The sequence below is a fragment of the Parambassis ranga genome, chromosome 3 (assembly GCF_900634625.1).
Source record: "Parambassis ranga chromosome 3, fParRan2.1, whole genome shotgun sequence".
NCBI lineage: Eukaryota > Metazoa > Chordata > Actinopteri > Ambassidae > Parambassis > Parambassis ranga.
Window position 1 is genome coordinate 24,160,739 of NC_041024.1, and position 60,948 is coordinate 24,221,686.

The 60,948-nt window shown below is 42.4% G+C and overlaps 2 protein-coding genes, 2 long non-coding RNA genes and 1 pseudogene across 7 annotated transcripts in view; 4 read left to right on the forward strand and 1 right to left on the reverse strand.

Annotated features, from left to right (window-relative positions):
- Window positions 1-21,318, forward strand: part of LOC114433175 (CD81 antigen-like) — a 21,660-nt gene extending 342 nt beyond the window's left edge. The window contains exons 2-8 of the mRNA XM_028401583.1: window positions 7,690-7,804; window positions 16,075-16,172; window positions 16,266-16,340; window positions 17,564-17,683; window positions 18,062-18,160; window positions 19,043-19,126; window positions 19,748-21,318. Of these exons, the coding sequence (XP_028257384.1) occupies window positions 7,690-7,804; window positions 16,075-16,172; window positions 16,266-16,340; window positions 17,564-17,683; window positions 18,062-18,160; window positions 19,043-19,126; window positions 19,748-19,810 (654 nt within the window). The 3' untranslated portion in view covers window positions 19,811-21,318. The remainder of the gene's footprint in view (window positions 1-7,689; window positions 7,805-16,074; window positions 16,173-16,265; window positions 16,341-17,563; window positions 17,684-18,061; window positions 18,161-19,042; window positions 19,127-19,747) is intronic.
- A 9,569-nt stretch (window positions 21,319-30,887) lies between these two features.
- On the forward strand, window positions 30,888-32,934 carry LOC114433177 (uncharacterized). Its single transcript, XR_003670343.1, has 3 exons — window positions 30,888-30,951; window positions 31,031-31,434; window positions 31,587-32,934. It is a non-coding gene; the product is annotated as an uncharacterized LOC114433177 (long non-coding RNA).
- Window positions 32,935-37,714: 4,780 nt separating this feature from the next.
- LOC114433176 (uncharacterized) lies at window positions 37,715-43,454 on the forward strand. The gene is made up of 4 exons (XR_003670342.1): window positions 37,715-37,940; window positions 42,157-42,217; window positions 42,297-42,700; window positions 42,853-43,454. It is a non-coding gene; the product is annotated as an uncharacterized LOC114433176 (long non-coding RNA).
- A 1,294-nt stretch (window positions 43,455-44,748) lies between these two features.
- Window positions 44,749-55,702, forward strand: LOC114433730 (NLR family CARD domain-containing protein 3-like). Of its 4 annotated transcripts, XM_028402389.1 has the most exons (10): window positions 44,749-44,902; window positions 47,856-48,066; window positions 48,271-48,369; window positions 49,798-49,865; window positions 49,976-51,299; window positions 51,339-51,983; window positions 52,518-52,691; window positions 54,064-54,237; window positions 54,323-54,496; window positions 54,748-55,702. In XM_028402389.1, the coding sequence occupies exons 2-10, from the start codon at window positions 47,936-47,938 to the stop codon at window positions 54,758-54,760; spliced, it is 2,802 nt and encodes a 933-aa protein (XP_028258190.1). In that variant the 5' UTR covers window positions 44,749-44,902; window positions 47,856-47,935; the 3' UTR covers window positions 54,761-55,702. The 4 variants fall into 4 exon arrangements, with proteins under 4 accessions (XP_028258190.1, XP_028258189.1, XP_028258192.1 ...); XM_028402388.1 differs by having other exon boundaries at window positions 49,976-51,983; XM_028402391.1 differs by lacking the exon at window positions 54,064-54,237 and having other exon boundaries at window positions 49,976-51,983.
- A 2,810-nt stretch (window positions 55,703-58,512) lies between these two features.
- On the reverse strand, window positions 58,513-60,625 carry LOC114433663 (protein lin-52 homolog; annotated as a pseudogene).
- Between the last annotated feature and the right edge of the window lie 323 nt (window positions 60,626-60,948).

A 60,948-nucleotide genomic window follows, 5' to 3' on the forward strand; every position in this document is an offset into this window, starting at 1 on the left:
GTTGCGCGTGTTTGACGTTATGGGTCCTTTAAAATATGTGCTACGGAAGCTGACAGTATTATGGCGAAATCAGGGTAACCTAATTAATGGCTGGCTGACATGTTGCGGGTTCACGGCGTGAAATCTACGTAATTACACATTCATAACGTGGTTAAAACGTGGCTTATACACAGCACAGTGCACTGCTGTGTGATCGCAGACAGACAGCATTTAAAGCACAGCAGAGAATAACGTCCCCTCCCTCCCATAATGACCCCACTCTGCTCCACTCCTTAGTTTCTGTGAGTGGAAGAAGTTTACAGACGATCTGGACTAATGATAAGTCTGCACTCCTCTTAGTTTGGACTAAAGGTATAAACTGTGCAGCAGTTTGGAGAATGGCTTTGTTTAGATCACATCCTCCACCCAACGTGTGTGTGTGTGTGTGTGTGTGTGTGTGTGGAAGGGAAGAGGGGGGAATGACATGGTGGTTTCCATTTGGTGAGTCAAAGCCCTGTAATGGATCATGGAAACATTTGTGGGTACTTTTTTTTTTACTTTCACTGAGCTGCTGCACACTCCTTCCCTTTTTGTATTTCTGTGTTTTAATCCAGCAGGTTAGCCGGAGATTATTTTGCATTGTTGAGGCTTGTTTTGCACAAGGTATGCTACGTTTAAACAAAGAGAGAAAACAAGGTTATTAAAGCGTCTCTATCATGTTTTAACAGAGATGTTTTCGTATCGGTTTCAAGGTAAACAGCACAAACACACAGTTTATGTTAATAATCTACCAGGAATTTGTCTCCCCCTGTGAAAGCTGTGCTTTCTCGAATGACGTCACCTTCATCAGTCCCCCTCCTCTTCCTCCTCCCCAGCAGACTTATCAAAAACAGTGACAGCTGTTTTACTGCTTAATCTTCAATACAAAACAATAGTGTCCTTGAAAAAAACTGCAAAGGTGGACCCTCTGATTGTGGATGGGTGTTTTCCATCATAAACAAGGCCCGGGCTTGTGTTTGTTCCATGTTGTTTGTGTCAGTGCCAGGGTTACCATGCATCCAGGAAAACCTGGGAAGTTTTTAAGCCACTTTTCCAGCCCTGGAAAATAAAAAGGACGTTAAAATGTCCTGGAAAATAATTTTAAATAAGAGTGAATTACAAGTACTGGTAGGACCAAGCACACAATTTTGATGAATGACAATTTTGCACTTTTGGACATCCATATTTTGGCATATTACTTGTTACTGGAAACTTTAATGGACGTTTTTTTTGTGTATTCATATAGACTCACCTTTATATCAGATAACTGACGCAGACACCAGAATCAGAACATCTTATCTTAGTCCCAAAAAATGTGATGTCATACACATGCTCCTACTCATCCCGTCTTCTCAGACGTTTAGACGCCTACAAACTGATGTATGTTTTAAACACAACAATTGATGTAAAATACTTTAATGCCAATCACATGATGGTTGTGAGGGACTGACTGCTAGAATATTGTTCACACTTTAAACCATATGAAGACGCCACATCCGATGACCTATGTCGCTGATTAACATAACAGCATATTATATTTATGTATTTTATTGCCTGTATTCTTTGGGACTCTTTATATTCAGACCATCAGCGCATCTTAATGTCTGTGCATGAGGGTATATTGGTCTTCATCTGGGTAAAACCGCAGCGTGTAAATGCACACATACGTTCAGAATTCACATGGTTTATAACACAGTTCCTGCCACAGACCATTTACTGTCTCTTTGAAACATGGTGTAATCAGCCACAAAACGCCTCTGATATTTCTTACATACAAGTGATTTTTATCACCATGTATTCCTGTACTTTTCTGAGAATGGCGTGCCCCTGACCTGGTGTTTCCTGGATCAGTGAGTGTGTGCAGAAAAAGTGAGTAGCAGAATTGAGTTAAACGCAGAATGTTTCCGGGAGTGCCTGTTACAAGCCAAGATAAATAATCCGTTTATCTCCTAACAACTAGAGCATGTAGTTGTGTACTGAATTACTAATTGTGGAGAATACTGCTGAATTGTGTAACAGTTTCTGCTTATCACCTTTTAACTGTTGACATAATTATCTTCATTCTTTGACAATAGCACTACACATATGGGTTCACACACTCACACCAGTGCACAAAACTTTCAGGGAAGTTGTGATTACTTTGGACAATCTTTTTTTGCTGCCATATTGTTTTTTTTCCACCGCATTGCAGAGAATATCAAACCTTTCCTGTAGCTAAATGACCTTAAATTGGGGTAATTAAACTTGTATAGTTGAAGGAGCGATCATGAGCAGATAACAGATAGCAACGACGCTAACAGTTAGTGTCCCTTTAAAACCCTGCAGACATATTTGTCCAGTGTAATCACATCATTTTTGTATTGATCAGGTTTAGATTATTTGCTGATATCTCCACATTTCTGCCCAATCTCGCTGATATCGATATTGATGCTTTGCTCATAATAGCACAGCATCCCTGATTGGAGCTTTAAACCAATCAGATTGTGTCCTGGTTTTCAAATTGTCAAAATGCTTCATTGCTGAACCATTAGAAGTTAGTTATTTATCTCTTCTTTATTTACAGTTTATGATACGTTTGTAGGGAATTTTTCTCATAAAATGTATCACAAAACCAGTTTCAGACGTTCCATTATCAAATTACTTGCTTGCATTTTTTTGTTTTGGGGGGGGGGCTTAGGATGTTTACATAGTTATCCTCCATGTCTCCAGATCTTTTTAAAAACACATTCTGCAGCGAGACAACATCTCCAAACATACAGGCAGGGTCTGGTATTACATGAAGATACACAAGCTACTCATACAAGTACATTCAAAATTCTGACGGGCGCCTGAAGGCCTCATATGTTGGTTTTGTTGTTAGTGTAGCTGTGTCAGGAAGGAAAAACATTAACAGAAGTCCAAGAAGTTCAGGAGAGAAAGACACGTGAGGAATGTGTGTTTTAGTTTTATATATATTTATTTTCCCCTGAGCCACTTCTCTACATTAAATATCAAATGTTAAAAATAGTTGGACAGACATTGAGCAGGCCTGTGTGGTTTGATCAGACAAAATAAACGAATCAGGAAAAGGAAAAGAAACCTGAAGATATGTCATGGCTTTTTTTGGGGTGGGGGTGTGTGCAGTGGTGGTATGTGTGACTCACTGAGCAAAAACAGAGTGAGGTGGGGGTGGGGCGAGTTGTGGCGATGGTGGTGGGCGGTGAGTTGAGCGTGGAGGGGTTCCTGTTCTGTGGTATAGGAGTCTTATGGGAAGCATTGGGAACTGTAGACAAGACCCCAACCCCCACCTCCAACATGCCCAACATTCCCCCCCTCACACACACCACACCTCTCTTTCTGCAGGAGGCAGAAATAGACATCGACAGAGAAACTTGAGCTGCGCTATCCAACTCTAAAATATATCTGAAACAATCTGAAAGTTTCGCTCTCATTTCTTCTTTCCCCACTCAGATGAGGTGTGAGGACTGACTCAGGTGCTGGTTTTCACAGTTTTGTTTTATGAACATGTGGATGTCATAACCACAATAATTTAGCTATGATACATAAGAGACTAAATGGAAATTGAACGTAAAGGGTTAAAGAGTAAATAATGCTTTCTAAAAAAAAAGCCCTGTGCCCAGGAGGTCTTTGAGGTATTTGAGGGTTCTCCACAGTATTGTGGATCCGGATGTTGTAACCTGGAATCTGCTGCAGCCGCTCTCTCGGCTAATGCTGCTGTTTCCACTGGGACCTCTTTGGGCTTTACCTTCCACATCTGTTCCAGCTCCTTGTACTTCTCTTGCTCATTCATTTTGCTGTTGCTGTCAGCTGGGATTACCGCATCTGTCTGAACTTCCCTCTTTTGCATCTTAACAACCAACACTATGTCTGGCTGGTTTCTTAGCCAGAAGCTAAGGAGGAGGTATCTCACTGTGTCTGACCTCTTTGGATTCTACTGGCTCCCTTCAGTCTTTACCATGTCTAAATGACAGCCTGTTGTGTGGTGGAGCTGAAGGCAGTAGTGTGAAGTGCATAGACTGTATATAATCATTGACTCACCACCTGTGATTACATACAGGTTAGTCCACCTAATATCCAGGCTAATCCAAATACAGGCAAAGAAATGGTTACCTGGGTCACAGGCGTCTTTTATCGCACAATAGCATTTTTGTTGCTTAAGCCTAATTATAGACATAAATTAAAAAGTTATAAATATATTTATGTTAAATTAAAACAGTCAGTTTCCTGTGTGGATGATGGACATCTGCCAGTTAGATTCCAGAGAATGTCTGGAGTGCACTGCATGTGTAAAAAGGAGCTTATGTTAGCAGGTCTGGGATAGTGGCTGTTATTAGCAGCTGACTCATTTTTGTTGCCAGGCGATCGTGGAGCCCTGTTTGCTCTGTCAGTCAGTAGGAGTGCATCAAGTCACGTCATGGTGATGAGCAGCTGCTCTTGTTGCTGGATGTCTGCCTTTGTCACGATGACTGATTCTTGCGAGGTAACTGCGGGCTGCTGTTTGGTTTCGCTTTTTCCCTGAAAGCCACTTAAGGTTAGCTTTGGGTTAGGTAGATGGATTAAGTGTCTCTGATGATTCATCCTGCCAGCTAAACCCAGTAGTTCTGACCATCCAATGTGGTGTGAGGATTTGATGGCTGCTATTTTGGTGATAACAGCTTGAAGCCATCTGATAGGCCGAAGTCATCATGGGCTTTATAGTGGTAGAAAGCTCATCCAATCATCGATCAGTACTTCTTTAGGCTCCTACCCTTTCCAAACTGTCTCCAGTGATGATTTCCCAGACAGTTCTGTGTACTCAGTGCGACTTCACTATATGAATGAATGATACAAAAGGCTGCGATCCATTATGAGAACAAACAGTGAGTCTTTTTAAAGTGGTTTAAACAGTGTGGTTCATCCTTCCCAAAGCATACCAGATATTATTATATTATTATCATGGTTCAAAGGGTGTTTCACATGGTTTTGTGATTAACTCATTTATGACTTTCACAACAAGTGACTTTTGAATCCCCCTGTGACTCACTTTCGGTTCTGTGTAGCTAATTTGAGACCACAGCCTCTCTAGAAGTATACAGACTGTTGTCACTGTCTTTATCATTTATAGCCATGCTTACAGTAGGACAGATGGGTTTCATTTCACAAAGTGGAATTCACCTCTTCCTGCTATGATCGGCCTGCTGTGTGCAGGTGAGAGGGGCACAGGCCTCGTGTCTTTATAACTCTTTTATTTCACTGGCGACATTTGCACCACAGTCTTCTCTCCCTTTGACTGTCTGTGAGCACTTTGATTTCCCAAAGTTCATACAGTCTTAAGAAATAGCTGTGAAAGATCACGGCCCAGCCCTTTATGATTCTGTGGTGGTGCTCTAGCTGAGTGTGTGTTGAATTTCTGTGCTCTTGCCAGTTATGGTGTTGATCTGGTTGCTAGGCAGCCACTTGCTTTTGCTCTGGAATGGACCTCAATAACAGAGGAGGAGGAGGAGGATGGGGAGGAGGAGGGTGAGCCTGTTTTGGTTAAAAGCTATGCACAGACAGCAGTTAGCTAGTTTGAAATGAGGTAAATTAGGTTTTTCAGATGTATACTTTTATTTCAGGGCTGAAACACATTATTTTCTCCTCCTGACTATTTCTACAGAACCTCTTATGGGCACATATGCTATGTGCTACAAACCTTTATTTCTGACCTGTTGTTTGCAGGTGTTTGTTTAGCAAGAAACTAAATAAATATTTTTCTTAACCATACATATTCAATAACTGGTAATAGCAGCATTATTCTTCTGTGTTTGGCCTTTTTATCTCATGCTTTCTGACAGACTTGCTGCTGGGCTGGGGTCGGGCCTCTCCACAGCAGCCATAGACTTGTCTCTGAGCCACTCCAGCTTTGTCTTTGGGTTCATTGTCATGCTTAAAAGTGAACCATGTCCCTGTAGTCCGAGGTCATGTGCATTAAATCAGTGAGAATTGTCCCCTAGCTGCTGCCACTTTGTTCTGAAGTGCAGAATGGGATCCTGGGGCACATTTCAATCATTAATAAATACAACAGGATTTACCTGATGGGGAAAAATGGCAGATGTGTTGATATAAGATCAAATCTACAACACAAAGATCATGAAGTATGACAATTATGAAATGAGGGGGATAACCACAGGAAGTGTGTACTTACTGGTGTGTACATTTATTACTGTATGCACCCATTTGGCCACTTTTTATACTTGTTTTTCCACCACTGTGATTTTTTTTGTTTTTCTAAGAATACAGGAACATTTACGTGATAGAAACCACCAACTGTTTCAGTAAAGTGTTTCCCACAGGAAGTTAGTCAATAGAACCTTTAACGGTCACATGGCTGTACAATAAACAACAAACACAAAGACTGGGACCAAGGGGGGAAAAACACGTTCAACTCTAACACAAGTTTGTATGGTTATTTGTCTATCTTTGTCTCTGGGTGTTTTTCTAATAGAAAGGGTTTAAAGTTGTGTTAGCAGGACTGACACTTGTTTTCCAATGTGTGGGACGCAAGAGGTAGAGATCATACACTCACATTCAAACACTCACACACATCAATATCAGTTAGGTGAGGAACAGGTGGAACAATTGTGGAATAATTAATGAAGTTCCTGTGCATATTGTGCACATCACTCTCTCTCTTTAGAGATGCTATAAATAATGAATGAAAAAAACGAGTTGCTGTGTGATGACTTTATTACAGTTCTAATGCAGCGTTGTGGGTGAATTGATCGTTGGCTTCAGCTACACTTTAGCATCCTTAACATAAAGTAGTGTACATTGTGGTCCAAACATCAGGCAGAGTGAGAACAATTGCACTTTTATTTTAGGCATTTTGAATGTATAATGAAGCTATTTCTGCTAGTGTCACTGGCTGCCCATATAATAATATATATAAATATGTTATATACATAGCAAGATGTTTAAGGTGATGTTGTCCTTCCTTTATTTGGCAATGGCGTCCATAGTCATGTTCATGTGTGTTTACTTGATATAAATTGAGCCTGTACAGCACATGCAATACTGTTATTCTGTTGCGGTGATGGAGGTGATGGAGGACATGTGTTGCTTAGAAAACAGAAAAAAGTTGGGATATGTAAACATAAAATGTAGGAGAGAAGCAAACATAAGCAGGGGGCTGTTACCGGCTGACACTGAGCAGTTCCTGCCTCACACATCATAGCAGTCCTCTGTTGTTGGGGATTTTTTTATGGCTAGTTAATAATTCTAGCTGCACGCAGGAGTCATGTATCATGTGCAGCGAAGTGATACAAATGGCTGTTTTATTGATCCTGAAAGACTGTTTTGCTTAGAAATACCTGCACCACTGATTCCTTGTATGTATCCACAGGTCCATGGTTACAGTCAAACAAAGCCCCAGTATATATATATAGCTCCCAGCTTCATCCATTACAGGCTGGAGATGTGGTCAAAGCCTGACACTGTATAGTAGCTACTGTCAGAGATGGGCCTTTTAAAATGAGTAATGTGTAATCGATAGATGCATCACATCATTTCTCCTGTTCTGTAGTGCCTCCTTTAACTGCCAGAGTATTAGCGCGGCGCCACATACACCAACACAGGCCAGAGGAAGTGTTTTTTTCTCCCCCCTCTAAGTGTGTTAAATGTACTGAAGGAAATTGTGGGTGTTCTGTGTTGCAGCTTGCAGGAGGCGTAATCCTGGGTGTGGCCCTGTGGCTGAGACATGACCCCAAGATCAGCAACCTTTTGGAGCTTGAATTTGATGGAGCCCATGCCCCCAGCACCTTCTACATCAGTACGTATCTCATCTACCTCTCTGTGTGTGTGTGTCATCCCGTCATAGTGCTTTGCTAGGTGTGACTTCACATGTGACCTAAATGACAGCTCCACTCTGTTAAATAGACTGAAATGAACACAGGCATGGGATCAATAATCCCCAAAATCAATGGACGAATTCACTCATGAGCCATAAAATGATTAAACAAGCCCTCTGATGCACAGAGAGAATCCATGGTGTCCTCTGGACAGCAAAAAAGGCTGATCCTTTGTTTATTGTGAAACACTTAAAAGATGTGTGTGCAAGCGCTTAACAAGAAAAGAGTGATGAGAATTAGATATGCATCATGACCAGAAAGTTCCAGTCACATTTTCTGCCTCATGCTTGGAGCGGATGGAGCGGAATATTCGACTGTGGGTTCTCCATTTTATCTTTGTGCTTTAATTGTAAGTTAGTTCTAAAATATACCATATCAATGTACCATCTCAGTGTAGATGCCACACATGATGCCACGGGGCAGGAAGATGACACAAGCAACATGCCAAGTATGACTGATTCCCCAAAAGTCACCTAAATGATATCTACATTGTGTGACTGTGGAAAAACTCAGGCTTGTAGCTAGCAAGCTTAGCTCAGCTTATATTAGTCTGCTCATTCTGTCTCAATAGCTAAACAAATATTGAGTGCAATGCATGATGCTATTGTACTGACCATCATAATGCACTGTGGGATACATTGAGTCCATTATATGATTTAATGACCTAACCACACACTCAGACAGTAATACAAATGGCACTATATAGTGGACTGTATAGGGTTAGAGTAGGTTTCGTCATCCTGGAGAACAAAGAGTACGATGTGATGGGGAAAAAACTTTTTAAGCAGATTGCAAGCAGTAAAAATTAAGTTTAAAACCCAGTATGTGCATTATGACACTCAGAATTCCACTGAAAGCTGCAGGCTTTTAAAAGCCCCACACTGCATCTAAAAGGACAGTAAGATAAATAATCTGAGTTATGATTTGTGTCATCCAGTGAGCTGCAGCTTCTCGCTGCCTCTCCTTGCTGATGAGACGCGCTTCAACAATGTAAAGAGAGCAACACCAACCTCTCTTTACAGTTGTGGTGAGCAGAATATGACCTCAGAATGCACACATTAGGATCAGTCAGAGGATGGGCTTACAAGCAGATCAAGGCGGCGGCAACAATCTGGGCCTGTAGTTGGAAACAGTCTCACCAAATCTATAGGTGGAAAAACTTAGCCTCATGCTAGGCTGAGTCACAGAAGTTCAAAATGCCACACCTTTCTCCACAACACTCTGGCTGGAGGAGAGCGGAGACGGAACAGATAGCAGTCTAAACAGACATTTTAACATAGAGGTCTATGGGGATTGGCTCCCTTTTGCATCTGCCTTCTAGTGGCCATTAGAGGAACTGGAGTTTGGTTGCCACTTGGGTGGCATAAGGAAAGAATGCTGCGTGAAACACACATCTGTTTCAGCTGTGTTAAATCCAGTGAGTCAGGCTGGAAATGTTTCCTTGGCACTTTTTAAAATCTTCTAATGTGATTCCACCTGGTTTAAAAAAAAAGAGGATTTTCTTGTGCGATTATGCAGAAATGACGTGATGCATCATGTGAGCAGAATCTCCATCATCTTGTGGAATTCACAGCGTGTTATGATGAACAAAGTGGGCGTGGCTCGGCCTCGCTCCCACTTCTACCAGCTACTTGTGACCAGGACTAACAGGGGACACGCAGGTCGTCATATGACTCTGCTAAAAAGTCACACTTCCGCACGAGGTTAGCTGGCTTATCGACAAGAAAAATAACACGATAGAAACCCCTTAAATTGGCTCGATTAAAACAAATGAGAGAGCTCAGTATGTCTGAAATACATGGTGGAAAAAAATGGAGGGGCTGCTGGGATGAGTGTTTGGTCGTCCTTAGAGGCAGCATAGCTGTGGTCGTCCAGAGAGAAAGGCCTCACTTCATCAGAGGGGCTTTCTCTGTAACAGCCTCACTGATTGCATTCGACCCATTACATAAAGCCTCCCTCTCATTCCTGAGAGGCAGAGAAAAAACCTCGTCGGTGTAGGAAAAAATTCCTCACTGACTCTCCCTCCTCCTCTTCCTCCTCCTCTTCTTCCTCACCGGCCCCACCCTGCCCTCTCTCTCTCCCTCCTTCACTCCCCTCTGTTTCCTTCTGCTGTGGCTCTCCCATACTTCCCCATCTGGTTGTGGTTAGCGTTCAGCTCTCCTTGTGTCTGATTTTCTCTTTCCCTTCCTCTTTCTTTCTTTGTCTGCCCCCTCCCCCTTTTTTTCTCACTTTACATCTGCTTCTCTCCTTCCTCTCACCCCAACACAATTACTCAATGACCTTTAACCTTTGTACATACATTAATTAAACATATTTACAGTTTGCTTGATTTGGATGTCGCTAAAGCATCTTGGGAGAAAACAGGCTGAAATACAGCAGAATAATTTGCATAGATTAGGAACTAAATAGGAAGTTTAAAAAAAGAAAGTTCCACTTAACTTGATTTCTTGTTTCCTGTTAGCTGGTTTGCTTTCACTTACATCACCCTTCTAGCACAGAGTGGGAGGAGGTTTATAAGTTGCATAATCATCCGTTTTTGTTGAATAATTAGCAGCAGTTACAGCAATGGTTTTGTACAAATACTGGTGTTATTGGAATACAAATAAAGGCTCATAACTCTTCTTCTCTATATGAAAACACAACACATTATTCACTCTTGGCATCAGATAAACTTAGGAAAATCTCGTACAGTATGTCCAGTATGTGTTGGCCTGGATGAGCAGGTGTGAAGTCAGACTAGTATCCATGGTAACAAAGATGAAAAAGGAATGATCAGATGGGAATAATGACACAAAAAAATAACAAAAGAGCATTAAGGTGCGAAAGACTCCTGTAGCTGGACATCGATTCAGACAGTGAGCTGATTGAAAGGTTTCCCTTTGGCAGGCAAACGCTATGTGAGCTAATAGAACTGCTCTCCTCTCCACTGCACCTCTGTTGGACAGAAGCTTGGTGGTGTCATCGCCCTTCAGGTGCTGACTCCAATAAGATTCTAAGCTAACCGGGCCTTTCTTAATACTTCAGGAAATGTGAACTGTGTACATCAGACAACAGCGTTGCTGCATCTTCTACACAGTCAATGGTATGGTCTGAACTAGTGATGACAATGAAGCAATGAAGCAGTATTGAACCACTTGTTGTGTCGAGTATGGGTTCATTCATTCAAAGCTTCGTTTCAGTGACATCTAGTGGTGAAATAGGACAGTGTCTTAATTACATGATGATTGTAACCATGGTGTGTGATGTATATTTTAGTTACGATTAATCAATTGGTTGGTCAGGTGATTCTGTAAATGTATGTATTGCAGTAGGAGCTGGTGGATATATGAAACAATATTGTTTCCGCTGTTTTTGGACTGAGCCGGTTTCAGCAAAGTGTCAAGTTACGAAGCAGCGTAGAGTGATTTGAACCAGTGGACCGAAGCACTAACTGCTTCGGACCTCATCGGTCCTGTTGTTATTCCTGCACCAAAGCAAGCTTCGAAGCAGTGGTTCAAGATAAATGCTGTTTCGAGCTTGTATGGAAGCATCGGTGTCAGGTGACCATCACTTGTCCGAACCAACCAGTGTTCGACACAAGCACAAAGCTTGAAGCCTGGCAAGACTGATTAGTGGCTACATCCACAGGGAGGCGTTTTCGTTTCCAAAGCGTTTTCCATAAAGGCGGCATCAATTTAATAATGTGGTGTCCACACATATCCACACAAAACTACTGAAAATGCCAGATACATGTGGATGGCATGATAAAAATACTTCTGCGGATACACCCGCGCTTGTCTCCGCGTGGACACTGCCTTAGTTTGAATCTTGCAAAATTTCGGCTGCCTCTCAACACACCTGATGGATAAAGGAGAGACTATAAAGCACAGTTCCTCGTCACTTAAGCAAATCAACACAAGAACTGTATTATACTGTGTTATATCCCCAAAGGGAGATCTCACCGTTTAGCCTGGTTACACTTCAGGAAGCCATTACTTGACTCTACTTGACTCACTTTTTTATTCAGGAACAAAGCACAGTCATTCTCTTACTAGGAAGGAAGCTGCCTCGACACGTAAGATGTGACTCCCAATGTTACACGTCAAGCCCCAGACAAATTAACACAACACCAACATGACACACTGTCGAATGTGTAGTAGTAGATTTTAAAAACTGAGACACCACTGAATGAATCAGAAGTCCTCTGGATGCAGGAACATCTGCCTGCACTTTGAAACACAACCAGAGACCATCATAAGCAATAACAAAATCTTAGTCAAACGAGGGCTAAATAAAATGTTTGGTGATAGTGAAAGGAGTTTCTGTGTAATCAAAAATCAAAGTGATAAAATGCTAAGAATTCAAAGCAGATTCAGAGCAGCATACAACATTAGCTTTCAGCACAGATAACAGTAATTCCTGAAACTGTCGTCATTATTTACAGTAACTGTAACCTTGAACGTTTGATCCTGTGCCTACAGATTAGGGGGATAAACTAATGATGCCTAAAAGTTGAAATGTTATTATTTTTATAGTTTAAGAAAAATATGATCACTTGCATTGAGAAAGTTGCACAGTAAAAAATCAATACAGTTACATTGGAGGGACAATGATAACTATTGATTCATGCCACACTTTGAAGGGCACTGAAAGGACTGTGGGTGCCTACAAGTGTTTTTTTTGTTGGTTTTCAAAAGATTTGAAATAAAACCCCAACTTTCTTGGGGTTGTTTTAGCCTTTCACAATGTCAGTAGAGACCACCAGGAAGCAGTGGAGGTGAGAGGGATCATGGATGACAACACAGCAAAGGGTGTAGAGGAACGTTTAGTTCATAATGTGCCCACTCAGTCCATTCAGGTGAGTTATCTGGAAGTCCCATACAGGTGTGCTTTGATTGCTTAATACAGGGAATGTGTTACCACATGTCTCATTGCATGTAGTAGTTGGAGGCAGACATGGCAGAAAGGGCCAAATAGTATTGTTTTGAATGACATCATTCAAAGGTATGGTGGATAGTGACGGTCACAATAGGCTGGTCACACACTAGAGAGGTCATCAACTACATTTGTCCAATGGCCAGGATTTTCTCAAAAGTCTCCATGAGGGCCAGATGGTCTTGTAAAATATAATCAAATAAATATCTATATTTTTTTAAGTGTAATATTATTATTTTATATATTAATGTATTTATTTTCCTTCCAAATGTGTAGTATTTTGTGTAGCCTTTGTCAGTGTTGATACCAAGCGGCAACCTTCGGGGCTCAAAGTTGAAGCCCATGCGGAAGTGTCAAAACTTGTAATTCACGCCGCAACTGCTGGGGGCTGGGTCCAAAAGCGAGTCATTTCCCATAGACTCCCATGTTAAAATGGCCGATTTCACAGCAGAAAAAAACACGTTTACAGCCTGGTACAAAAAACCACTCTGGTCTCAGATGATAGGTTCTCTTCTAGTGTCAACTCACTCGTTTCAATGGTATTCTGACTTAAAATTACGCATAATTATGGGCGTTGCCGCTTGAGTGACAGACAGTTGACGTATCACAATGTGAGTTTTCTGCTTCCATGATCGCCCGCCCCCCTAAACCCCGCTCGTGCTCCCCCTTTTTGTCCATATTTGGAGTTTTGGCGGACGTGACGCTGCCAACATGGCGGCGGTCAACAACGTCCTGGAACCTCCCACCGAGCCTCAGAATGGCTCTTCAGAAACAAATGGGTGACATCACGGAAGCTCTGTCCATAGTTTTTACTGTCAGTGGTTGATACTCATTACCTATACAGTGGCAGGCCACTAGAGGACGAGTGTGATCAAACGTGACTTCACAAACAAGCCCACAATCTGGCCTTTGTCCCGGTGTGTACATACATTAACACAGCTTTGTTATGTAGTCACCTGCCATTTCAAAATTTCAAGTCACAGCATCACCACCTTGGGAGCACTTGAGTCAGCCTGATCTAACCTCCCAGTTACTCCAAATAGAGGCAAAGAATCAGAGTGGACGGGCCACATAAGCATGAAACTAAACATCCAATATGGCCCACACCTGCCACTCAAAGCAGCTACACCTTAACTATGCAACACTTTAATATAATGTAAACAAATCACCCCATCTAGTTTAACACAAAAATTTATAAAGAAGCCACCGTGTGGCCACAAAGGGAACTTCACTCTAGTTCATCCATGGACCCTTGCTGCATGTGTTGTTACTCTTATCATTACTTGAAAGCATCTTGTACTTTTTATTTGGAGCATTGACATCTGAGATGCTCTTGATATATGTCATAGCAAGGTTATGTAGTCCATCAGCTCCTCTTCAGTCTGAGAGACAGAGAGAGAGAGAGAGGAGAATGGAAGCAGCCAGATGTCATAATGGAAGAGAAGCCACGAGAAGATTAAATAAAGACAGACAGGAAAAGACATTCAAGCAAATGGAATTATTAAGAGCATAATTCTGAATGAGAAAATGCATTATGTAGAAAGGACAGATGGGTGGCAGAACGCCAAGACGGGGAGAGATTGAGATTGGCAAACCGTTTGGGTGGGGTGGGGGCGTGCAACACTAGAAAGCCACAATATATAAGAGATGGAGGGAGCACTTGCCAAGATATCGATTTATAAATTACCTTTAGTTGTGCGGCTATGTGAGTAAAAAGAGGCGGGGGAAGGGAATACAGGGAATGGGACCAGTTAGTGGTCTACAATCAAATTATGTCTGAGCTGACAAGCAGAAGTAATGATGGTGGGTGAACACTGGGAGCTGCAGAGAAAGCTCTAGCACACACTGACATCAACACAAGGACCTTTTTCTTTCATTTGTAAAGCAAGAAAATACAATTCTTGTAAAATGGACATTCACTTTGAAACTGAAAATAAACAGCTGCGTTTAACGCAGGTGCTTAACCCGGTCTGTTACGTGCCAAACAGTGCCCCCTGTCTGTTGCAGTCACATTTACATGTGACCACTCTGTCAGCTGCACACCTAAAACCCTAGAGTTAAAGCTTCCTACAGTTTATTAATAGTGAGTTTAGCCTGACTGATGTTTTTCAATTGACACTGTCAGGGGTTGCGGGTGCGGACACAGGCGCTGGACAGGAGGCAGTGTAGCTTTGATGAAAAACAGCCCTTTATTACAGAAGGTAGGAGGGTAGGTCAGTACACAGGTAGACTGTCAATCGGCAAAGGTAACAAGGGGTTAGGCAGGCTGGTCGCCAGGCAAGCGGGAGTCAGGAACCAGGCTGAGGTTCACGAGGGGCTAAGCTAAGACTAGTCGAAAAGAAAACACTGTCAGAAGTACTAGGGCTAAAACTAAATCCAAAATACACTACAAGGTCATGCACGGAGAGAGAAATTCACATAAGACAGACTGGCGGGGAGTGAAGGGAAGCATGCACATGATATACACAAGGGAGGGGGAGACGATGAGGCACAGGTGAGACACATTAGGGAGGAGCAGGTGATCACCAGGAGGAGGAGGAGGGAGCACACGAGGAAGACAAGACACCTGAAATGAGAGGGAGAGCAGTGGTTTCAATGTAAACACAGGAAATGATACAAATGAAATACAAAATAAAAGCCCTGGTTCAGAGCTGAAACCCTGACACATCTGAAAGTATAGTAAACACTGGAGGTGATGCATGTTCACACCATATGATGATACCGTAATAAGCACAGTTTTTTTTCTAAAAAAATATTAGTCCACCTCAATATATCTGTCATAAGCCAACATTGGCACAGCGATATATACGCCAGGCTTTAAGGTATTGTCAGTGACAGTCCATGTACATGTATGGTTGTTAATGCAGGATTTTGTGCATATTAAAAAGGGGAAAGATTCTCTGTGAGGACTGTTTACATTCACACATCTTTCTTTCCATGCTCCACCCTCTCCGTCTTACCTCAAGTCAAATAAGCATCTGGCAGCACCGCAGATAAAAATACACAGAGGTCCAGGCAGCAGCTGTAAGGACACAAAAAAATCCTGTTTTACATTCTGGATGAAAAATGATGTGTTGAATCTTTGTGGAACAGGAGCTTTGTATAGAACACATGCAGCATGACAACATTCACTTTACAAGCATAGGAAACTACATTCTGCCCTCAGCTGTCCATCACATGTTACTGCAAGTCTTAAAACAGGGTGGAGTCTCTGTTCATGTAGTAGCTGTTTGTATCATCTCTGTTAATGCTTGCATGTTTTCATCTGTCTGCGTAGGTGTCCACATCCTGATTGCCGTCGGCGCAGTGATGATGGTTGTTGGTTTCCTTGGTTGCTATGGTGCCATTCAGGAGTCACAGTGCCTGTTGGGAACTGTGAGTCACACACTCAGATTTAAAGGGTCTTGGTGGAGTTCAGTGTTAAAGCTCTGTGAAACGATTGACGATGTTTTGTCTCCTGTCCTGCAGTTCTTCGCCTGCCTGGTCATCCTGTTCGCCTGTGAAGTTGCAGCTGGAATCTGGGGCTACATGCACAGAGAAACTGTAAGGATACAAAGACACACTACTACAGGACGAAATATGGAGGGACAGTATTTTGTGTACTTCACAATGATTTGTAGATAGAATTAATGTAGATGAGGTACCCAGATATACACTCACATGACACTTATTAGTTCTCTTGGACTGAGATCTGCTGACTGTGGAGTGCAGTGAACTCATTGTCATGTTAGAGATGATGTGAGCTTTGTGACATGGTGTGTTCTCCTGCTGGAAGTATCCATCAGAAGATGGTACACTGTGCTCATAAAGGGATGGACATGGTCAGCACCAATACTCAGGTAGGCTGTGGTCTTTAAACCAGACTCAGTTGGTACTAAGGGGCCCAAAGTGTGACAAGAAAACCTCCCCCACACCATTACAGCAGCAGCAGCAGCCTGAACCACTGATACAAGGCAGGATGGATCCATGCTTTATGTTGTTTACACCAAACTCTGACTGACCGTCTGAATGTGTCAGCACAAATGGAGACTCATCAGAGCAGGCAGAGTTTTTACAATCTTCTATTGTCCAGTGTTGGTGGGTCTGTGTGAGTTGTAGCCTCAGTTTGCTGTTCTTAGCTGACAGCAGTGACTCCAGCTGTGTTCTTCTGCTGCTGTAGTCCATCTGCTTCAAGGCTGTTGTGCGTTCAGAGATGCTCTTCTGCAGACCTCGGTTGGAAGCGGTGCTTATTTGAGTTCCTGTTGTCTTTCTATCAGCTCCAACCAGTCTGACCATTCTCCTCTGACCTCTGACATCAGCAGAGAACTGCTGCTCGCTGCATATTTTCTCTGTTTCAGAGCGTTCTCTGTAAACACTAGAGATGGTTGTGTGTGAAAATCCCTGAAACACTCAGACCAACAACCATGCCACGTTCAGAGTCACTGAGATCACCTTTCTTCCACATTCTGATGCTCACTCTGAACTTCAGCAGGTCGTCTTCACCATGTCTACATGCAGAAATGAACCAGCTGCTGACACCTGATTGGCTGCTTAGATTAACGAGCAGCTGAACAGGTGGACCTGATGAAGCGGCTGATGAGACGTTCAGTTTGCATCAGATCAGATAGTTTTTCATTGTGTGTCTAACATGCCCACAGAAATCCAGCTGTTCTTTTCAGTGTTGTTTGATGTTAATTTTTAACACCAAACATTTTGCTCACACATGTTGAACACATACAATATACTACAAATACAAAATGTTGAGCTGACCTTTTTGTGTGTTTCAGGTTTCAAAGGAGATGATAACCTTCTATGACTCCCTCTATACCAATGCCCTAGAACAGCAGTTCACCGACCAGGACAAAAAAAAGGCTCTCAGCACTGTACTCAAGGTCTTCCATGAGACGGTATGAAGTCCGACTTAATAACACACAAAGGTTTAATACATAGTATACACAATGCAGGCTCATACTGACTGTAAGACTTTCATTGTGATAATAATATTTCTGTTTATCTGCATATTATTTATCTTTATATCTTTAGCGCTAACCTTAAAGCCATTAGAGACTCTGCTCTAGTGATGGTACAAACATTCAGCACAGTTTTTGTCAACCAGGCTTTCTACAGTTAATGAAAAATGATCTATAACACCTATATCATTATCTGCTCCCACTTCTTTCTGAGATAACACATATGGATTCTAAATGTCAAGATTATTTCAGTTTTAGTAAAAAAATGTTTATGATTTCTTTGAAGTGAAAAAACTGTTTGTGTTCGTGTTTCAGCTGAGCTGCTGTGGCAAAGGTGGGATCACCAATGTTGTGACGCTGTTGTCAGACAAGCTTGGTGTGACCGATATCTGCCCCAGCTCAGGAGCTCTGACTGTGAGTATTTCAGTTGATCATTTATTAGAATAATAAGCTTGTTCAGAAAACCACAGGCTGCAAGCGGTTAACTGTAACCAACCTCTCCTTTCATTATTATCATTATTAATGATAGCTCTGTGTCCTTTAGATGTAAGGTATGACCTGTTATGTTATTGTGAATAAGCACTTTACCAGTCAGCCCCGTTCTGTTTGTGACTGGGAGAAGATTAATATTGCTGCCGTAGGTGTGCTAATTACACAGTGTAACTGTAAGACTACACTTTAATTACTGAAGTGAAGCAGAGAACGGATGGAATTGGAACAACCTGTGTGCAGCAGAGGCTCGCTCAGGTTTCTGTTGTGCTCTTCAGGGCTGGGAAAGTGGTCTCTGTATTGAGACTTGTGCTGCATTGGGGCCTTAATTTGATTTGCTGGCAGCACATCCACATTGCTGAAATGACTTGAGTCCAGGCTGCCAAGGCTTTCTCTGTGTAGTTTTCTGGAAGTGATGTTTTTGGTATTTAGCCAGTAGTTTTAAAAGGAGGACTCCCAAAGACATCATCTGATAGTGAGTCTGTTGGAACAAAAAGCTTTGACTGTAACTATCATCAGTGTCATTATTCAATATTTTTACAAATATTATTTGTTGCCTGAATATATCAATAAACAACACACTGAAGTGTTTTGTCATCATATCCAAAGTCAGAGTCAAAAGGACACATTTCTGATAAGTGACCATTTTTGTGCTGCAATTTTAGAAATGGTGACAAGTCTCATTTGATTGTATGTTCTGTTTTACATGCATGTGTAATGTTGATCACCCAGCTGCCTTATAGTCAGAACCTGCTATATACACTGTAGATGCTTGAAATAACCTGAATGCTTTGTTTTCTTCCACAGAACTGCCACAACAGGATCAATGAGTTGTTCTCAGACAAGATTTACCTGACCGGTATCGCCGCTCTGGTGGTAGCAGTTATAATGGTGAGAACATGAAACTGCACACATTTGAGTATAACTTTTTACACACAGAGCCTGACACCCGTCACTATGACAACAAGACATATTTTATCTTATTCGTTTGCCTCATAGTAATGTCTTTAGCGGGGGGGTCTTATCCGTGTAATTAATAAAGGCAGTTGAACGCTTGGTAAGATCCAGAGGACAGGTCAGAGCAGAGACAGAGAAGACCCTAACACACATGAGACACAACACTAACAGTCAATGGATGGGTCCACATAACAAGGGCAAACAGTTGAGCACAGGGAGCCTCTCACCTGAAGATACACTGTATAAGTAGGGGTTCACTGTACTGTATGTGATGCTGATATTGTTCCTGTGGGTTGTTGGGTTGTTTTTGCCCCGTCCCTGTTTATCTGGGTGCAGCTCCGCAGCTCATGTTGACACATACATCAGCTGGCAAGAAGTAAATAATAACCATAGGTTAATAATGATCCATAGGATTTCTGTGTTGTTCAATTAGTAGCTCTGTATTGAATGAAAGTAATGAGAGACACTGGTAGGTTGTATCAGTTTTATTGATTTACAATCCTCGGACTTTCTTTCTAACCCTTTCATCTGTCTGTGTGTGGTTCTTGTTTGCAGATCTTCGAGATGATTTTCAGCATGGTGTTGTGCTGCGGGATCCGCAACAGCCCGGTGTACTAAAGGGATGGGCTGCCAGCATACTCGCCAGTAAATAAAGGGAGGAGCACCACCTCCGTTTCTGTTTTTCTATTTTCTTTTATAACCAGGAAATGTCACATATATTGCTTGCTGGATTTAGTCAGCTCTTTAAGACAGTGTAAACCACCCTCCATCCAGCTTCTTTTTTTTTTTTTTAATGACACTGTCGACGAATTTTTGTTAGTCACAGAATATGCAAATTAGACTATCCTTACCTGATGTGTAGATATTATATCACACTGTCACGCATTCACCAGTAAAGGTGCTGTAATCCTAGTGATTGATTAGTTGTTTACTGCTCTCTTGCCTATGAACATGCTCTTATATTCTTGGTTTTATGGATGTTATTTCACTGTTTTATGTATAAACTGTATATAAGTATATGTTGACAGTGCTTTATGTCTGCCTGAGCATGGATATTGTACTACACGAGACCCCTCTCCTGTATTTCCCCCTTGTATTCTATGCTAGTATGTCTTGCTCTAGATTGAACCAGATAAAGGAGTATATGACCGGCACTAGTGAAGTGAAGTGAAGTGAAGGGCAGGTGGCGCACACACACACATACACATACACACACACATTTGTCTACAGCCACATTGCAGTGTGTAAGCTGGAACCGAAGTCAGGGACGTGATGTCTGGTTCTATGTGCACTTATTCACCGAGGCGACTAGCTTAACACTACAGTCTCATCAGATCACCCAATGAGATCAAGAAACGGGGCCCGAGTATAACAGCAGAAGGAGCCTGAATCTGTGTTGCCTTGTCTGGTTGAGTCTAGTCCTGCCTTATCTGAGACACCGTTGTACCCTTTCTCTCATCCACCACTCATGGACTAATAGCGCGGGGCGTCCCCAATTGGTTATGGCGACCTTTGTATAACCTTAGCTACCACATCACAAACAATTCAAGCCAGTGTTGGTGTACATGTGCGCGCTCACACGTTCGGATTATTCCGTCCCCATCCCGTTTAAACCTCCTAAACACACCTTCAGTCGTAGCATCTCCTGTAACCTCCCATATAATCCTATCATCAACCAATTAACCTTGCCTTGTTATAACAACACACACTCGCACCGAGGGTGTGTCGTACAGCTCTGATGTACTAATGAAAATAATGAAGGTTGTAGAAAACGAAGTTTGCCTTTTATCTCTTTGTATTGTGATATCTCTGTCTGGTACGTCATCAAAAGAGTCTGGATTGGAAAGGGTGGAGGATTTGGTGGCAGTGTCAACTGAGAGAGGGAGTGGAACATGTCGGCTGATTTCTTCGCATATCATTCAAATCATTAAAAAAAACATAAATTAAAAGACACCAGGCGTCAGTCCAGTGATGATGTGTGTCTCTGACAGTATTGTCTGTGTTGCTGCCTTTTGAATTGGGTGACTGACATTCAGGACCCACTGCCACTTAAATCTCAACCCCTCTCTACTCTTGTAGACCTTGGTTTGCCCAAATATAAAGGGATTAAATGTATTTTACAAAAAGCTGCTCCTGTCTTTTCTTTTAACCTCGCGGGCGGTCTCTGTGCAGGGGCACAGAGACCTTCCTGCAAATGTTCTTTATCACCTCAGTTGGTTAACACCACACACTCTTCCACCAGTTGGTCAGCCCTTTTTCAGTGGTGATTCAAAACATTCACAGGGCCCCCAGTATTTAGCATCAAACTCTATTGTAAAAATATATGTGTATTTACAATACTCTATTTTATAACTAACATTTGTATTTATATTATTTTCAAAATGTAAACATTTAAAAAAAACTTTAAAGTTATAAGGTCTTTGACCTTTGACCCAAGCAAGGACCGCTAAGAAGCAGCACCTATGCACTGGACTTGTACAGTGTGTGTGCCTGAGTGACCTTAGTTGACCCACACACAGAAAGACAAAAGAAAAACCCTTAAACTGTATAAATACAAAAGACACATGAGCATGGAAAGACAGAATATAGCATGGGATCACAACCAATCATCATGTTAAATGCACACTTACTGTATCAATTATGACACGACATGAACGCACAGGAAGATGTGACCTGTGAAACTTTTTTGTGTGTTTTCATGTTTTAGTCATTTTCAGTGTAGCTGTCCTTTGTGTTTACTTTAGTTTACCACATTTTATTTCACTTCCTGTTTTATTTTGAAAGTTGAATTTCTTGCTAGTTTTTACTTCCAGTCTCTTGCCCTCATTGTTTCCACCTCTCACCCTCCTGCTTTGTCCTTTTAATTGTAATTAATTCGCCTATTTGAAGGGAAAGGGCCAGTTAGCATCAATATTTATCTTTATTTGTCTATACGTCAGTTTGGTAAAGGAGAATGAAAAGCAGCAAATTTGCAATAAACAAACGAAAGTTACTAAACTAGCAATTAAACATTGTTCTTTATATCTGTTTCTTCCTCCTTAATCTCCTTTGATTGGGAATGATTGGCAGCTGTGTGGTGGGAGGAGTTCTCTGGCGCAGAGCAGATGTTTCCAGGTGCAGCCAATCACTCTGCAGAACGTCACTGAAGCAGACACATCGGTTCATGATCAGGACAGACACAGTTCAATAAAGATAACCTGCTCCATCACAGCTGCTTAAACTTGCTGAATGAGCTAATCGACAGCTCCAACCCACTGTAGCAACCACACTCGGAAAGCGAAAGAGCTGACAAAGTCCAGTGACTGTATGATGAAGACCATTTCAAATGTCTTTCTCTTCACTGCAGACATTTTGTTGGATGAAAGCATTTGAAGCTTTTTCACAGGCAGCACTAACATGGATTTGATTCCTCAGAAATGTCCAGTTAGGATCAGCACTGATTGTGAAGCAGCTTCAGCTGCTGCTGTGCAGTTTGTCTCTGTTCTCGTCCTTTCTGACAGAGTCTGTGGAAAGTTCTGCTGTCTGCCTCAACATACAGAAGCACCAGACTACACCTGACCCAGTCTGATCCTGATCTGTGTACAGGACTGGAGAGTGTTATGGAGGTTCAGACTGTACTGGGCACCTGTCTAGTCTGACAGACAGAAAATAATGAATGAATGACTCTACCAGAACCAACATGACCTGACCTTATTACAATGTCCGCCTGCTTTCATTTTATAAATCCCTGAGGAAAGTACTGATACAGTGACACTAAAGCCCGTCTACCTGCCGCCTGAAAGAACGTGTACATAAATGAATCATATCTGCTGCAGTCGCTGTCCAACAGTGTTTCATAATGTGACTGTGAAACCTGAAGTCCATTATGTCTGCTGTTAAAGTGAAGACCCACAGACTGATTGTGTAGATTCATGTGGGGATCCTCTAATAATCTGCTGCTGTCTGTTCACAATGTCCTCATGTCCCCTACCAAGACCCACATGTTGAAATGTTGATAGAAGCTCTGCTGACACTGTGCTGACACAAAACGCTGCTAAGAGGAAAGACTCAGTGACAAAGGTTAAAATAAGCAGACTAAAAAGCAGCTTAAAGAAACCGAACTCAACATCAGAGGATAATTATAAACTGGAGGTGTTGCACACTGCTCACAATGATACACATTTATACACAACATGACCTGCACCTCCAGTAACAGCGTGGTGTTTCTCTGTATAACATGTAATGTAAACTACTCTGTATTTATTTCCACAAAATAAAGTGTATACATAAATGTACACACCATGTAGACACCTGGTATATTGACATCCACAGTTCCTCTGATGGTGCATCTCTCCATTCATTCTCTCCATTGGTGCCAAACATCTGTACAGAGGAGTTCTGGGGTCTGTTCCTTCCTTCTGACCTGACCTGACCTTCCTTGTTCCTGTTCTGAACAAACAGGAACAATATTCAGAATCATGTTTATCAAAGTCAGTCTTTTTCCTGATGACATCATGATCCTTCAGTCTGACCCACACTTACTGAAAGCATCAAATCAGAGTGTGTTGACACTGAAGCCCAGGTTCAAAGTCTTCCTTCCACAGCCTGTTGAAATGAAATGAGGCAGTCGAGCACCTGAAGAGGGAAAGTGTCAAATGTACATCACAACACATTCTTCACACATTCCTCCATCAGCCACCTGTGCTGACACTCCACCAGGGGCTTCAACACCACCAACATCCAGCTCAGGTAAGTGTTCATATGATGTCATCAATGTCTGTGAAGCTGTACTTCAATAATGTTACATACTCTTTCACAGCTGGTAGTGACCTGTGGCAGCTGTTTGACCAGACTGTGGCTCAGGGCCGTGGACAGTCCAGTGCTGAGGCAGAGGCCACTGTTGAAGTGCACAGATACTTTGCAGAACAGAGCGTTCCAGGACAGCAGGACCCTTTACTACACTGGCACACTCAGAAGCAAACCTGCTTCTTCAATACATGTCCATCAATAAAGACCCTGGGAAGCACAGGTACTGTCTCCCTTCCTGTTTGTAGGGTGCCCTCTAGTGGCTAAATGCTGCCAGTTAATAGTGTATGCCAGTGGATTTTACACTGTGGATAGCCCACAGTTGACTGAAACATGAAATATTCTTAACAATGCTATGATTATCTAAACATATCCGACCATGCTGAAATAACTAAATATCCCAGCATGTTTACAGGTTGTTGTTTTTTAGACTTACACTTAATAATAACTGAACGCATTTGAACTGTTCCACATTTATTCATACACTCCTCTGTCTGTATCTGGAGCTAACAGAGAAAACCATCTCTTTGCATCTGCTCTGCTGTCTTACTAACTTCATAAAAAATGCTAGATATTTGTTTTCTTTCAGAAAGAGAATATTTATAAAGTTTGATCTTATCTTACTAACAAAGACCCAAAGACACCAAGAAGGGAAAGGAAACACAGCAACACTAAACAAACTCAGCTCTCAGTGTTCTCTCATCAGCAGTGTTAATTTTGTTGACGAATCATTTTCGTCATAGTTTTCGTTAACGACCTTTTTTTGCTGATAAAAACGAGACGATAACTAAATAAAAACTAACGCACGGTGCCAAAAACGAAGACGAAATGTATTGACACTTTCGTCAACGAATAAAAACGAGACGAAATTATTGATGGAGACGAGATCCAATCAGAGCAAATTTTGTTTGTGGAAAGGGACGAATCAGGAGACGGCGGCAGAGAGCCAATCAGAAGTGCTCTCTCTGCGTAAGGACGTTGCGCCGCGATGCTGGAAGAAGGCGTCCTCATGCATGGTAACACAACACAGGAGAAGAACAGACACACAGACACGTTTAATTTCAAGACAATCAAGACGGTTTACAAACCGTGCGGAGCGACTATCAGCGGTAAAAACAATAAACCTGAAGCGACATTTGCAGACGAGTCGTCTTCACTTCCGTTCAAAGATACACGTGACAAAATCTATAAATGAAGACACCGCTGCTGATGGTTTTACAGCATGCGACCTGTTTCTAAGTCACTGAAGTGTTTTGCTGTAGTTATGGAGTATTCATGAAGAAGGTCATGACTGAACAGTGTGTTCAGGGAGAGCAGCTCACTGTTCACTGCTGCTTTTGTGAAAAGGTCATAGCAATTAAATAAAGAGATGTTTGTTTCAAATAACACAAGTTAAAGCTGTGCCTGTTTTTATTGCACAATCAAACCTTAAATATTTCATGAAAAATATATATCATAGAATTTTAGTCGACTAAATCCACGGCAGATTTAGTCGACTAAAACTAGACTAAAACTTTAAAAATGTTGATGACTAAAACGTGACTAAAATCAAATGACATTTTAGTCACAAGACTAAAATAAAAACTAAATCCGAAATTGCTGCCAAAATTAACACTGCTCATCAGCACTCACCGACCTGTAAACATGAACGTTCACTGTGCCTTAATGACTCTGGGACAGATCAGGACTTTTCCTGCACTTGTATCTAAACTTTAAGCAGGAAGAAGAATTTGTCTTCTGGAACTTCGTGAGTCTTGAGCCACATGCTTCACATGTATGCCTCTATACTGAAAACACTTTAAAACAGTAACAGGAGGGACAAGAGGTGCAGGGAGGTCTGTGAGATGTGTGGATTGAATTGCTGTAGATCCTTTATTTACCAGCTTCCATTCAGTGTGTGTATGAATTTATACTAAAACTGACAGTTACACTACACATGTGATGAACGATGTTCTCTTGGTCAAGAAGACAATCTTTAATTATGACCAGACTCAGATTAGGTCATTGTGGTTTGGATGGGATCTGCAAAAGAGTGGGAAACATGGAGACGGTCTGAAGATAAATGTCAGACTGTTGATCATGTGGCCTACTGATGCTGGACTGCTGGATATATCAAGATCAGAGAGAGCGCTTATTTTCTGTTTTATTGGACACTGGAATTAGCAGAATATCACTGCGATGCTAAATCCATCTGAACATCAGCCTCAGGTTGTGAAAGTCTTGAATTTTATCACAGCAACAGGAGTTCTCTTCCTTTGAAGTGGATAAACACAGGCTACATCAAGGCAATACTAAACCTGACCTGTGAGGGGCAGCAATATGCTATATGACATCTAGTCTGCCGGAAATGAAGAAGAAGAAGAAGAAGGTCGGCCACGCCTTCAGGTATGTACTGCAAGGACATAGGCGCATGTGGACATTAGATCCTAAGAGATTCTGGTGAACGACATTGGACTTATTTTCTGAAACCAGGACAAGAGTCAGACCACAGGAAGCTGCTCGCAGTGATGGGCTTTCAAGGCTTTGTTGAAGCTTCGACACCTGATTCAAGAAAAAGGTTCATTACTCGAGGCTTCAATGACACAGTGCTCGAGTTGGACATCTAGTGGTGAATGAAATGAACTGCGGTGGTGTTCATGGATTGGAATGGTTTCAGGCTGACACAATAAAATACATTAGATTTTCAGTTTCACTGCACAAACTTGTTACACAAGGTTACATTTGAAGGGGATAAATAATAATTAGAGCTAATCCAACATCATCATCATCATGATTACTCCAGAGAGTTTTTCCTATGCAAGAGAAACATGATCAATAACATTTCTTTTACTAAAATGTACACAATGACAAATTGTGATTAACTGCGTTTAATGAAATTCTTAGATATAAAAAATAACAATAATTGTGGATAGTTTGTGTTCGAATTTGTGTATCTAAGTAATATATTTAACTCATATTTAATAATCAGAATCAGAATCACTTTATTTATCCCCGAGGGGAAATTCTTGTTCCCAGACAAATAGAAGAAAAGATAGAAATATGAAATATATAATAAATATCTAAATACCTAGACAGCATTTACATCCCTGAGTTGATTCTAAAGAAGAAGAAACATATTTTCTCCTGTATAAAAACCTTTACACAGTAAAGAGCCTGACATGAATGAACCAGTGTGACTGTGCAGTGTCTGAGTGACTGAACAGCTCAGAGTCCAGTGGTTTGAGGCTGCTGCTGTATCAATGCAGCTAATATGTTTCACTGTCTAACTAACATAACTAACATATATCGACATTAAATAGAGACGTCATATCCCTGAACACACTCGATCCCACCTGATCCACAACCTGAACCAATCACATGACTCGTATGTCGTTCGGAGCGCTCAACTGCTTCACACGCAATTTGCTTCATGATCTACTGCGCATGTGTCGGAGCCTCGGCTGTCAGAGGACTCGCATTCAGTCAGAGAGACAACAGCAGAGGATATAACTACGTGCTACTTTTTTGGCCGAGTGACCTTCAACATTTTACTGTCATTGTAGTGAATTATCCAGGTGAAGTGAAGGATGAATCGAGGCGTGAACGCGCAGCGGACATTATGGCGTGTGGCTCTGGTGAGCAAGTAGCAGAGAGAGGACTGTAGCCTGCTGCTGGACTGGGAGTCTGGGAGTCTGATGCTGGACCGGGAGTCTGATGCTGGACTGGGAGTCTGCTGCTGGACTGGGAGTCTGGGAGTCTGATGCTGGACCGGGAGTCTGATGCTGGACTGGGAGTCTGCTGCTGGACTGGGAGTCTGATGCTGGACTGGGAGTCTGCTGCTGGACTGGGAGTCTGCTGCTGGACTGGGAGTCTGCTGCTGGACTGGGAGTCTGCTGCTGGACTGGGAGTCTGCTGCTGGACTGGGAGTCTGCTGCTGGACTGGGAGTCTGCTGCTGGACTGGGAGTCTGCTGCTGGACTGGGAGTCTGCTGCTGGACTGGGAGTCTGCTGCTGGACTGGGAGTCTGCTGCTGGACTGTTTTTTTAACGCCCATCCCTGATGCTGCTCTGGCTCGTGGGTCTACTGTCTGCTAGCATAAGTCCGTCCATCAGTGACAGGCTGATTAACGGTAAACGAAACTAAGAGTACTGCTGCTGTCAGCTGGGTTATGAGGTAAATACAGGGTAAAAGGTGGGAGGGATTATTTTTCATCCTTCAGCCTCTCTTCACTCGAAGCCCACAGCCTGGACCATCACACAGCCTGGACCATCACACAGGTATCAAAGTGAAATATGAAATATGAAAGTGAAAATATGTTTGATCCAGTCCAACTGTAGTGCTCTAGTTTACATGCCTTATGTTAGTTTAATTTAAAAAAATATAGACAATGGGGAATTTATTTTTTATCATCATATCATCCATTTTGCATTTTGCTCATATGTTTGTACCGATGTGTCGTGAGATGTGTCTACTCACTGGACACATCTCCCTGTGTGACTGCTGAAATGTTCGGTCAAGCACAGAAACTTTCAGAAACAAACTTGCATTCAGATGTTACCGCGGTGCTGCAGCCGACACATTTCATTGTCATCTGCTCTTTTTTTAAAAAAATTTTTAAATGTAGTTCAGGTAGTTGAGTATAGTCTACAATACAACTGAATTTAGCCCAGGAGCACTTTATTCTGTGCTGGCCGAGGCCAAACCTAGAAAATAAGCCCTAGCAACAAGCCAACCTCAAAGGGCAGCAGGGGCACGGGTTTAAATTGTGATAGTTGACAGTTGTTGATGAAGATTCTCAGTCATCCAGGCCATCATACTTAGAGAAGATTGAAGCAAGGCGTCTGGACTTGTAGAGTTTTCTAGAAGACGTTTCGCTGCTCATCCAAGCAGCTTCATCAGTTCTAACTGTTTGGTGGGGAAACATGGTTTATATGTGGTTACAGACCTCAGTGGGTGGGTCTGGGTAAAACTTTAAAAAACTTACAAACAACAGCACTAAATGTTTCCATACTTACCTGTGATGTTCTGGCTGACTGGGCCAGGTGTGTCTAACGACTGGCTAACGACTATGAAACTGCCGGAGGGGGACTGGTTGACAGCCCTTTGTTCTTACTGTGAGTATGTGCAAACTTCCTGGGAATGGATGGAATCACTGCATTGTATGTGGTAGAAAGATGATGTCTGAGGCCACCACCTCTGTTAAGGGAAGGTTTTTCCAGCTTAACATAGATGCTTCCTTGACTCCTCTTTCATACCACATTTCCTCCCTGTCTAAAATGTGAACATTGTTGTCCTCAAAGGAGTGTCCTTTGTCTTTGAGGTGGAGGTGAACAGCTGAGTCTTGTCCTGAGGAGGTGGCTCTCCTGTGCTGAGCCATTCTTCTGTGGAGTGGTTGTTTAGTTTCTCCAATGTACAGATCAGAGCATTCCTCACTGCACTGGACTGCATATATCACATTGCTGTGTTTCTCCCTGGGAATCTTATCCTTCGGGTGAACCAGTCTCTGTCTCAGTGTTGTCATAGGTTTGAAATGGACCGGGATGTCATGGTTGTTGAAGATCCTGCGGAGTTTCTCTGATACTCCTGATACATATGGTCGGTTGTTGTCCTTCTTCTTGTTATTACTAGGTTTTGGTGGCTTTGGTGAGTGCCCACTTGGGGTAGCCACAGGTCTGCAGGGCCTTCCTGATGTGGTGTTGCTCCTTCTTCTTCCCCTCTGAGCTGGTGGGTACAGTTTGTGCTCTGTGCTGCAGGGTCCTGATGACTCCCAGTTTGTGTTCCAGTGGGTGGTATGAATCAAACAACGGGTACTGGTCCGTGTGTGTGGAGACCGCTCTCCCCTGTGTTGCCGACCACAGTCTGCATCAGGAGAGGAATGGCTAACAGTAGCATTCATATATACTGTTGCTGCTTTAGTTATGTGAAGGTCCTTCCGCTTACACACACAGACAGTGGCATTCCAGTAAAAATGGGTATATGAGCCACAGAGCTGTACGTACCACAGGAAGATCCATACATACCAATTCCAGCAGCACATAACAATATATGAGTGACACGTGGTGCTAGGAAACGGGCATTAAATGGCACCAAAACATCCCCAAAAGCTGGCATGCCACTGTCTGAGTCTGTAAGTGGCATGAAGACAAGGAGCTGCACATAACTAAAACAGCAACAGTATATATGATTGGGATAACCCCCAGTCCCCTCTCCCCCAGAGGTGCCCCCCCCCCAATATTTTTACAGCTTCTGATGCCCCTGAGGGTCAGAATAATCACAGCTGTTTAATGGGCCTACAGAAGACCACTGTAGTGTGTGTCTTTGTGTCATTTATGATTTCACTATAACTAAAACAATGAGTTAGAATGAATGAGTTGAGAAGTTAGTTTATGCTAATGGGACACTTGGAGGGTCCGTACTACCCACATCTTTAAGGCCACTAAACAGCAAAAGCTAGTCTATGCTAATGGGACATGTCCCTCCATCATGATGTTGATGCTTTGGCTCTAAATTAGCCAACTAGCTAGCTAGTGTCTGCTAGATAGATACTTTATTGATCCCCAAGGGGAAATTCAGGAAATTTAATTGCTAACATAAGTCCGAACTTTGGATTAGAGGAAGGAACTCACACACAAACACACAGACACATGAGTATGTTAAGCTGTCACGCTGCCAGGACGCAACAATCACAAAGCAAAAAAACCATCCATTAAAAACAACACAGTTCCATCCCTTGTTTGGAACTATTGGCGTCTCCATAACCCTGAAGTTGGGTCGGCCATTTTTTTACAGCTAGAATCTATGGAGTTAAAATCAGGTGTAATTACTTTAAATGAACATGTGGAGTACAGACAATCACACTATAGTATGAAGGGTATTTTGAAGCTCTGAACATCAGTCACATTTATTGAATTGATTTCTTCTGTTTGCTGTCACAGAAACACTGAAGCTGATCAGAGAGTGAAGCTGCAGCTCAGAGCTCCTCAACATCCAGCTGTGGTACAGTCAGACTGTAGATTGATGTTGTTGTAGCTGTACTGACTGAACCTGATGACTCTTCACCTGTGTCCTCTCACAGAGAGAAGATGATGCTGCTGCTCCTCATCCTCACCTCCTCAGCAGCAGCATTTGAAGTGAAGGTGACACAGAGCTCCTGTCAGGCAGAGGAGAACCACAACATCACACTGGAGTGGACGTTCACCACAGACACCGAGACTAAGACTGAGGAGATTTTTGTCTTCTGTTTTCATTTAACCCAAAGAAAAGCCTCACTTCTGTATCGGGCCCATGACGGTGTTGAGATCTCAGAGTCTGTGGATGAAGGTTTTTCAGGAAGAGTCCAGAGTGACACAGACGCCCTCAGAGAAGGACGAATCAGACTTCATCTGTCCAGACTCAGGACTGAGGACTCTGGTCTGTATGTGTGTGAAGTGACGATAGCTTCAGTTACCCACTCGGCCCTCTGTAACCTGACAGTCTCTGGTGAGTAAGCTGCTGAGAACTGTCTGATTTCTGTTCTTCTAGCTGTAACATATAATATTCTGTACAGACAGACAGCATCAGGTTCAGTTCAAACAGTCCACATGTTCATTTAAACATCAACAAGTCTCAACTCACATTTTTGTCCTTTACAGCAGCTGCTGCTCAGACACACACTGACAGACCAGCTCTGAGTCCACCAGCAGACACAAGAGGATGGACAGGACTCATCATTGGACTCATCATTGGACTGTCAGTAGTAGTTTCACTATGTGTTGTTGTGTGTTGTTGTGTTTACATTAGAAGACAAAAACAGGGGTCCAATCTGTCATTGGAGCAAGTACCCTAAATCTAAAACTCTAGAAGACAGACAAGACTCTATGATGGACTCAAATGTGCTGAACACATGTGAAGTATGTTAAATCATAGAGAGCTAGGGGAGTCATAGGGGAGCTGCTACACACAGCATGATCAGTCTGAGCAGTATCAATATAAAACACCATCTGATCATGACCAGCTGAGGCTGATCTGTTTCTGCTCATTTCAGCAGTTGTTACTGAGGCAGCCAATCAAAACGCACTTTACCATCATGCACAAGCACATTGTCACTGTTTAGCAAGTAATATTGTACATTTTGTTTATTGAGATAATTAAGATTCTTCTCAAGACATTAATTACCGGTATCTTAATTTATAAAGATTCTTAATCTTTAATCTTAATTTTATCTGTGTGAGCAGAATTCACCTGCTGTGCATTTTCTGTATTGAGGATTACATAGTGTCAGAATACTGTAAGCTCGGCCACAGGTTTACCATGAATTGAGTTCCTCCAATAGATGCCAAGTTTTTGGTCTCATCGTTTAGGAGCTTCATTACAAGAAACAAGTGAGCATGTCTATATTCACCATTTGATTTACTTTGAACTTCGATGCATCTAATTACATCAGTAATGGTGGACATGTTATCATTTGTGTTAGTATAGAGTGCCTTCTTGCAAATGTTTGCTTCATTTATTCCGTTCAATGCCAGTGCCTTCTTCATCTTCCTTAATAATAATAATTGAAACCTTTATTAGTCCCACAATGGGGAAATTGCTCAAGGCAGCCCAACCTTCCAGTTATGGGACAACCCTGTACCCTATACCACTGCGCCACTGCTGCCCGTGTGTTTGTTTCCAATGCCAACATTTCATAGAGATATTTTATGTAATTGCTGCAGGTAATGAAGCAGTTTTGTTAAAATAGCCTAGGAGTCTATGTTAGGTTAGGCCATTGTAACCTCTGTAAGCTACATGCCAAGTTTGTTAGTGTTTTCTTGTTTGCTGTTTGTCTTTACAGAACCACACATCAATTACAAGAGACGAACAGGCACAACTGTGTTTAAGCTGGATCCAGCTTAACCCCAGTATTGATCACGGCGTTACAGCGGCTCGACGCACATTAAACACACAGGATGTATTATTGCAGACAGTCATCCACACGTTCACAGAGTTAACTCACACAGACCAGAGGTCTGCTACAGTCAGCTACACTGATCTTCTATCTACTGTCATGCTGTACGTCCTCTTCCCTGAGCATTATCAACTCGTTAGGCCAGGTAACCACGACTGTGCGCACAACTTGCAATACAACTGCATTGTCAACCTTTTGTGTGTGACGTGCTCTGCGTAGGAGGCCGTATGAGGAGTTCTGCACACACACATCTCGCGGAGTATGGTACCTCCATGCCAAAAATAACTTTTTTGGAGTATGTAACAAACTTTATTCATCATTTTATTTACTTTGCACTTTTTTTTAATTTATCATGTTTATATTTGTATAAGAAACAGAATAAAGCCCAGCAGGTGATGAAACAGTTGATTTGTGTTCGTCACTGTACAGGTTTCTGTCAGCAGGGGGCGCCACTATAGTGCCAAATCGGAGTCACAAGTTTTGAATTCCTAAGCCAGCTAACTAGCTACAGCAGTCAGGTGATACTAAAGTCACCCACAGCCAAGATGCTACAGTCTTTGCTTTGCTTAAGAATCCTCAGCACATTTTATTTTTAGTATTGATGAACTCCTGCAAAGCCAAAAATCCACAATGGTAGCTATGCTACACAGCCAGTTAGCATTAGCACAGCCAGTTAGCATTAGCACAGCCAGTTAGCATTGAATGTTTATTATGAATCCTCAGTGCATTTCCTGTGGTGTTTACAGAGCAGTCTGCTCCCTGCAGATATTCAGCGACCTCACATCACCAGACACCTGCTCTACCTTAGTCTGAACACCAATCATATGTAAAACCTGTTCAAGGACAGTACAGCTCTGTTTATTGACAATATATAAATGTTTACTGATTCACAGGTCAGAATTCAAATCCTGAGCCTGGAGCAGACCCATCAGCTGCTGGAGCTCCGTCTGAACCAAGTCTGACCTCTGACCCCCTCACCATGGTCCTCCTGCAGCAGGTGCAGCCAGCTGTTGTTTGATGATGATGCTGTGGACAACCTGGTGACTGGTGCATCCTCATGCTGACACACACAGGTCTGTATAGCAGGGAGGCGTCCCACACATAGAACTGGCCTGTTACTTCTTCAGGTTCTAACATGTTTGGAAGGTGCGGGCTGCCCGGCCAGGGAGCACCCTTCCCGGGCAGCTGGGAGCGGTCGGTGTCCCTCTCTGGGGAAATGTGCTGGAGCACTGGGGAGCTCCAAGAGCCAGGGGAGTGGGTGCCCAACCAGGACAAATGACACAGACTGCGGTCTCAGACTGAAAGTTTGATCAAACTTCATGAAACAGGCCCTACAAACAATAATAAAAATCTCCAAAAAGTATAACGATGTGACAAAAAACTTTACACCAGCTGTTGATGCCATCAAGAAGAAATGTAACAGCTGGCTGTCAGAGACTTGTCTATATATGGTAGAGTGTTGTTAAGTAAAGCAGCAGGAATGTCAAGAGCCTCTTACCTTTTGTTCGACACTAGATGGCGCCAAATATCTCTGCTCTGATTTAGATAGAATTCTATTTAATTTCATATGGAAAAACAAATCTCATAAAATAAAGAAAACAATTCTTTCGATTCCATTAGCTGAGGGAGGTTTAGATGTCTTGACCTTTACCACATTTAATCAAGTATTAAAAATAAGATTGAACAAAAACCCAAATAGTTTATGGAATATCTTCCCAAATTATGTTTTCAATAAGATGGGAGGTCTAAACTTCCTTCTACGCTGTCCCTTTAACCCCCTGGGCACCCTTCGATTTTGGCTACGTTCGGACCCCTAGGGCCCAAATGTGTACCTCTCTTAAAAGTGCTATAACAATGTCGTTTTTGTATGTTTTTGTGTTATTTTTGTCATACAAAACATAGAATTCATAAACAGTAAAACTGAAAATATGCAAGATTTGTAAAAACTGAGGTGCCAGGTAAGTCACTTGATATGAGGAATTTACAGCCTTGACTAAGTCAATAATTGATAAAAAAAAAATTGATTTTGATGCATTATTGTTATTGCAGTAATAAGCCATTATTCAAAAAACTCACACTCGGACCCCTAGGGCCCAAACGTGTACCTCACATTAAAAGAATAAATCTTTTTTTTTCATTTCTTTTCAGCAATGTCGGACCTATCCATAGATATAAAGTTTTTTATGTATTTATTCTATTTATGTCATTAAATGGATGATTTTTTTGGAAGAAAACAGAAAATACGCAATATTTTTAAAAGTACAATAACAATGTCATTCATAAAGTCAAAAATCAATTTTTTTTAAATAACTTCAGACTTAATTAGACATAGAACATTTATATATATTATATAATCATATCAATGTGTTTTGCATGTGTTTTAAGGCAAACAGTGCAGATGACATTCATAATGTGACAAATAGACACCTTTGTTCATTAGTGGGAGCATCACTTTGCAAGGGTGTAGTAGCATGGACGGAGGGGGCATGTCCCCACCAATAATTTGATCACCTCCTAAACAATAACAGATTCTCATTGGGTGCAGGAGGGGTTAAATTTCATTGGAATCTTAGGCCCCCACCAATGTCAAACGCAAATCTACACCCTTGTCACTTTACCATTTTTGGAACTCCAGTGAAATCTCCAGTTGCTGTCATCCATTTCCTCTGCTTGTTCTTCTTCCTCTTCCTCTTCCACCTCTTCCTCTTCCTCCTCTTGCTCTTCTTCTCCCTCTTCCTCCCCAGTGGTGCTGCCAAGGTCCTCCTCTGGACAAAATTCCTATGCGGATACTTCCTGGCTGTCAGAGGATGGTGTGTTTTCATCAGTGGCCTTTGGGGACCTCAAAATGGCAGCAAGTGCCTCTTCAAAATTTAATCTCCTCTTCATGGTTGATGGTGGCATGACTGGCCAGATAACACTGTACAATGTTCTTCTAGACTTCAAAGATGCACCTACATAAACATGGTGCACACATCCAATAGGAGAACGGACCCTCTGTCTGATCTATCTTTTCATCATTTGAATTTACGTGCACGCACACACATGTGCACGCACACAAGCACACACGTGCACACACACACATGTGCATTTATCGCAAGCCATTCATATCACATTTCCGCCACACTTTAAACAGCGTTTTTTACGTCATACGGAGTATGGCGTTTTCACAGTTTAACGTCATACGCCGTACGGCATTTTCCAAACGGCCACTCATAACGCCGTACGGCGTTTTCTAATATTCTAATGATCTCCGCCCCATAACTTGCAAAACGTGGTGTGTGTCCTTCAGGATAGTGTGTCAAATAACATGGAAATCAATCCAATCTGATTTAAAAAGTCAGTAAACAGACGTTCTTTTCTCTGTGATTTAAGTGTGTAAGACAAGAAGAAGAAGTAAGAAGAAAGGTGAACAAATGCTTATATATACAGTCTTCTATGATCCAGACCAAAGCGATCCTTTTTGGCACGGGAGATCGGTGATGAATTAGTGTGGTCTGACCTTCTTCTCTGCTGATAGGCTGATAAAGAGTAAACTGCAGTGGCTGAGCAAGTTATGGGGTGGAGATCATTAGAATATTAGAAAACGCCGTACGGCGTATGACGTGGAAACTGCGTTTTCTGCGGCGTACAGCGTAAAAAACGCCGTTTAAAGTATGGCGGAAATGTGATATGAATGGCTTGCCATAGTGCATGCACACACACGTGCACACACACATGTGCACACACGCACATACACACAATATATTCTCAGCAACACTAACACCACTTGTTTATCAACAGAGCTTGAGCTTTTAGACTTTGATTTAACACACACACACTCTCTTTTATATCAAGCTGAACACACCAAAACCATTTTTAAAAACTGTGAGGGAGCTGTTGGCTGTTGGCAAGCACCTCAAAAAGAGTTTGAAATGGTTAAGAAGTCAATCCCTCATAGTGTCATAGCTTTAGCCCAAAATGTACAAATTGATATTAATTAAATTGATTGTTAATTTCAGGGAATATCCCATTACCATTGAAGTATAAATCTAGTCGATAAGAAATGCACAAACAAACATATTAGAAATAATTTTGTACAAATCTCAAACCCTATATACAAGAACAGGTGGGTATAACAGATAACCTATAACAGGTGGGCCTCTTTCAGTAAAAAACAGTGGAATTCTTCTTACTACCTTATAAATACATAATTACAAATAAAGTTAAAGAATGCCTATATAAAATAACACATCAAAGATTATTTATGGCACATTTACTAAAGATGAAGTTTATACTGTAAACCTAATTAAAAGCCCTGCAAAATATTATATACACAAAATGAAATGGAATAACAAAGTGCCCTCTTGGCATAACTTTAAAGTAACAGATTTGAAAATATATTTAGCCTCCATCAATAAACTTAAACTAATAAGAAATTATTAAAAACGATTGCACTTGTTGAAAAATGTAATATTGCTGTAACTTAGCAGAATCTTTGCTTTGTTTATGTGTTGTTTATTTTATTTGTTGTTCATATTATGTTCATATGTGTACATTGTAAATGGCATTGTTACATTTACAAGAAGGCTACAGGAGCTGAGGAGGGACAGAAAGGTTCCAAAACGTGCTACACTAAATGTTAGATTTGAATAAATTGTAGAGATAAAACTCATAGAGAATAAACGTAGAAAATTGTGAAGTTATTATAGATAGAAATGTAATTTATACAGTATAAGTGTACAGTACAGTAAATATCCCTGTAGCTGTAAAGGGGGGGAAGATGAAACCGAAACCGCGGCTCCGGACTCGCAGGGTGCCGACCTGTGCTGGCTCGACGCGGTCATGTGACTATGTTGTAATTGGCCCAGCGCAGCCATATGACATACAATATACATACTCGCGATAGTAAATAATAGAGAAATGCAGCAGGGAGAGCCATTACATTTTTACCCAAGTTACATGCGCTCTTTGGAGAGATTCTGGTGAACGACATTGGACTTATTTTCTGAAACCAGGACAAGAATCAGACCACAGGTCGATGACACTCAGAGTCAGAGAGACACCAGCAGAGGATGTTGGGGTAACTATGTGCTACTTTTTTTGGCCGAGCTTTCTTGATCAGCATTTTACTGTCATTGTAGTGAATTATCCAGGTGAAGTCGTTAAGAAGGTTGAATGGAGGCAAAGAGCGGCCTTTGCCTTCTATGTTTCAGTCACTTCATTTGACAGTATAGGGGCGAGATCCCAAAGTGCCATGCCTGACTGTTTGGTGCAGGGGTCGGTAACCTGCGGCTATTCATTTAGTTTTTTCATTGTAATATTTGTTTCTTTGGAGATTGAGATGCTCTCGTGACATTAAAATAAAACTTTTAATATTTTGTCAAAACATGCGTCACGGTCGTGTCCTGTACGCAGCACCTGGGACACCGGACAGACTCGTGTTCGACAGCCTACATGGAATGACATTCCTGACACTTGGAAAAGTTTGCATTCGGAGTCCTGTCGATCTTTGGATCCTCATACTTGAACTAACTATGAACTAAGTTAAAAGTAAACGTCGCTCCAGCCTCACAGATCAGAGCTCTGAATCCTTCGTGAAAATCAAAGTGACGTCTTTCGGCCCTAAATGGACACGATACGCTGTGCAGTGAAGTTCCAGAGCAGAACTCACATTAACAGGTGAAAGAAATAATTACACAAGCTGTTATTCTGAAAATACATATTTTTATATCGGACCCTGAACGACGTGTTTCATAATTCAGGTTGACTACTGTAGCCTACGGCACACTGAAATCAAAATAACATAAAAACTGGCATTTTGTGTTCAGATAAATATTATATCTATATTAGGCCTATATATAGATTAATATTTCCTTCAATTTAGTGGTCAGATAGGCCGACCCCTGGCTTAAAATAGTCTGCTCAAGCACATATGTACCACTCATACGGCGTTTGTACCGGTGTGTTAGTGCTATGATCCGCTTCGTTGCTCCATGACACAGTTTTGGGGATGTTTTGGTGCCATTTAATGTCCGGTTTGGACTTCATCAGTTTGACAGTCAGCTCTAGCGCGTTATATCACTCGGTGTACGACTGCGTAGTGTTGTGAGATGTGTCTAGTGTGTGTGTTGAGGGCGAGACAGGGCAACACCTATTGAAGTTAGCTGGCGACCGGAGGGAAGTGTAGTTTACCCCATGTTTTATGTGCAGCACTGGCAAAAATGAAGCATCCTTCCAGGTACACCACCACCTGCATCATTCTTTGCTACAGACTCGGGGTTAGGGAGTTAGCCTCGGAGGACACCGCCCTTTAGTCCATGGGCCAGATGAGATGTCGGTACTAGGGGTGGGCGAATCGATCTAAATATCGATAGTATCGATACCAAAGTTAGGATCAGTAATTACTCGATACTAGCGTGATGAGATCGATATTTCTGTGGAAGTTTCTCTTCTATACCTTCAGCAACTTGAAGCTGGATACCATACTCCGCGGTGCACTCGTAGTGCAGACTCCTCTCTCACTCTGCTCAGTGCGCAGGCGCACTCCGCCCCTCCCCCTCCTCCTCTCTGCCGGAGCAGACAGAGCTCCTGATTGGCTGTAAAGTGCAGCTAGAATCATGGAGACAGCAGAGAGGAAGAGGAGCGCTGTTTGGAGTTATTTCACAGCGACAGACGAGAAGAAGAAACTGCTACTGTGAGGTGTGCAGGAAAGCGACCTGCCACTGTGGAAACACAACTAATTTACACAAACATAAAGCAGCAGAGCCCAAAGACCTCGAGCTGCAGAGTAAACAGAGGAGGAGGAAGAGGCAGATCCCCAAACATGAACCAGAGACAGTGGTCACTGACAAAGGCTTTACTGCAAAACACTCATAAATATCCAGGTAGATGATTTAAAGAAGTGAAGGTTTAGATTGAGTAATCTGCAGCATGAATTAATGGTGTCTTTCTGAGTGCTGTAATAAGACCTGCAATTTTAGCAGAATGACTGAACAGTCATCATATCACCAGCTGAAATAAATCTCGTTTTTCTCAAATTCCAAAATATATCTAATAATGTAATTATATAAGTTTATATAATGATATGTATTTCAGTATGATTAATATAATTATGCTTTGGTGATAACTGTTAAAGGATCTTTATTCTTCATATTTAGGCTACATGCAGGTAGGTGTTAAACTTTTATAAAAGTATCTTAGTCATGCTGTTTCACGTACATGATTCACAAAGAGCCATGGCTGTCACAAGGAGCATCGCTGACATGATTGTGAAGTTAAAATTTCAAAGTTCTGCACTTTTGTTTGCAGCTTGATTTACCTAACAAATGTTTCTTGTGTATTATTATTCTGCTATCACGATAATCTATTTAAAGGCAAAAAAGAAGGCAAAAAAATAATTATTTATGATCATGAAATTTCAAAGTAAAAGTATCGGTATCGGTATTGGTTATCGGCGATACTGGCCCTGTATTTACTTGGTATCGGATCGATATTGAAATCTTCAGTATCGCCCACCCCTAGTCGGTACCACTCAAGGTGGCAAAGGTTGCTTAAACTTTTTGAAAAGATACATGCCTGTAGTCAACATTTTGGGTATGATAGAAGTCACAGCTAAATATTATCATCAGCTGTTAAAGTTACCTTCCCCCATTGGAAAAATTCATTTTTGACATGGGTGCATATCTTGGAATTGGCCCTTGTTAAGGACATATTTAAATGTCCTATATTATTATGTTTGGTATCATTGTAAAGGAGACACTCTGGGCTTTCATTCAAGCTCTTTTAAGCTCTCTTGTGAATACTTTTAATAAGTTCAGAGGACACTGGAGCTCTTCAAACCTTTTATTACACACATTTTCCTGCCATTTCTGCCTAAATCATCTTTTGTCTTTTAGTCCTGTGGCATCAGGAAGCATGAGAGATACTGCAATACTCAGTGGTAGAGCAGGGTTGTCCAATAACCGGAAGGTCGGCAGTTCGACCCCAGCTCCTCCCTGGTCATCGTTGGCAAGGCACTTTACCCGCATTGCCTCCAGTGCACTGTATGAATGCGTATGAATGAATCGGCGGTGGTCGGAGAGGCTGTAGGCGCACCTTGGCAGCCACATCTCCATCAGTCTCCCCTTGGGGAGCTGTGGCTACCACTGGTAGCTTACCACTGCCACTGTGTGAATGTGGCGTGAAAGAATAATGCATCTCAATGTAAGCGCTTTGAGTGCCTGCCCAACAGAGCAGAAAAGCGCAATATAAGACCAATGCATTATTATTATTATTACTGGTCCGTGTGTGTGGAGACCGCTCTCCCCTGTGTTGCCGACCACAGTCTGCATCAGGACAGGAATGGCTAACAGTAGCATATACTGTATACTGTATCATATATACTGTTGCTGCATTAGTTATGTGAAGGTCCTTCCGCTTACACACACAGACAGTGGCATTCCAGTAAAAACGGGTATATGAGCCACAGAGCTGTACATACCACTGGAAGATCCATACATACCAATTCCAGCGGCACATAACAATATATGAGTGACACGTGGTGCTAGGAAACGGGCATTAAATGGCACCAAAACATCCCCAAAAGCTGGCATGCCACTGTCTGAGTCTGTAAGTGGCATGAAGACAAGGAGCTGCACATAACTAAAACAGCAACAGTATATATGATTGGGATAACCCCCCAATATTTTACAGCTTCTGATGCCCCTGTGTGTGTCTTTGTGTTATTTATGATTTCACTATAACTAAAACAATGTATGTGACATAGCGGGATTCCTCTTTGAGAAGTTAGTTTATGCACACACAGGTGTCAAAATGACTAGTTGCCTATGACTGGTTGTGTGTACACATTACAACCTTTTATGTTGCTGGATGACATCTGAAAGCACGATTATTTCTTACTAAGAATTAGGTTATATTATTTTTCTATAGGATGCAGTCATTGCACACATATGAGGGAGAACTTTGGATTAGAGGAAGGAACTCGCACACACACACAAACACACATACACATGAGTATGTTAAGCTGTCCTGCTGCCAGGATCACAATCACAAAGCAAAAAACCATCCATTAAAAACAACACAGTTCCATCCCTTGTTTGGAACTATTGGCGTCTCCATAACCCTGAAGTTGGGTCGGCCATTTTTTTACAGCTAGAATCTATGGAGTTAAAATCAGGTGTAATTACTTTAAATGAACATGTGGAGTACAGACAATCACACTATAGTATGAAGGGTATTTTGAAGCTCTGAACATCAGTCACATTTATTGAATTGATTTCTTCTGTTTGCTGTCACAGAAACACTGAAGCCGATCAGAGAGTGAAGCTGCAGCTCAGAGCTGATCCTCAACATCCAGTGGTACAGTCAGACTGTAGATTGATGTTGTTGTAGCTGTACTGACTGAACCTGATGACTCTTCACCTGTGTCCTCTCACAGAGAGAAGATGATGCTGCTGCTCCTCATCCTCACCTCCTCAGCAGCAGCATTTGAAGTGAAGGTGACACAGAGCTCCTGTCAGGCAGAGGAGAACCACAACATCACACTGGAGTGGACGTTCACCGCAGACACTCAGACTAAGACTGAGGAGATTTTTGTCTTCTGTTTTCATTTAACCCAAAGAAAAACCTCACTTCTGTATCGGGCCCATGACGGTGTTGAGATCTCAGAGTCTGTGGATGAAGGTTTTTCAGGAAGAGTCCAGAGTGACACAGACGCCCTCAGAGAAGGACGAATCAGACTTCACCTGTCCAGACTCAGGACCGAGGACTCTGGTCTGTATGTGTGTGAAGTGACGATAGCTTCAGTTACCCACTTGGCCCTCTGTAACCTGACAGTCTCTGGTGAGTAAGCTGCTGAGAACTGTCTGATTTCTGTTCTTCTAGCTGTAACATATAATATTCTGCACAGACAGACAGCATCAGGTTCAGTTCAAACAGTCCACATGTTCATTTAAACATCAACAAGTCTCAACTCACATTTTTGTCCTTTACAGCAGCTGCTGCTCAGACACACACTGACAGACCAGCTCTGAGTCCACCAGCAGACACAAGAGGATGGACAGGACTCATCATTGGACTCATCATTGGACTGTCAGTAGTAGTCGTGGTAGTTGCACCATGTATTGTTGTGTGTTGTTGTGTTTACATTGGAAGACAAAAACACCGGTCCAATGTTTCAGAGGAGCAAGCCAGTACTCCTCTTAATCTCTCTGGAATCATTACAGCTTACAGAGACTGTAAGTCTGTAAGTCCAACTGTGAGTCCAAACCTTGAAGACAGACAAGACTCTATGATGGACTCATAGCAGCATTAGGAGTTTTACCAGTTTGCATTGCTAGATGTTGTTTTATATGCCCCCCCCCCCTGTTTACAATTTTGCAGACATCATCTACAACATTGCAGAAAACACCAAAACCTTCCTGCAATGACCCAGATGTCCAGTATAACACTATACATCCTGAGGTTTCCATCAGGAGACACTGAACACATGTGAAGTATTTGAAATCATGTTAAGCAGAGCTGCTACACACGGCATGATCAGTCTGAGCAGTATCAATATAAAACACCATCTGATCATCATCAGGCTGTTTCTGCTGAGGCAGCCCATAAAATAAAATAACAGGATTCTAACCAGTTCTTCTCTAAAGCAAATTTTGTTTTCAGTTTCACATCTTACTTCTTCAGGGTCAAATGTTTTTTTTCAGGACGCTCTGGACTGGCCTTTGTTCAGCCATGGTGCCTTCAGGGAACATTGGACATGTGGTGAGTTCAAGGTAGGGCAGGAGACCTTTAAAATACACACACGCCTCCTTCTCTCGAAGCTCACCCTGAAGCCACGGCTCCCAGTCATGTGGACGCGCATTACGCGTGCACTGAAGACGAGTAGTGATGGACAGATGAAGCCCAAGAACCACTGAGGCTTAGACCAGAGACCAGTATAGACAGTATGAGTGTACAGTGCAGTAAATATCCCTGTAGCTGTAAATAGTGATGGGCTTTCGAGGCTTTGTTGAAGCTTCGACACCTGATTCAAGAAAAAGGTTCATTACTCGAGGCTTCCATGACACAGTAGCTCGAGTAGGACATCTAGTGGTGAATAAAATGCATTGCGGTGTGTGTTATTGGTTCATGGATTGTTTGGGATTTGAATCTCCGTGCAGCCTCGTTCGACTACACTACATGGTTGAATGGTTGACACAATAAAATACATTAAATTTTCAGTTTCACTGCACACAATTGTTACAAAGTTACATTTGAAGTGGATACATAATAATTAGGGCTAATCAAACAACATGATGAATCCGATTAAAATGTTTAACACAATTAAAGCATTTGCAGCGGAGATCGAAGCTGGATGGTGGTGTAGGGGAATCATCGTCGGTTTGGGTGCGAGAGGTTCCGAGTTCAAAACTTATAATACACGAATCAGCAAGAGGTCCTCCACACACACACATGCAAGAGAAACGTGATCAGTAACTTTTCTTCTACTAAAATGTACACAAAGACATATTTGCGATGAACTGATTTTAATGCTATGAAATTCTTAGATATAAATAATAAAAAAGAAATGTGAATCGTTTGCATCTAAGTAATATATTGAACTCATATTTAAAGAATCTCAAGAGTTCGATTGCTTTGCAGCAATCAAACCGATAAAAGTATCAATGTAGCTAATATATTTCACCATCTAACTGATTGATCTATTACTATATATTGATATATAGTCATATCCCTGAACACACTCGATCCCACCAAGCGATTCACAACCCGATCCAATCACATGACTCGTATGCCGTTCGAGGACTCAACTGCTTCAAACGTCACTGAAGTGGTTCAAACGTCACTAGCCACGTGACCGAAGCAAGCCTCGGCACAGTGGTTCGAAACAATTGCTTCATGAGCTACCGCGCATGTGTCGGAGCCTCGGGTGTCAGAGGACCATCCTTAGCTGTAAAGAGGGAGGGAGATGAAACCGAAAGTTTCTGTTCAGGCTGCGTTTTGAGTCCGCAGAGCAGCAGACAGAGAACTGAAGGATGAAACTCGGTGAGTTTAAACTTCATCTGTTTCTTCAAATGTTACTATGATCAGCATCAGTGTTCAGAGAGTGCGGACAGCACACGGTGATCGTGTTGGTCGTGTGTTGCGTTGTATTTGCAGCGTGCACTTCCTGGGTGGACTCGAGCGCTAATTTAACGACCTGATAAAATGTACAAAGACTTGCAACTCGACTTGGACATAGACACTGACTTGTGACTTCAAAAGAAGTTACAAAAACTGAAATGAAATGTCAATCAAATCCATTATTTGGTAAAAGCTAAAAACTCTTCGAATGTAATGGGTTAAAATCTGCAAAATAGTTTTGTCAGAGTGTGCTCCCTTTATATTAAAACGCGTGATGTCATCACGTAGGTCTGTTCTGCAATGAGCATTGACGGTAAAAACTATGGATAAAGCTTGCGTGAGGTCCAGGTGAGGTCACGCTCCGTGTGCGTCACCCGTTTGTTTCTGGATAGTGCGACCGCCGCCATGTTAGCAGCGTCACAGGTCGGGCTATCGCGGAAGCAGGAAACTCGCGCTGTTGCGCGCTGGAATACAACAACTTCCAAGTCCGTTCGACATTTTAAAGAATGGTAATTAGAGTTGACGAGCTAATGCTCAGCTAACGTTGGTTTATGCTGCAGCTTGTGTTCACAGTGCTGCATGGATGAGCTGTGTGTGTCATCCAGTTAACACGTCACTGCCAAATGGAAACAGAGTCTGCTGCAGACAGATGCATGTACACAATCAAATTAACCCACTGCTATACTAATAATATGAGGAGCAAACTATACTTTTAAATGCATTGTATGCATGTATGCATGCTGTCAGAAGTCAGGGGTGTTCAACTTGAAGTCAAAGAGGTCAAGCTATTTAAGGAATAACCTGCTGTTTTGACTGTAAGTTTGTGTCCTTATGGGACAGCTTCTGGGTCCGGACCTCGGTCTGCCTGTTGTGACCTCTGCTGTTTTACTGACGTCTGTTTTCTAGCTTATGTTGTGACCTGATCTGGTCACCCCAGATTCCCAGACTCCGTCCCCGATGCACAGAACATTGAATGAAAACCAGTACTGATCAGTTTCAGTTTCGCCTTTATAAAGGGAGAATGCACAGCTCAATACAGACCCCTCGATCTGCTCCAGCAGCTGACCATTTGCATTCTGTCCGTCCCATGCATTAGGCTCGTTTTATTAATCTCACAACAAGGTGTGGTTACATTTACATAGAAAGGCATAAAAGGTAATGTTTTTCAGTGACACATGCATATTCAATAATCACAAGGTGGAGGGCGTATACAAAACTTAAAAGACATTGAAGTTCTCCCACTCACATCTTTGATGTGAGTGTGTGTGTGTGTTCTCACAGGTCCTCCTGCTACGACCTTGAGTATATCTTATCTCTTTGGCAAGCTTGTGTTTTCATCTTTGGGTCAACTAAGGGGTTTGCAGTTCGAATTTCTAAACTAACCATTAAACATCAGAATACTTTATGGCCTCAGTCAGAGGTCTCGATCTATGAGCAACCATACACTTTTACCATATGTGCAAACAAACATATATTTTGACCATATATTTCCACACTTACAAATGCATTGTAGAATAGGTCCTGAAATAAGAGACTGAACGTGATACTGTGGTGTTCATCATAGTGCTAAAGGAATGAAATGTCAGCAAGTCTTTGACACATTTCAGTTTCATTGATCCTTCTGACTTTTTTCAATCTGGAGGGAAAGAAAAGAAAAGTTCCCACAGATCGATTTGTGGTGGATAAACGTCCACAGTGACGTCTCTCTCTCATTGATCCTTCATGTTTCTCTTCCTCACACTGTGAAGCAGAATTCAGCAAAAGTTGTTCACCCACTAAAGGAGCTGGATCAGACCTTCTGTCTGTTATATACAGTCTATAGTTCAGAAGGAGCTCAGAAAGTTTCCAGTCATGACTCAGACTTGACTCTACTGTTCTTCAGATTGGGATTATGGTGCTTTCTGCTGTCGGTCTGCACAGAGCTGACATCTGTCCCTGACTTTAGTTTGTTCAAACCAAACATAACTGATCACCAGTTTATTGATTCTTTTCTTCTTTGTTCTCTTTGTGTAAACTCCGCTGCAGCAAACACTCATGGGTAATGTAGGCACTGCACTGACACATGAGCACACGAGCATGCAGTCAGACCTGCTGCAGTCCGAGCAGGTCTAAGGCTACGTTCAGACTGCAGGTCTTAATGCTTAAGTCTGATTTTGGTGTTTACAAAATAATATGCGACTGCTACCACTCTCCTGTGTGCACTGGGTCGGATATAAAAGACATTGGAATTGAGCTGTTCAGACTGTCATGACAATATCAGATACAGGTCACATTCGTGCAAAAAAATCGGATTTGGGTAACTTCAGCCTGGAGTCTGAACGTAGCCTAAAGTTCTGTCTGTTCTGTCTATCAGAGTCCCCTCAGAGGATTCACTGTTGTAGTGGCGATTTTACCAGCCTTCAGCCACTCGGTTGGGTGCAGGGGATGTTGTTTTCCTACGCGCTGTTATTTCCAAAATGAATCGTTTGATGCATCATAATCTTTGGGTGAGGTTCCCGTTTATTCTTAACAAAAGTATTTGATCATGATTACAAAACAAAACAAAAAAACGTGTCAGAGGTAAAAACTGTACGACCTCCCAGCTCCCATACCTGTCTGATCTGCTCACCTGAATCAAATGTGTTCATTTAAGCCTTACCCACCAACCCTAACCTGCCATCTAGCGACAAACAAAGGCGATTACATGTTAACTTCATGGCTCCTACAACTGTTCTTGAAAGTGTCCCGGAGTCCTCAGAGACCTTTCTGAACATCTGCATGAGAACATGTTCAGTCCTCTGAACTCTCTTTAACTGTGAGCTCTGAAACCTGGAGCAGCTAAACCCGGCTCCTCCGACCCCCTCTGGTTTATGGTGACCGTGTTTGTTGTTCACAGGTTAGAAACCAGCTCAGTGCAGAAAAGCTGACTGTTACAGTCTCTGAGTGATCCTGGTTCAGGTCTGAGACTGACTGAAGATGGATGTTGGTGTGGAGGAAGAGGAGGACACAGCAGGATCCCCAGGATCCATCTGTGAGTCTATGAGGAGCGACAAGTCCAAAGACCAACCTCCAGACTTCAGTGCTGAACCTGGACCCTTCAATCCAAAGTAAGATACCTGCTGCTGCTGACTCCTGTATGTGTCTCATGTGGATCACTTCTGTCCCTGATGTTATAGTGGTTCAGAGTCAGAGCCTAAAGAAGAGGACTGTTATTATCCCATCGGATCATCAGATTATCAGTCCTTCATGCATTTAGACATACTGGTACTTCACTGATTGATCCATGTGAACAGAAACATTTGTGTTTGCAGACACAGAGGACCAGGATCCATCTGTGAGTCTATACGGAGTGACAAGTCCAAAGACCAACCTCCAGACTTCAGTGCTGAACCTGGACCCTTCAATCCAAAGTAAGAGTCCTGCTGCTGACTCATCACTTCTGTCCCTAATGAAGGTCCACATGTTTAAACAGGGTGTGCGCGGGGTCTTAAATAGTATTGAAAGTTCTATTCGCCATTTCATGAGGTATTAAATTTTATTGTTATTCAAGCTTTGACTCCAAAAAGTATCCATGAATATTCTTCCTCCTCACAAACTCATGTCTGACGCATTGAGAGTGAGACACAGGCATTTCAACAGGTTCACATATAAACGAGTCAAAGGCAGACCACTGTGCGCTCCTATAGCTGTCTCTATAGCTGTGACCTATCGACCAATCAGAAAACAGAATTTCTCAGCCAATCAGAAAGTAGAATTCCTTATTTCCAAGTGAGGTCTGAGTTTCGTGCTGGAGGTGGAAGAGAACCGCCCCCCTGAAAGTCACTGTGTAATTTGAACACAGCTTCCTGCATATACCTCATTAAAGTGTAAGACGGCTGACCTGTCTGAGGTGACCTGACCTTTTCCTCTTTGGGGAAACACTGATGAGAAGTAGCCTAAACCTCAAAAGAGTATGATTCTGTCCTCCAGGTCTTTGGAGTTTCATGTGTGGATCAGTTAGGGCTGGTCAATAAGGCTTAAACATACAATCTCTAATGTTTTTTACATAAAACCTGATTTATTATTTTATTCAATTTTTATTCTCTTTCATAAAAACATTTATTCTCTTTCATAAACACAAAGGTTTCTTTCTAAACATGTTATTATCTGATTTTGTTTGGATTTTTTTCTCAGATTGTACTCTTTGGTAAGTAAAGTGCAACTTAATGCATACCTTAAAACATGCTTATAAACAAGATGGCCGACCCTGCTTTTGTAAACAACAAACTTTCTACCAGCATCATACATTCAGCCTCACTCTCAGTCTGTGAAAGGACATCAGGGTTGTTCTTGCTGTTTCTACTCATTTCATTCATTTTTACTACTACTACTACTCATTCTATTCATTTCTACTCAAGTTGACGTACACAAGTATCGGGTTTGAAAAGTACAAACAGTACAAAACATCAGTACAAACATCTTTGAAATGTAGCATACCCATAACCAGTTATGGACAACTAGTCCAGTCTGTGTCATGGGGCAGGCTGTGAGTATTAGGTAAAGATATAAATATGTAAGTAATAAAAGGCAATAAAAAAACAGACCTTCCCCATTTTTACCATGTGTTTTAACTCGTAAAACTATCTGACAGGAAGGACAGTTTTTATACTTTAGACAATTACAATTATCAGCACATAATTGATAGATGTTAGCAGACAGTAGATAACCAGTTGGTTAGCTGACGAGCCAGTGTACCAACATCATCAATGAGGGACATTGAGTGGGACATCAGTGTTATAAAAGATCTTGTTTTTATAACAACCAGAAATAATTTCACTGATGAAGACATGTCTCCACAGAGAGGGGAAGAGAAGCGACGTCTGTGAGGACAAGCAGCTGCCAAGATCCAGAAGCAGCAGTGGGCAAAGTAAGACTGGACATGTGTCTGCTGAGGGACTATTTTCAGAAACTACTTGTGGGTGCATTTTTTTGTACAGACATGAAAGATATCTCATTGTGGTCTTTGTCTTTCTGCAGATGATGGTCTGCAGGAGGTTTTAGAGGAACATAAGATCCATCTGAGGAGAAGATGTGAACACGTGACTGAAGGAACTGATGAAGCAGGAAGTGGAACTCTCTTCAACAGGGTCTACACTGAGCTCTACATCACAGACGGACAGAGTGAAGAGGTCCAGACCCAACATGAGGTCAGGCAGTTGGAGACGGCTTCCAAGATGGAGACCCTTCATGAGACTCCGATCAGGTGCCAGGACATCTTTAAAGCCTCAGCTGACCAACAGACATCCATCAGAGTGGTTCTGACGAACGGCGTTGCTGGTGTTGGAAAAACCTTCTCAATACAGAAGTTCAGTCTGGACTGGGCCGAGGGCTCAGAGAACCAAGATGTCAGTGTTGTGGTTCTGCTTTCATTCAGGGAGCTGAACCTGATCAGAGATGAGCAGCACAGTCTTCTGACACTGCTCCATGTTTTCCATCCAACACTACAGAAGGTCACAGCAGAGCAGCTCGCTGTCTGTAAACTTTTGTTCATCTTTGATGGCCTGGATGAAAGCAGATTTACTCTGGATTTCAGCAGCAGTCAGCGGCTGTCTGATATCACACAGAAGTCATCGGTCCACATGCTACTCACAAACCTCATCCAGGGGAATCTGCTTCCCTCGGCTCTGGTCTGGATAACTTCCCGCCCTGCAGCAGCCAATCAGATCCCTACTGTATGTGTGGACAGGCTGACAGAAGTACGAGGCTTCACTGACGCCCAGAAGGAGGAGTACTTCAGGAGGAGGTTCAGTGATGAAGAGCTGTCCAGCAGAATCCTCTCCCACATCCAGACATCCAGGAGCCTGCACATCATGTGTGCAGTCCCAGTCTTCTGCTGGATCACTGCCACAGTTCTGGAGCACATGTTGACTACAGAGCAGAGAGGAGAGCTGCCCAAGACCCTGACTGAAATGTACTCACACTTCCTGCTGGTCCAGACCATCAGGAAAAAGCACAAGTACCATGAGGAACAAGAGACCAGTCTTCAGAAGCTGACGAAGGCTGACAGGAAACTTCTTCTGAAGCTGGGGAGGCTGGCCTTTGAACATCTGGAGAAAGGTAACATCATGTTCTACCAAGAAGACCTGGAGCAGTGTGATCTGGATGTCACAGAGGCCTCGGTGTTCTCAGGAGTTTGTACACAGATTATAAAAAAAGAGAGTGTGATCTTCCAGAAAACAGTCTACTGCTTTGTTCACCTGAGCGTTCAGGAGTTTCTAGCTGCAGTCTACATGTACCACTGTTACACCAACAGGAACGCTAAGGTGCTGACAGGGTTCCTGGAAGAATTGAGCTCACTGCCTGACTACTTTGGAAGAAGATACCAGACCTCATCCCAGGATGACTACTTTGGAAGAAGATACCAGACCTCATCCCAGGATGACTACTTTGGAAGAAGATACCAGACCTCATCCCGGGATCGCTGCATTGTAAGTGGATACCAGATCTTTTCCCCGGATGACTTCGTTGTAATAAGATACCAGACCTCATCCCTGGATGACTTGAAATACTGGGGCTCATGTCCAGAAGATTCCTTCCTGAAGATAGTCATGGAGAAATCCCTCCAAAGTAAAAATGGCCACCTGGACCTGTTTGTTCGCTTCCTTCATGGCCTCTCTCTGCAGTCCAATCAGACACTTTTAGGGGGCCTGCTGGTTGAGACAAAGATCAGTCCAAAAAACATCCACAAGGTCATCAAGAACCTGAAGGAGATGGACACTGGTGAAATCTCTCCCGACAGAAGCATCAACATCTTTCACTGCCTGATGGAGATGAACGACCTCTCAGTTCATTGGGAGATCCAAGAGTTCCTACAGTCAAAGACCAGATCAGAGAAGGAACTCTCTAAGATCCACTGTTCAGCTCTGGCCTACATGCTGCAGATATCAGAGGAGGTTCTGGATGAGCTGGACCTGATGAAGTACAACACATCAATGAAGGGACGACTGAGACTGATTCCAGCTGTGAGGAACTGCAGGAGGGCTCGGTGAGTCCAGATGTGATGATCATTGTGAATCAGTGTAGATTAGTGGTTCAGGTCTTTACAGATCCACACTGTGTAGTTTTTTTAAACAGAGTTCCAGCTGTTCCTGTTTAAAGCTGTTAAATGAATGAAGACAGTTTTCCTTGCTCAAGGAAAACTGATCAAACTGAAATTTGATCATTGTTGACATCAGTGTAACTGCAACTGCAGCAGCCAGCTCAGTAAGATCACTCCTAATGTGTCTCTAAGGAAGATGTCCTCATGGTGACTCTGTGGACTCAGATCTCACTGAGAGAATATGGACAGGATGGAGGTCTGAATGGAACTCCATGTTCTCTGCCTTCATCTGCAGATTACAGCACCGATTAAAAGTGTGATGAGGATTATTGTGTTATGTCAAACAAAGATCAGACTAGCTGAACCACTGATGTGAAAAGCAACATGTCCAACAGGAAGTGTCCATCTGTCTTTAGATAAATTCCATATAAAGTGTCCTCTTTCATAAAAACATGTTTTCTGATGTTTCTGTCATCACAGACTTTCTAACTGTGGACTGTCAGAGACTCACTGTGAAGTTGTGGTCTCAGCCCTGAAGTCCAACCCTTCCCATCTGACAGAACTAGATCTGAGTGCGAACATTCTGCAGGATTCAGGACTGGAGCAGCTGTGTGCTGGACTGCAGAGTCCACACTGTAGGCTGCAGACTCTGAGGTCAGTTCTCTGTTATTATTTATGATCAGGTTTATGAAGAATGGAGGTTTGTTTGTCTCAGACTGCACAGACCACCCGGATCAAGTCTTTCCTGTCCTGTGTTGTGCAGCTGGCGTACCACACAGTCACACAGTGAGATAAAAAGCTCTCTATAGCACTTCAACTACATCGGTGCCATCAGTTATGTTGATGAAGACGCTTGGTCATCCAGGTCATTTTCATAGAAGGTTGAAGCATCTGGACTGGAGAGTTTTCTTGAACACGTTTCTTCTCTCTTCTGCTAATGTTCTGAAGCTCAGGTGTTTCTGATGACTGGCTAACAACTATAAAACTACAAGGGAGTTGAGGTGGTGGGACAGGTTAACAACCCTTTGTTTTTAATGTCATGTGTCATTAGTAATCTTTGCAGGGCTGTTACAGGTGTAAATGGGGGTGTAGTCATGTTTGAAGAGAGTAAAAAGCTGAGAATACATTCCTGAAGGGCCCCTGTGTTCAAGAGGAGGATAAAGTGTTGTCCCAGACAGAATGACATGGGCAGTCCCAGGTGTTGTTTAATAGTTTATGGGGCCTTGTGTTGAATGCAGAACTGAAATCAACCAATAAACTCTTAACATGTGAGTTAGGATGCTCCAGGAGGCCCTTGATGTGTCACAGGACATGTCTTGCAAAGCCCTTCATGATGACTGACATCAGGGTGATAGGGTGACAGTCATTGAGGCAGGAGACAACTGACTTTTTTGGAATGGGTACAATTGCGGTGGTTGTAAGGCAGACAGGGACTACAGCAAGCTGCAAGGAGAGGTTAAAAATGTCCAGAAACTAGCTTCTGCCAGCTGGTTTGCGTACAACTTCAGTGTCTGGCACGGTAGTTCCTGGAATTCATCAAAGTAGAATGAAAGGACAAGCCTTTAGCTATCAGTCAGCTTCCAGTTTGGGTTCAAACGTTAATGATTAATCTATCAATTGATTAACGAGGTTTTCACACAGATTGTAAGAACTTTGAGTACATCATTTAAATTAATGAATGTATAAATGAAGTTTAAACCGTGGAGTACATTAGAGGACTGACAGAATAATCTGAGAATATAGAATTTGTTCTGATGTGTAAAATGGTGTAAATGTCTTCATCGTCTGTCAGGTTGACTGAAAGAAGAACCCAAAATGCAGGATTAACAGAGACATTATAAAATGTTCAGCAAATGCAAAAACAATGCAACAAAAAAACAAAGCATGTTATTGATCTGTGTTGACGTGAAGAGGTGTGTTCAGTTGCTGACATGTTGATGAGGAAACGCACATGTAGATTTGATCATTTAAACTGATCACATCTGATCTGCATTATCAATAATCTCATCTTTTATTCTTTATTCAGATTGTGGAGCTGCAAGTTGTCAGAGATCAGCTGTGCTTCTCTGGTCTCAGCTCTGAAGTCCAACCCCTCCCATCTGACTGATCTGGATCTGAGTCAGAACAACCTGCAGGATTCAGGAGTGAAGCACCTGTGTGGTTTTCTGCAGAGTCCAGATTGCAGACTGCAGGCTCTGAGGTCAGTTCTCTGTCTGATACTGTTATATGTGTAATTTAAATCCGCACTGAGCTTCTATTCATAAAGCTGTAAATGTACTTTTCAGATTGAGGCACTGCAGTTTGTGTGAGATCAGCTGTGATTCTCTGGTCTCAGCTCTGAAGTCCAACCCCTCCCATCTGCTACTGCTGGACCTGAGTCGGAACAATCTGCAGGCTTCAGCAGTGAAGCAGCTGTTGGATCTTGTGGCGAGCCCAGATTGTAGTCTGCTAACTGTGGGGTCAGTAGAGTGGTGGAGTCAATCTGTGCTGCTTTCAGCTGTTTTGTACTTAACACAGTCAGTATCACAGATCCAGTGTTTCCTGTGAAGCTGCTGCCTTTGTGTGTCTGAGTGGACGTGTAGATGCCTGTTGTTGTCGTCCATCAGACTGTGGTCCCATCAGATCTGATCTCAGACTGTTTGTCGTCTCATGTCAACAGTAATCCTGCAGGTCGAACACTCACTCACCTCCACACTCATTCTCTCTGCAGGTGGAAGCCGTGAAGAGGATGGAGTGTGTCCTGATGATCCACACAGGGTCATCATCATCATCATCACCCTCCTCCTTCTCAGATGGAATCCTTTCCAGACAAACCTATAACTAAGGTGTTTTTGAGCCTGTGTGGTTCATCGGCTGAGCCCTCACTTCAGTAAAAAGAGACACTGAAATTCAATCCAGTGATATATTTTATTATTGTGTTAATGTTGGCTAAGTTAAGGCTGCTGCAAGGTTTAAAATGTCAATATGGAACAGCTGAGAGCATTCATTAAAAATGAAGAAATCAAATGTAATTAGTTACATTACTTTGATAAAGTAATTGAAATAGTTACACTACCATTACATTTTTCACAGGGTAATTGTAATTGTAACCAGTTACATTTCCAAAGTAATCTCCCATTAACAGTCACCAGCCACAGGAACTGGATGTATCTGTGTCTGTATCTCCCACATACTTCATCCTATGTGGATGAAAACAATCAGGCATGCTGAGCCAGTCATTTTGAACAGATTATGCTAATGTGATGATGCTCTCATAGCGCCACCTACTGGCAGTATGCATTGTGTTCAGGCTGACTTTCCATGTTCCACACCTCGTACTTGAACGACCTCCTCCTGGGGAAACACTCTGATGGACCTGAGGTTCTGTCACATGGTTCTGAGGACATGGTTGAGCAAAAAATATCAACAGTGCAGATTGTTACACCGTGTGGGCGGGGCGACGCCACAAAGGTGACCCTTGGCCACTATAGAAAGCTGCTGTGTTTCTTGGTTTGTTAATCCTTCCTGCCTCTTACTCTGTCATGACATCAGCCCAGGACAGAGGCCGGGGGACGATGGGGGGCGAGGGCTGCCAGTCCCGTGGACCGCAAGGGGTGCGAGGGCCCGCCATCGCTGCTCGCAGCTTTAATTTTGTTTGTAAGAATAATAATAACCATTTATACAAACAGAACTGTTCATGTCCTGGAAGGCAACAAACACACAGGGTTGTGGTTTGTAGTTTAGATTTTTGTACAATTCATGTCACAACCTGTTTGTCCAACTACACAACTGTGCTCTGCTGCAAGACACACTCACAGTTTCAGAATGTGACAATTTATTATTTACAGTGAAAAACACATTTATCAAGAGATGAGCTCTTTGACACCTGAATAAAAACCAGGGCAGGAAACTCCACAGCTTCTCCTCCATCACGTACTCCAGAAGGTGGCGCTGAGCTGGCCTTGTGGTGGGCTGATCTGTCAGTTCTGCAGTGCCGTCTCCCTGTGTCCTGGAGTTTGCAGTCTCCTCCACTCTCCACGCTGCATCTCCCCATGAGCAGAATTAGAGTCTGTAAAGTTTGCCGGGATCTATCTCACAGCTGGAGCATTTGCTGCGTCTGTGCAAAACAACAACAAACGGATATAATCTCCATACTCCATTCATTCATCATGGACAGCATCCACAAACACCTGGAGCAGCCAGACTCCTGTTTGCTGATTTCTCCTCAGCATTCAACACCCTGCAGCCCCATATCCTGGCCACTAAACTCTCCTCCCACTTCCACCTAGAAGACCAGTTAATCATGTGGATACTGGACTTTCTCACCAACAGGTCCCAGAGAGTACTGGTTAACAAGACCTTTTCAGACCTCCGTTCTACCTCGACCGGCTCCCCCCAGGGCTGTGTGCCATCACCCCTACTGTTCATCCTTTACACTGATGACTGTAGATCCACACAGCCCAACTGTCGTCTGGTTAAGTACGCTGATGACACCGTTCTCCTGTCCCTGCTGTCAGGACCCTCACATCACCATGGTCCAAGACCAAGGAGCTAGTCTTGACCTACTCCAAAAAACAGAGGGACTTGACTACAGCAGCCACCACCATCATCCACGGAGAGCCAGTGGAGCTGGTCGAGGAGGTCAGATATCTGGGCCCCATCTTTGACAACCTCCTGAAATTCTCCTCCAACACCGAGGACACTCCCAGAAGATGCCAGCAATGTCTCAACCTCCTGAGGAAACTCAACTCTTTTGGAGTCGGTAAAGACATTCTACGGACCTTCTACTTCAGCTTTACTGAGAGCATCATCACCTCCTCAATAACCTGCTGGTTCCACTCCATCAGCCTCCACAACAGAAACCCACTGCAGAGCACTGTTTCAGTCTGCTCTAAGATGATTGGCCTGCCTGTACGAACTCTTCCTCACACTCATGACCAACAGACTCTCAACCTGGCAGTAAAAATCCTCAGAGAGCCCTCACACGTCCTCCACTCAGCATTTCAGTGGCTCCCCTCTGGACGATGGCTCCGCTGCCCCGCCACCCCGCCTGCAGAACCCAAAGAAGAAAGGCCACCTTGGTCCCCACGGCCATCCTTCTCCTTAACTCCTCCCCACACACTCTCTCTCCTCCCTGACTCCTCTGCAGTCAACACACAACCATAGTACAGTCAACCGTCCCCCTGCCCCCCACCCCCTAACTCACACACCTGTAATTACTAGTCGCTGCTATAACCTCCGCTTTCATTAGCACATACATATCCTACCGTTTACTGCTTACTCTGCACTTCAGCCACTTCACAATCTGTTTACATTGTTCATGGACATTTGGGTAGTCATAACATTTATGACTTGATAACCTATACATACTTAATATTCTATATTTTATTTGTATCTGTTCTCTGTTCAGTTTTACTGTGTCTTATATTTCAAGCTGCTCACTTGTGCCTTAAATTGCCCCTCGGGGACAAATAAAGTTTTCTGAATCTGAATCTGAATCTGAAAGAGGCTAGGATATACAGAGACTGAAATCACATAATCAAAGCTTTTTGTCAGTTGTTAATAAGTTCTTTACTAAATAAACCGTTCTACAACAATCTCACATATCTGCATAAAACATTATTTCAAAAGCTTGTAACAATCTGCTGCACAATTAAATTAAGACATTTATCAAATGTACTCATACAAATTATGGTCGAACTAGTCAGGTCTGAACAAACTGAACATCTAAGCCAGTTATTTCTCCTCCCATCTGATGCCATAAAAAATATGGGGGGACCTTTTTTTGGTGGGGGGGTCTGGGGGTCTTCCCCTAGGACATTTTTAACTTTACATTATTACAAAGTGCAGGTCTTTTAATACAAACAACAGCCCTCAACACACACTAAAGGATGTGGTGACTACATTAGCTGCTCCTTAAAATGACTGTCTACACCAGAGCATTTTGTACTGTATGTCCATAGATCTCATTTCAATAACACGGAGTTACACCACAATTCTTGTCTGTGTGCTTTTCCCACTGGAAAAAATGAATACCCATTTTTCTCTTAGAAAAACTTGAGCACTTAGCAATGTGTCTCTAATCCACACTCCATAGAGATTATGACAATGGAGGCAGCAGGGAATGGATTAAAAATAGATTTTGCATCCATCAAATGCTTGAATATTTGTTGTGTGAGTTTCTGTGGGCCTGCCCTTGTTTCTTACCTCTTCCATTTACCAAGATTGACCTAAATCCATTATTTTAAGCCCTCGAGGTCAACAGCAGAACTGACTGTAAATTTGGGTCTATGTGAAATTTGGAATTGGAGAAAACTTCAAGTGTGCTGTGAAATCTATTACAGACAGACAAAAACCTAAAAAGGCTATGAGCACCACCTAGTGGTATTAAGTGGCCAAGCAGCTCGTGATTAAGATGTTTTTAGTTGTTTTCACGTAGGTGTTGAATCAACTTATCAAAAAAGGCAACAGACAAAAACATTTGAAATGCCCTCTTTTAAATCAGTAGCACTGCAGTGTCTGTGTTGTTCAGGTACTTACACTCCTCTAAGCCCAGCTGGTAGGCCGGACTCTGAAGTCCTCTGACCTTCTCCATCAGGTTTGCTGTAGTCAGACTCCCCAGCTCTAAAGCCAGAGAACAGTGACCATAATGAAACTGACATTAAACCACTTTTGGCCGACTGTTATTCCTGCTGACAGGATTATAAACTCAGACTGTTTCTGTCCACGTTCTCTCCAGTCCTCCTGTTTACCACTGATTGCTGCAGGTACACAGAAAAAAGTAACATAATCTTACCTTTTAACATTTCACTGTCTTCACTCTCCAGCCATCCACAGGGGAAGAATTAGAGATGGGCTGTAATATGAATGCAACAAAGAATTCAATGGACGCCTCATAAAGATTTACAGTGTGCTCATATATTACACAGTGTCACCCCTATTTAATTAACTCACTTGTAAATGGAGGTAAACCACAGGAAATATAACTCACATTTTAAGATGCAGAGAATTCTGCGCCCCCAGGCACTGTGTACCAGATTACAGGAGAATGAAGGTTAAACAGTGTATAACGCTACAGCAGCCAATTACAAAGGACATAAACTTACACTGCTCTGGCCACAAGTCTGGTGATGCTCCGTCGAGCTTCTCCAGACTCAGCAATGAGGTCTCAGAATCATCACCTAACAGGACAGAAAAAAGTCTTTCAACAATATGCAAACATTTATTGATGCATTCAGTAAAGGCAGTGTTTCTGAAGCTATCAGTGCTTCACATGTTCTGGTGGCTTCTTCAAAGCACTCAAATCAAAGCACATTGTTTATTGTGTGCTACATGCACACTTACTATACAATGTATACACACTGTAGGAGTGTACAACAAACAGTGAAGCTCCACCACAGCTTATGACACATCTGCCGTTAACATCATCATGGAAGATGTTTTAAACCAACCAACATATAAATGGAGGTGATTTGGCCCTTATGCAGCACTGCAGCGATCTACCGGGCTGTTCTCGGCCAGCAGCACCGACAGCATCAGCTCTGCACAGCACAATCCACCCTGCTGTCTCCGTGCTTCCACGAACGCTGCACAAACACAACACGGGGGCTAGTGAGGGCTTTAGCCCACGGAAAACATCTCACAACAGTAAAGCTGCTGCTCTAACATCCGCACTCTGTCGCCCCCGTGTGTCCAGTTGAGACAACATTATATTGGTTAAAGATAAAAAATGTCAAATTTACTATTTATACACATCGTAGTAACGTAAGGAATTAGAATTTACCGAATTTAATCGTGTTTGATGAACACGATTAAATTAAAACATTGATCAAATGTACTAAATTATGGGCAAACTAGTCAAGTCTGAACAGACTGAACATCTAAGCCAGTTATCAACTACAATAACAGCGCATGCTCCGTCTGGAAACATATATTATTGTTAGCTTAGCCTGGCTAGCTAACAACAAACTGAGGAGATTTGTTTTCGCCCGTAGTAAAACACAGTACAGATCACCAACTTAATAAAACATGGCGCCATTGCTCCACGACAACCCACATACAAACAAACAAAGACAGCTGAACTTTTTATGCACTTTTTGGTAAGTTAACAACACTTTTTGTCCGGACATTGACAGACATACTACCTCCGCCGCTCTGAGGATTACCCATGACCCCTCGCTCCATTACTGCACAATGCAGGCACAACTTTGAAACTTAAAATACAAATAAACAGTAGAAGAATAAAGACATAAAGAAAGCGAAGATTTACAATTACAGTAAAATCTGCACCACTTCTCACGTTTCGTTTTTTTTCAGTCAACAGAAGTAGTGCAGATGTAGCATTAAGGACCTTGCTTAAGGGTCCAACCGGTATACTGCTACACTGATTTATGCATTGAGCTTCTCTGCTCGGCCATGATGTGATTTCTGTCAGATATTGACACATTTTGATGGATAGAAGCTACATGAGTCTGCCTCTCGCACACAGACGGCACTGCAGAACTGACAGATCAGCCCACCAAAAGGCCAGCTGAGCGCCACCTTCTGGAGTACGTGATGGAGAAGCTGTGGAGAGTCGTTTCTTTCAGCGGGCTGCTGTTTGTGTCCATTCAGCTTTTTAATTTATTTTTATATATATATATCAGATTTGTACTTTTTATAGACTGTTTAAACTAATTTTAATGTAAATAATAAATTGTCACATTCTGAAACTGTGAGTGTGTCTTGCAGCAGAGCACAGTTGTGTAGTTGGACAAACAGGTGAAATGAATTGTACAAAAATCTAAACTACAAACCACAACCCTGTGTGTTTGTTGCCTTCCAGGACATGAACAGTTCTGTTTGTATAAATGGTTATTATTATTCTTACAAACAAAATTAAAGCTGCGAGCCATCGTCCCCCATCGTCCCCCGGCCTCTGTCCTGGGCTGAT

Excerpts from the sequence above, each read along its gene's own strand:
- LOC114433730 (XM_028402388.1), top strand. The coding sequence starts at position 47,936 with ATGGATGTTGGTGTGGAGGAAGAGGAGGACACAGCAGGATCCCCAGGA. Across the intron at positions 48,370-49,797 it reads CCTGGACCCTTCAATCCAAA|AGAGGGGAAGAGAAGCGACG; the intron begins GTAAGAGTCCTG and ends ATGTCTCCACAG. Across the intron at positions 54,238-54,322 it reads TGCAGACTGCAGGCTCTGAG|ATTGAGGCACTGCAGTTTGT; the intron begins GTCAGTTCTCTG and ends TGTACTTTTCAG.